This window comes from Perca fluviatilis, chromosome 18 (assembly GCF_010015445.1).
Source record: "Perca fluviatilis chromosome 18, GENO_Pfluv_1.0, whole genome shotgun sequence".
Lineage (NCBI taxonomy): Eukaryota > Metazoa > Chordata > Actinopteri > Perciformes > Percidae > Perca > Perca fluviatilis.
This window is the reverse complement of record NC_053129.1, coordinates 16339424-16400960: the sequence shown is the minus strand read 5'-3', so window position 1 is coordinate 16400960 and position 61537 is coordinate 16339424. Positions and strand designations below refer to the sequence as shown.

Genomic DNA, 61537 nt, shown 5'->3' with positions numbered 1-61537 from the left:
TAATGCTGCACAGTGTTGGTTCAAGAGCAGTTATGTTATCCATCATTACCAGGATATCCTGTGTGCAGCACACACACTGATTCTGTAGCATTAGGGATCACTTTCCATGCTCTGTGTCTCGCCTCATAAGATTGCATCAACAACCCCTGGCTTCCCTGACACCTCATGCTCTGTGGAAGGTGAGGAAACCCACTCAGCTTCACACGTACACACACGAAGAACAAAGTTTCAATTATACGTGCATACATATCGCAAATACACATTTTCTGTACAAAAAAAAGCACATGCCACACATTCATATATACACACACACACACACACACACACACACACACAGTCTTCTGTCAGAGGTGGCCAAAGTGTGAAATGTAATGTAAAGGCTGGGTGGGTGTACAGAAGTTCCTTGGCCCCGTGATGCCTCAGCCCTGTCACCCTACCTCTCGGTGCTATGTGGCACCTCAGACAGAAATAGCAAGCGTGACGTGTGTTTTGGTGCCAGAAATCTTACCCTGCTGTCTTTGGGGGTATAAATAAAGAGTGGGAGGAGGACGTTGGTTCCTCTCTCTATTTCTTTCATCTTACCCATCACTATTTCTGCCTCCCAATGAAACAAACATGTAATGTCAAATGAATGTCGACAAATTGGGGAGTTAGTGTGCCGTCCTCTAATCACCTCTATCCATTAGTGAATTTGCTAATAATGATTTTTTAGCATTTTTTGTCCTACCCTCACTGGTTTTAAAGGTGCCATGACATGGTGCTCTTTGGATGCTTTTATATAGACCTTAGTGGTCCCCTAATACTGTATCTGAAGTCTCTTTCCCTGAAATTCAGCCTTGGTGCAGAATTACAGCCACTAGAGCCAGTCCCACAGTGAGCTTTCCTTAGGATGCGCCATTTCTGTGTCTGTAGCTATTGAAGGAGGAGAGAGGGGGCAAGGTGGAGGGTGGGGGTGTGGCCTTGACCAACTGCCACTTTGCTCGTTTGAAAGCCATGATGTCTCTTTCTCATGGGTGGGCCAAATTCTCTGGGTGGGCAAAGCAGAGAAAGGGGAGGTAACCTCGCTACTTATGACCTCATAAGGAGCAAGATTCCAGATCAGCCCATCTGAGCTTTCATTTTCTCAAAGGCAGAGCAGGATACTCAGGGCTCGGTTTACACCTATCGCCATTTCTAGCCACTGGGGGACCATAGGCAGGCTGGGGGAACTCATATTAATGTTAAAAAACCTCATAAAGTGAAATTTTCATGCCATGGGACCTTTAAGCTTCTTTTTCTCTTCCCTCCCTTCTCACCTCTTCCTGCCTCTACTCTGTGTGTGTGTGTGTGTGTGTGTGTGTGTGTGTGTGTGTGTGTGTGTGTGTGTGTGTGTGTGTGTGTGTGTGTGTGTGTGTGTGTGTGTGTGTGTGTGTAAACGAGAGCCTCTCTCACAGGTTGGCACCTACTTGGGCTGCATGAGGTTATTTTAACAAGGCGCCCTGTTGGCCATCACTCCTATGTGCTCATCAGGCCCCCTGCTAACTCTTGGCAAGCTGCTGCCTACATGATCTAACTGCTCAACAAGAGCACCAAATGTTTTCTCTTCCTGTTACTTCACCCTCTACTCGCTTTTTCCCTCTTCCCTGACTGAGGATACTCCTTGCAGACAGGATGGCAGAGCTTGGCACAGCATGTCCTCCAGTGAAAAGGCTATTCATGAGAGCAAGAGACAGACAGATGACAGCAGGAGAAAGAAAGAACACAAGAGCAGACAGCTGAAGTGTAGCCATGGCTCCCCTGACGTCACCAGACCATGTTATCACACCCAGACCAATGCCGGAGGAGGCAACACCCATCAAAAAATAGTTCTGCATCACAGCACGGAAGATTTCTCTCCACTAAGTTACACAACTCTTATTGTATACTTTTGTAATCCTGCACAAACATTCATTAAAAAATGTACCGTACCACCATCTGTAAACAGTGCTGTAGAGCCTTATTTATGGCATCTGAGTACCAGCTGCATCTGTTCTCATGGCTTTGATCATGGTAAACTTTTGAATGAGGTGTGTGTGTGTGTGTGTGTGTGTGTGTGTGTGTGTGTGTGTGTGTGTGTGTGTGTGTGTGTGTGTGTGTGTGTGTGTGTTTTAGGGTATCAAATCAACTACTGAATTAGCTAAGACAACTGTTGACACGATAACATTATCTTATTTTGATATTTGTCATATTCGAGAAAATGACCTTTTGTTTTGTCATACAAATCTCATCAACAAATCTCATGAAAACACACCCGGTTGTTTTCCCGAGATAAGAAGAAAAATTAACCCATTACCACAAGAACACAACCTTGTAATTCAGAGATATTGAGATAATTTACTTATTAATTAACTTAAACCCACGATAACATCTCTGGGCTTCCGTACATTTTATTTTAATTAAAATAAAATGTATCTTAACTTTTGATATAACATCACAAAGGCCTTCAGGTAATTACTGTGATGAAATGACATTGAAAGGGAATAATATTTTTTTTTTATGTGCCCTTGTTTTTTTAACCCTGGCCATTCAAAGTTCACTGACAGAGACAGGCTGTCTACACTAGTTGCTAGGCAAACGTCAAAGTCTCTATTCATCTGGACAAGCTCAATATATCTGCCAAACACGCGTGATTATGAGCTTTACATGTGTCTGAATAAGCCCCTGGTGGCTGACATAATGTCTTCTTGGTTGTCTTAGGCATGTGTGAATCTCGCGCTCCTTCCTGCCTCCTCTCACCCACATCCACCTGTCCCCTGTTCTGTGCCCTCTGCCCCCCCACCCACCCCCTCCCCCCCAGTGCTGCATCTCTGTCCTGACAAGCCTCTCATTCATTGGAGCTGGGCTCGGGGTTCTACACTGCAATCCTCAGCATGTGTCAGTTGCTACTGCAACGGGCTCAAAATAGATTGTTAACTGCCACTTGTATGCGTGTGTCGCACAAAAATGTGGACAGAAGACTGACAGGACCACCCTGTTCCAGAGGTTAAACATAAAGAGGACGGGACAACCTGCAACTGAGCTGTTTTACAGCTGTTTCACAGGGTCCTCCGAACATTCTCTTTGCATTATACAGAACGTTTTCTCTAGTAAAACCTTAACAGTCCGGAGACGTTTGCATGTCTCGAACACCATGCAAGTTAGAGTACTTTTAAGTTCTACAGTGTTTGCATTTTTCTTGTACTTTAAAAGGATGTTCCCTCATTGGCATCCACCTGCGCCGGATATGTGAGCGCATGGTTTCGTAAAGAAACTGGGTGGACGGACACCTGTTTTGCAGCCACGTCATGATCTTTTGGTGTTCTTCCACAGGCTTAGGACACAACTTTCATGCAGACCTGACATCAAATAACAATTTAGTGTGCCTCAGACACAAGGAGCGCCCTCTTTTTGTATATCAAAGATATACGATATTAAATTAGATCAATGAGAGTTAGTCTTCTGTCAAACTCACATGGATGCAATAGTTGTTGAGCCTATTCCTCTTGAACACCTAGATACGATAGAGGTGGAACATGGATTTCTGAGATCGTGTTCCTCTACTGGGAGTGTTGACGGCTTAAATTATTAATTTAGGGGTCTACCCTGTTAGACCATAGGTGTACTTTAAATCCCACCACTCTACGCTTCCATTTTTCACCCACTTTATCTACACAGTACAAAACATCCTGTCAGTTGGACTGTAGCTCGAGTCACAGCCCTGCTCGCTCCATCTTCGTCCACATGTCCGAACTGTCAGTGTGTTTGCGTCCGTCCATTGAAACGGACATCTCAAATGCCAGATGATGAGTGTAGCAGTACAAGAGGAGTGACCATCAAGGACAGTCGGGAGGACCCTAAAGGGCTTCTTGAGAATTTCAGACCTCTCCATTAAAATAGAATGGAGCCCAAATATCTCCTCTTTGAAAGACAACCCGTGAGGCTCGCCTTTCAAAACAAGTGCTCTCGTGGGATTAGCTGGTGTTGCCCGGCAGAGGTGACTATAGTGGTCTATTTATCGAGTGACCAATTTCAATTTGGTTTCATTGGAGCAGTCAGCTGGCTTGCCGTCTGGCCTGTGGCCCACGCAAACATGTTCACCATGCACGCACGCGCACACGCACACGCGCACGCACACACACACACACACACACACGCACACACACACACACACACACACGAATTAAGTGGGGGGTGGCAGTAGCTCAGTCCGTAGGGAGTTGGATTGGTAGCTGGAGAGATGCCAGTTCACCTCCTGGGCACTGCCAGGTGCTCTTGAGCAAGGCACCGTACCCCCCCCCCCAACCACTCAGGGCACTGGTTCAGCACTGGCAGCCCACTCACTCTGACATCTCTCTGAGCATGTGTGTGTGTATTTCAGGCCTGTGTATAGTGATTTCAAAAACAGAGTGTAAATTGTAATTAATCAATATCAAATCAAATCAATAAACAGTATTAAAAAAAAAAAGTGCAATGAACAACAAGACTAAAGGTCTACATCCATGTACTGTACTAACTACGGTTATCAGCATGCTAACGTCAGCATCCATGCTAGCAGCTCTGTGAGGCTGTACTAACTACTGTTATCAGCATGCTAACCATGTGACAAGCGGAGCCCCCCCCTCCCCCGAAACCAAAGTTGAGGTAACTCTCGAGATAGAGCCTTACTTTCTTTTTTGATACAAAGGAGTTATCAGCACTTTTACATTTCTCCACCATGTTTCATTCATAAAATAGTGATGCCACCACGGCACTTAAAAACAAGGATGATAGCAGCTACCAGCTGATCTGATGACAGCAAGGGTCACAGGAGGTTTGGCCTACTAAGTAGCCTGCCTACAATTTTAAGCGAGAACAAAAATATATAGTTTTTATACAGACTTTTGTATACATTATATATTCTAGTGTATTATCATAATTTTTGCAAATTTTTTTTTTTTTTTTTTACCTCAACCTTAAACCAGATAAAGACTTGCGCACCCCCTGTGATCTTTCCCCCTTTGTGATCGATAGGGAAAGAGACACAGACACTCATCCTGTATGTTGTGCTCTTTCATTGGCTGGATGAAATTGAAGCAGACCAGATACAAAAAAAAATACAAGACAAAAGGTTAATTGAAGCTGGAGTCAGTGGGTTGCTTTCACTAAGGAAACAACAGACATATGTTTCTTGAGTGATTTTTTTCCCCTGCAGGCCGGGCTGACAGGCTGACATGAGACCGTAATGGAGAAGGTGCAACTGTCAAATCTTTCCCCGCTAATATGTAGAAACTCCAACGGAGCATAGTGTAGCATATCTTTGTGTGAGTGGTTGACACATGCTCTGAAATATTAAGTGGTAATGTATCCCACTAAGGGCCTTTGTTATTTTTACTGTGGGGATTCAAGGTGACAATGAGCATGCTAATTACCCCGATAAGCCCACTTATCATTAAAGCAGTCCATTACGCATCTACACTCAGTTGCAGCGCAGCCTTTGACTTATAAAATCTGGAGCTGCGATATTGAGATAGGGTACATAATGTCGTTTGTCTACAATAGAGGGAGAAAGTGTTGGAGGCATATGTACTTGACTACTCTGACTGAAAGGGAAAATGAGACCACAGGGGCCTCGAAAACAAAATAACTCAAACTCACTTTGTTGTTACTTTTTTTCACTTTCTATAGATTTACCATTCACTTGCTGTTATATTTATGCTCTTTTGAAGTCATAGTTTGACATTTTGGTAAATAGGTTTGTTTAGTTTCTTCTCTTTTTAGAAGATAGATTTTTGCTAATCATGAAGCTAGAGCCAGCAGCCGATTAGCTTAGCGTAGCATAAAGACTTAATGTCTACGGGGCACCTCAACATTTTAATGTCTTGTAGTCTTCTCGTCATGCCGTTTCCAGGCAACTAACAGAGACTCCAGGAAGTCACTGTGCCCCACCAAGACATAGTTGCAGCATGTGACTCCCTGTAAATTCACAACTTGTTTTTACACTAAAAGACAGATTAAACAAATGAGATATAAAGTGTTTGATACGAAAAATGTAGAGGTGCTCGTACGCAGATTGTTTTTAAAACTGTGGGCACAGACAGGCTAACCTTTCCTCCTGCTTTTGGTCTTTATACTAAACTAAGCTAATTAAGTATACAGCATGAAGGTGCCATTAAAAAGTCTGACATTAGTAGGCCTTATTTTATACAGAGATTCCTGCAGAACATGTTTGTCTACACATAACATCTTACTTTAAACTGCTAGCTCAGCGTATGTAATAAAGTGTCCAATAAAGTGTACTCCTCCTTTTCCATCTTTATATCTCACCTGTCACAGTCTTCTTTAGATAGCAGAAACCATAGAATACAAACCAAAATTGGACTCTGCAGTCATATGGCAATGTATTTAGAAATAGAAAATAGCCATAATATACATTTTATGATTCAAGAAGTCATCATAGTAATGACGTGACGCGTCGCTGTTATAAATGGTTCAGTAGCACCCGGCTTAACGAGGCGTGTCACTTGATAGGCTCTAATGGTGTTAGGTCGATGATGGTTACAGTAGTGAGGTCATTCCTGGCTCCTGCAGGAGTGAGATACCCTGTCTGTGAATCTCAGCATTATGTATTATGTATGTAATACAGCATACTGTATTTATTGTTTATTTAATGTTCAATATGTCTGTTTATATATGCACCAACCACCGAGGCAAATTCCTTGCAAGTACTTACTTGGCAATAAACCTGATTCTGATGCTTAGAAATACTGATGACAGGATGTACGTAAATAATAAAAAAATACGCAAAGTTCTAACTGTTATTCTGACACAGATACCGAATATGTTACACTAGAGAGAACGGATATCAATAAGCATGCGCATTTTCTTCATAAAAATACACAATAAACAAACATTTAACGCACATGGCTAGTCTACCTTGTTCAACAAAAACAAGGTCATAAATAACCCATGCAACAACAATGCTCTTCCGCGGGCCTCGGGGTGGCGAAAGACGTTGGTATGACGGGACTATTTGTGGAGGGATTGAAGACAGCAACAGTGTATTTTCTGTAGTGTGAAGAGGGAGGCTAGAAAAGGTATTTGACCAGGATATGATAGCACATATAGGGAGTTAAAGGGCAACCATGTGTCTGAAAACATATAGCAGTGTTGTCTCCTGTCTGCCCGCCTGTGTGTCTGTATGTTTGGCTATGTCTGGCCCTATCATATAGAGCAGTCACTGATCTCTTATCACGCATGCTAAGAGACACGCACTCAGTTACGGTCTTCTTTTAACTCAGACGCAATGTAATTGTCCTTGACAGATGCTGCTCTATACATGTTCAATCTAAATACAGTCTGTTTCCATGATAAATAAATCTGTCAGTGTCTCATAGCATCCCAGCTAATGTTATGCCCTACATAATATAGGACATATTCTTAATGTACCTAGATACAGTAAAGAATGCAGAGTCCTATATTGTAAAAATATATCATATCGTCATGTATGTTTTAAATGACAACCACATGTAGCGTGGATGTGTGATGGACTGCTTCTATGATAAGTGGGGCAAAGCAATTTCATTATCATCTTATCAGCACTGGCACCTTGAATCGCCATAGTAAACAAAACAAAGGATCTTCAGTCAGAGACATCACTCACCACCAAATAGTTCAGAGCATTTTTCAACCAGCTACACGTGCTCCATTGGAGTTTCTATATATTAGGGGGGAAATATGTAACAGTTGCATCATCTCCATCCTGTCTCTTTGACCATTGAATACAAGTGTATAGTGTGTATGCATTGCGTAGAGTGAAATATTTCTACTATTGAGTGTGTAGGTGTAGTGTGTAGCTTTATAGCCACAGTAGCAGTGTGGTTCAATGGATGGCAAAGTCTGAAGTTCTCTAATGGTGCAGATGTTCTCTAATGATGTAGCAGATGTTCCCAAAGCAGGATTACTAGTTACTGTATGGGTTAAATGTAGGTTGCCTGGTCTAATATTAAACATCTAATATTAAGTTGCCATGTAGGCTAGTGTGCAAATTTAACTCCTAAATCAACATTGGGCATATTTCCTCTTTTTGGACCAGTCCCATTAACTTATTATTTTGGAGGATGTGAATCTATAGTTTTCAAATTATATATATATATATATATATATATATATATATATATATATATATATATATATATATATATATATATATATATATATATATATATATATATATATATATATATACACACACACACACATACACACACACATACACACACTTAACATTAAACTAACATTGAATGTCTGATTTCTCAAGCCCCAAGTCCTGCCATGAGGACAAGACATTAATTTAAATATATAGCAATGACCTTTGTGATGTTTATGGAGGGGGACTTTAAAGACTGCAGATGTAAATGATGTCCAAAAGTATCCAAAAGCAGAAACACGCCTTTTGCCAGTCAACCTTTCACCATCCGTATCATTAAAGTTACTCAGTTATATAGAAACTCGAAAAAGGCACTGGCTCATTAAGCAGTTTTTCTAATTCAAGTCACAGTCTGCACACACTGAGCCTGTTTTTTTTCACTTGGCAAATGCTGCAGCTCAGCTGCATTGGTGGCAAGGGTCTTGTTTTTTGGCAAAGTCTTATCTTCCCACAAACCTGAAACAAACACGTGCATTCAGAAGCCCATACTTTAGTCAGCAGAATCAGCACCAGTAACTGTGTAACAAATTATCCTGGTCCCACAGCCCCTATTGACAGTAGTATAAGACCAAAATCACAAGGATATAAAAAAATAACCACGGCTTTATGCAGGAAGAGGATTAAGGAAAACATGTCATTGCTCTCATTGGCAGGTTTTTAACCACCCAGCCTGTTTGGAGCCTGTGAAAGGCTCTCAAAACAATCGGTGGGTAAAGAGAAATTTGTGCAACAGCTCCATCATGTGGACTCTTAAAGCACACTGCACGTAGACTCAAACAGGAGGCAGGACACACATTGCAAACAGGCCTAGGGATCAGTGCCACTTTTGTTTCCAGTCTATCCCATATTTCTGTAATGTATTCCACTATTTATAACAAAGATAAATCATCCAACGTATGATTTTAAATTGTAGATATTTAATAACTTGACAAACCACAGGTGCAACATCACACAGACAGAAGTTTGTTTTAGGTAAATCAGATGGTAAGACACTAACAGTGAAAAGTTGATAGTAATAGCAGCTGAGGCAAAATGGGGAAAAAAACAGTGTGAGGACAGATCGAGATGGTCCAAGTATGTGTCAGTGCTCTTATAGTAGCCCTATCAAGAGTACTAGGACAATAAATAGAAAACCAAATGTGTCTCTCTACATATATAGCCAAAACTTTCCAGTGGTTCTGCCAGTAGCTTTTCAGCACCCAACACTCACAACACAAACACACACCATTATTAAAACAAGACTTTCACGCAATAGAGGGAATACAGTCTCTCCTCCCCTCGTACGCTTACAAATATGCACACACAAACACCAGTTGCACACACAAACACCAGTTAAAATATTATTAATTAGACTAGATCATGGTGAAAACTTCTTAACTTTAAACAACCTAATCAGCAAGGTAGGAACAGGTGAGCAGTTTGAACCCTCTGTAACTGGTACATAAGCTGCTACATTTAAGCTTGATTTTTACAATGTCATTCTAAAAGAGAGGAGAAAAAAAAAAAAAAAATAAAAAACTATCAGTCACGTTTACCATGAGCTCAAAAGATTAAAGCACAGAGAGGGTGTAGTTTAAATTCAAAACAGGCTGTATTGCCATGTCACAAACTGATTTAAAGGCAGTGACAGATGTGAGTTTTTGTACATTGACTAAGATGTTGCCATAGTTCGTCACCCTTTTTTTGGCCTGACAAGACTGTTAAGCTTCACTACATAACCTGTGGCTTAGAGTGATGCATAACTACTATTGTATACCAGTCCTTCCAGAAAAATGCTGAGTTTTTTTGTGATTGTTGCGGGCAAAAATCCTTGATTATGCGGCACGTTTTCTTAAAAAATGCGATGGAATATGCGGGATATTTATGCAATTTTATGCAATGAAATTGCGGGAACTTGTAAAAATTGCGGTTTGATGAAAAAGAGAAGAAAAAAGTGATTCCCCAACACCCTTCATAACGTTCCCATGGCAACAGGGGAAAAGGGATGGCTGCTCTTGTGTGAAGTAAGCGCAACATTTTTCAACTTTCTGCTAAGATATGTGACTTTTTGCAACGAAAATGTGGGGATTATGAAATTATGCAAGCCCCGCATATTTTGCGCGGAAATCTGCAATTTATGCGGCGAAAGTGCGGCGTATTTGAAAAAATGCGGCCCCCGCATAAATATGCAGACTGGCTGATTATGCATTGAATTATGCGATCGCATAATCGCGTTTTTTCTGGAGGGACTGGTATACAGTATATTGCTTTTGGAGTCTTCAACAAAAGGCTTTAATTTATGTGTTGAGGTCCCTTGAAATGGCTTTAACGTTGTAACTGGGGTTGTAGAGGGTCGGTAAATGTCCAGGTCTTTTTCCAAGGGAAGTTAAGCTTGGGAATATATTGAATACAAAATCCATACATTTTAAAAATGAACTTATTTTTGGGGGAAATGCACAAAAAAAAGCAATAGTAAGTTTTTTAGCAAGTTTTGATTGAAAGTATGCCCATTTCATGAAATTGCACCATGTACAGATCATTTTATTTGCCAGCATCCCATTAAATAAGAATTCGGTGAAACCCTCTGCATGCACAGGGCATTCTGCCATCACACGTGCAGCCCACACTACTGCACTGTCTGAGCATGTAGTCACATGCTTTCATGTAAGCTTTAAATTATATTACTAGAGTTAATTCCCATGTCAAGTTTTCAACTTCAATATTCCCAGAATTTTGCATCTGTAGTTGTAAGTGTTTCAGCATTTCTGCATGAAAAACAATATTGGGTGGAGGACATTAAAGATGTACATGAGTTCATCCCATGTGTCAAGTTATTATAGGTTTACAGTGGAGAGAGCTGTCGATGGTGTTTTTTTTGCAAACTAACATCCAACTACATAGCTGTGAGCCATGTTATTGCAGCTACTGCTAGTTACCCATATAGACCTGCAGGTTTTGAACAAACGGTTTCTGGATCCCACACAAAACTAAGATTACATTCCATTGCATGAGATCTTCGAAAAAAAAATAATACATTTTGTTATAAAAATAAATCGTTGATGGGGCAATCACCCAGTGATACAAATAACAAATGTATTTTTCATTTCATGGGACCTTTAAAGATGCATAATGGTTTTCAAACTTTTTTGCAGACCTGATACAAGTTCAAGCACTGTCATCTGTAGAACAGATCTCACTGTCCCGTAGCAGTCACACTTCTGTCACAGTGCACTGACCATCTGGACTACGTGAGCGGAGACTGAGTGCAGAGCTGGAGGGCCCGCCCCTTGGAGGCATCCTAGCCGGCTGGCTCTCTCTTAGCCTATGTCTTCTCTGTGGCATCGATTCTGCTCTCCCTCTCTCGCACTGCCTTTCCTCCTCACTCTCACTGCTGCCAGATGCATACTCATACGTCTGTATCTCGTCTTCTCCTTCCACCTCTTCACCCTCTGGCTGGCTGATTAAGAGCTGGGAGAAAGACTCCTCCACGCTTAAGGGGGAGGGAGGGCGGGGGATTGTAAGATGGCGTCCCAGGAGTGTTGGAGGTCTAACAGGGGGAAGAGATGCCATTATCCCAAAGAATGAAGACTGTGATTGGCCATCAGTGTCTGATCCATCAGCTGAGCTGACACGTTCGGTTGCAGCTGGGGTGACAACTGGTACAGTAGGAATGGTGGCAGGTTCAGGGTCTATCCTCAGTCCTGCGACACCCTTCTTGGGGATATCTACAATGTCCCGCTTTATCTTGCGTCTTCGGCCATGCTCATTGCGGCGATATTGCACCATGTTCTCCATGTCGGCCACATAAAGAAACCCTGCAATCAGCATCTCTGTGCTCTTCCTGCCCTTGGCGAAAGCCTCCTCCAGCTCACGGCTGGTCCTTTCATCATACTGCCACCAGCCGTTGCGCCCCTCATAGTACCATGCATAATCTCCACGGGAACCGCCACGGGTCCCTCCACTCTGGCTCACCCCTGCAGCTGCTGCTTTCAGTTCTTCAGGCAAGAGAAGAACCGGACGCTCCAGGAAGTCCTCTGGGACTTCTTGTCGGCAGAGAGCACAGCGCTTGCTCTGCCAGGAGGCACCTTTCACACACAGGAAACAGAAGACGTGGAAGCATGGGAGTCGTACAGGGTGGACGCAGCTCTGCAGGCAGATGGCACACTCAGGGGTGGTGGTGGCGGTGGTGGGATTGAAAGGATCTGTAGCACAAGTATCTCCTATTTCCTCTATCAGCTTGGAGGGAGCCAGGGCATTCACTGAACAGTCCACTTCTCCACAGCCTGCCATACTACAAAGAGAAACACAGCACTATCACAACAGATCTTGTCTGGCACACTGTCTGGCATTATATTACATAACTGTACTTAAATATAATTTAAACAGGCATGCAATTTGGTGCGGTTCCCACTTGACATGCTGTTGGTTTTGGAAACGCCCTCATACAAACAAAGCACAAAGTTATGATTTCTTCAAATATACATCATAGGCAGGCATCCCAAAATTTCATTACGAGTTATATCGAATTTCTCGTTTCTGCTGTCTAACGGTGCAACTAACTTAACGTTGCTGCTAAGATGTGTACAGTCTATGGTGTTAACGTTAGCCATCACGCTAAGTTGTTAGTTCATTACATTAAAACAGGGTTTATTCACAGCGGTGACGTTTAATGTGCAAGTAACGCTATAACTACAATACTGTAGTTAAGGTCAAGCTAACGTTTACCTAGCTAGCTAACGTTAACTTGACAGCTGCTATAGCATAACGTTGTGTAGTTAGCATGTTAGCGGTCAGCTTCCCCGGCTACCGGTATTTAACTTCTCTGTTGGTTAATACACTCACCTGAAGACGGGGATACCGTAGAAGCGACCTCAGCAGAAGCGCAGATGGAGAAACATATAAAGCTGCATTTATTTTTGGATATAAAGTTAAGTAGGTCAACAAGTAATGACTGTGTTATTGTTCGGCCAAGCCCATCTGACTTCAGTGCTCCTGGCTGGATCGGCCTAACATCCGTCTGGACATGTTCAGCAGATCTAACGTTAGTACAGCTGCGCACAGTACGTAACCATAGACAGTATATAACGTAACGTGCGTACGGGTCTACGCATTTATGACGATATAAACATCATAGATGAGCAGACGGAGAAAAAAAAGAAAGAAGTAAGTTTCACTCATTTAGAAAAAGGACAGCGTTTTTGAGTGAAGCAGATCTTCCTTACAAGTCAAATGTTTTGCTTTAGTATTTATCTCACACTGTATAAAAGTCTATGGTTAATATCAATTATATTTATTTTATTTATTTATTTATTTATTTATTTATTTATTTATTTATTTATTTATTTATATTTATATATATATATATATATATATATATATATATATATATATATATCATTGTCATGCTTGTATCGCTAGTTTTCGTAATTTTAAATATCCATACAAAATATTAATAACAATCGTAATGCATGATTGTTTATTTGTTTTATTTTTACATACGTATATATTTATAAATTTTTTAAGCTTATGTTCAGGGGTATAGGCCTAAAGGTCTGTTATACAGGGAGGTTTTGACTTTATTGCAGAATAATAAAAATGTCTGGTGTCATTTCTTTACTACATACTTTGCCTTCTGATGCTTATTGGTGTATGGTAATAGTAGGAAAAGCACAGTTGTTACCAATAACATTAACAATGGCTCTGTTATGTTCTATTATATATATTTAAGTGTCCCAGATAAGCCATGACAGTTTGACAGTGAGCCAGCATGCACAATACCAGGACCGTGAAACCAAAGCAGCTAAATGGAAAACAGCCATCATTACGTGTCCTCAAAAAGACACTAATCACAGTTGAGTTAGGCAATCACCAAGTCATTTTTAGCATGTTTTACCACAAGTGGCATCAATCTAGCATAGGGCTGCTATTCATATGAAATGCCTCCGATTCAGCTAAAGTCCAGATAAACCCAAGCGATGCAGAAAAGGTGTTGAATTTATAGGTACACAAGAATTTTATAAAAGATCATAATATCCATCAACCCCTTATTTATTTATTTTTTTCTGTTGGATTGCATAAAAACAGATGAATACATCTTAACAATTTACAATAGTTTTCAATTTACAATAGTTTAACCAGCAAATGTAAAAAGGTGCAAGTTGAATATCTCTGCAATATCAACAAATATTCAAATCTAATGGGCTCTCTTTTTAACTTATTACAACCTACTTGGACTCTTTGGTCTCATTTTGATGACACACTTCCTGATTTCTGACACATGCGGGCAGGGGTCACCGTCGTCACTTGGAGACCGCAGAAGTTGTCTGTTACGTGTCTCCTGTCCCATCATGCTCCTTTTCCGAACACATGGACCCCAACCTGTCCATTCCCCAACCTCACAGTGCACTACGAGGAGACGGGTTGCAAGAGATGAAAACGTAAGACAGTGCATTTGACATCTTATCTATGAGGAAACCGTTGGTGAACGTGAATTTCTCTCACCTTTGGGGATGCATTGCATAAGCCGCACATCAGGCTTAAATCCCATCGGGCAGGTGAGATGGCACTGACCGTGGAGAAAGTACAGGTCTGCTCTACACCTCACACACATGTTCCTCCTCACACACACCTCACAGCCTGGAGAACACACTGAGACAGAGGGCCACAAATATAAGTCCCTGACATTAAGGAACTCATTTCATGCACTAAAACACACGCATGCTGTACACAGCCTTCAGTAACATGCTGGACAGTGCCTCACCTGTGCATTCTCGCAGTACTGTGTTTTCCGTCAGCCCATATGGACAGCTGTTTGCACATTTGCCCTGGAACAGGAAGTGACCCGGGTGACAATGTGTGCAGAAATTTTCACTAAAACAGGAAGCGCAGTCCACCTTGCACCCTGCAGGCCAATGGACATTAACTTAGCCACACTGTGGTACCTCTTATTCTCGCAACATGGACTTTAATCAGTTTGCAGTGTACACAGTGGGCATTTCATGCCAACATCATTCTGTCACTCACATGTGCCTAATGGTACTTACTGGTGCAGGTGCTGATGTGTGGAGAGCGCCTGCCATAGTGACCCCGGGGACAGGAGGACAGACAGGCGCCCCTCTGCCGCATCCCATCCAGCTCCAAGTGGAAGAAAAGGCGAGGGAAACAGGAGAGACAGCCATTCAGAGCAGAGCATGTCGCACAACCTGCTGGACAGAGTCTGCTAACAGAGGAGCTACCTGTGGATGAAGGGATACGAGATGTGTGTGTGTAGGGGAAGCCCAATTGTGTTCCACTACAAAAACGTGAAGTGAGTTTTACATTCTGTCTGTGCTTGTGCAAATGAAATAGAATAAAATACAAAGTACTCTCTGCTCCATTTACAGTTTGAGACTTTACAGGCAACTTGGTTTTATTAGAGCAGGACCAATACACTGAGCCAAGCTTTTAAATTCATAGTGTGCAAGTGGGTTAAACCAATGGAAATCTATGACCACATTGTTCCCTGAAAGCACACACGTATTGTCTCCATATGTAGTGTCTGTCTACGGTTTACTATCTCCCACTGGAAAAAGATAAGGAAGATTTCACAGGAGCCATGTCTAGCAACAGTAAGAGAGGTGGGGATGACAAGTTATGCATGAGTACTTACGTCTTGTGTTCTCTAGGCCTTTTGTAAGATTCATGAAGTGCAGAATCCAAATTAACAATGGTATCCACATTGTCCTTCACCTTCAGTACGGCATCAATCCAGTCAGCGAGGACGCCTTGCATCACATCCAAAATCCCATGATGTACATTTAAAAAAATAAATATAAAAAGAAATCCGATAAAATTCATTCAAATGGACCAACGTAGAGACTCCAGTCTGGGTGAGAGAGCGGTCGAGCGCAGAGTTCGGCTTAATGTTTTCATGAAGAAAAATCTCATGTGCATTCCATGAAATCACTCAAGCCGGCTGAATGCCATGAAGAATGCAAACAGAAGAGTAACCATCATAGAATAGTCGCAACCCAGATTTAAGTTTGGGTAAGCTGCTGTGGGCTTGTCTCTGCTGTTTCCCCCACACTCCCAATCTCCTCTCCCATGTTACCAGTCCTTCACGACCCTCCTACTGAGCCATTATCACATCAAACGGTGTAATAATAACTTATTAAGTTATTGGGGAACTTCATCCTCATCGGTTTACTCAAAATTTAAACAATTCTTTCTTTTTAAGTCCCCTTCCACCGAAAAATGTGTTCTGCCTATTGTGACTTCTCTCTGATTTTTGACCTTCACTTTGCTGAGTTTGACACCAAAATGCTGTTTTCAGATTCAGCTGCAGAAGGAGGAAAGTTTATCTGTGCTCACTTTAAATCGAAGTATAAGACGTGTATGTACAAGCACCACTTTGTGACATCACAACTGGATGCCAACGGTGATCCAATAAGAAGCAACTTACACAAGTGTGATGTAGAAACTTGTTGAGTTCACATACCGATAATTGACTTTTTAAAGAAGTAGTTGTGTCTAGTAGATAATTTTTTTTAGAACAAACTATTTTTTTTATTGAGGAAGAAAAAGTAGAGATTTTTAAGCATTTTTAACAATGTAAATGATTGTTCTCATAAAGAAGTCCATTGACATTTCGACCAATAAACCATTTGACAGATATCATTATTTGAGCCGATTGATACGATTTTTATCAAATGACTTTTCAGTGCCATACACAATGTACCAAAGCATTACTGCTTTTGATCTTGCACCAGGGTGGAGCTTGTTTAGAGGAGAGTGTAACACAACACGTACACAAACCGCTCTTATACTCTCATCTTTAAATTATACACTATCTGCTCAGCTGAATAGCACTTAAGGGGAGTCTGTGACCATGACAACAAAATATCTCCTCTTTTGGTTCCATTTAAAACAAAGCACGGATATGTTTTTTAAGTATGTCATCACAAGATCAACTCCAGCTTTTCAAAGTCATATTTATGGAATAGACAAAAGAAGAAAAATAAAGCATCCACTGCAGAAAAGCTGCGGTTGCCATATGCCCACGCTTTTTAGATGTAGTTCCCCGATTGGGCACTTCATGTTCTCCATGAAGGCTGGATTCTGGGAATGAAAACCACAGATACAGAGTATTGGCTACCTTCCAATGAGAAATAAAAACTAGAGAGCTGGAGGTGTCAGAGAGGATCTGCGATTCCCACAAAAACGCTGGAAGGCGATAAAAGCTGTAAACTCCAGAGGATTTGTTATTTGGCGTCCCAGTGTGTATTATCGCCTTTTTTGGGAACTCTGTGGTTCTCAAAACAGATTTGAAGTCTCCAGTTTTCCCCTTCCTGGAATTGGTTCCCCTCTGCAATTTGTGATTCTTTGCTTCATCACACAATCCTTTCAGAGCCTGTCAAATCTTATAGAATCAAAATTTGGATATGTTGCAAAATAGTTTTGTCATATTGTTGTTAGACTAAAATAATTGTATGCCAAGTCGGGGCAAAGACAAACAGAAATAGTGACACACTTGAAACCATGTGCTCCTTATTAAGAAAGGAACAGCAAGTTATCATAATAACATCTGGGCCAAAATGGACTGCCGTGCTTTCTTGGGCTTGTCTGGAAAAATGTCAAAAGAGAAATCAGCAGGAGCTCTGCAGTGGGGATTTACACTGCAGATGATTTATCTGAGAGCACCGGAGCTAAAGGTTACACATAGCCAGACGGAGGAGCTGGACAGTTCTACGCTGGCTGGCTTAAATTGTCAACAGGTGCTTAAACACAAAGAAACAGGCGAACAGGCGAGGCCCGACTACTTCTTTATTTTGATAGAGGAAAGAAAAGTGTTTCTCAAATCACTCAAGGACAAGAGCAAACCTAGGGAGGACGGTATAATAACACCTCAGAGGATCCTCTGCATGTGCAGCCAGCTGCTACAGAGAAATATCATCCATCAATGTGCATGCAGTACAAAATGTATGCAAACGTTAGAGGTCTCTGTCATGAGAATATAAGAATCAAGAAGAGAACAGCAGGCCAGGTGCCAGGGGTTTAAAGGTCGGAAGGGTGGGGCTCCACAAACGCAGTAACACCTCCACAAACTGACTGGGAACATAAACATGACAAGGCTACGCTCACGGGGGTGCGCGATCAGATTCTTAAAGAAAATAACTGTTGGAGGCAAAGGAATGTCTCAACTGCCAAGCAGAAAGAGGGGTGGGTGAAGAAAATGATAAAGATGGAGGACAGCAAGCAAAGGAGCGAAAGAGCCAGGTGAATAATAATAGTGACAAATTTACACAAATGCATGCACTACCTTGCATTTGTGTATTAAAAATCCCTTGATCTACCGTTTTTATACTGGCCAAGACACTAAAAGAAGATAAATCTTGAACTAAGACTGGTGCTTAAACAGTCCACTGTACTACAAACCAAAAACAGCTTTTAGGTGACCACCTGCAATCAAGGCTCTGCTTGAGCAGAAAATGCACATAGTTCTATAGTTTTCAATAAAAATCTAACAGATACCGTACAATCTTATAACTTTGACCTGTGAGGGACCCTGCAGTGATAAGGTATGAGCAGGATAGCATCTCAGCACGCAGATAATCTATGTAGCGTGAAGAAGTGAGGAATTTGGGAGGAGGCTGAGCCCCACGCTCAGTGAAGAAGCTGTGAAGCATGCAGCTTGAAACACTGACCATGACGGACGATATGAGAGCGAGACGGGGCCAAAGTGTCTGGAAGTACTAACGTACTCTGAGCTGTCCACAAGTTTGAGATCAAAGCTTAATACACTATGCTATTGCTTGGACATTATGCTTTTATTGTATGATTTAAACACGTTCTACTGTGATGATTAACCTAAAGGCCGCAGCAGTCATGATATGAATAATGTGAGCAAGCTGTTGTGTTTAGCATTGTACGTTTTGGGACTAAAAGGTCGACAATATGAGTCATTACAAGATTCACAAGACTTTAATAAAAAAAAGACATAAAACCGTTATGACAGGAAAACAGATACACAAGGGATAGAATAAAAAACTCAAAAAGGAAGTTTTGGAAGAAAACAAATTCTATATATTAAAAAAATAATAATGTTGCTACTGTCATTCATGATAATGTTAAAAAAAAATGACGATGTTGCACTTCGCTGTCTTCACCCCCTTGATTTTTTCAGCATTTTCTATAAAGAAAGAAAGAAAAAAAAAAACTCTGTAAGTCTATCTCCTCTTCAAAATGGAGACATCAAATAGTGTTCAAGAAATAAAATCTGTATTAGAAAAAAGCACTACTACATCTCATCAATATCAACACCAATTCTAGATATTATATAAATACAATAAAAAAAAAAATGCATGTTTCAGTCCTCTAGTGTTTGGTTAAATTGTATTACATTCAAACCCAACTCAAATGCACTCAACATAAAATTATTTTGTTTTGAAATAGAAATGGGTGACATGAGAACGTTTTATTTGAGATCCTGATTATGTTGTGCACCTCTACAAGACATAGGGCTGGGTATCATTTAAAAAATGATGATACCAGTACCCTTAAAGTGATACTGATACCAATAGAGTACTACATTTGAAATGACCCTTCAGCATTTTATGCATTTTTTTTTAACCAGGCGCCACTGCTGCAGTAGGGGGACAATCACATATCGCATTAAATTGAAGAATGCGTGTGATGATTGGCTGCGAGCAAAACAATACAAATAGCCATTCTTTTGCAGGCATCGTTTGACTGGAGAAGTTTCAATACTACTAGGTACTGGGTTATTTCGGTGGATGCTTTAAAAAGGTATCCAATACCGATACCCAGTCCTAACCAGACAACATGCTGTTTATTGATTCAACTGACTCCAGCACCTTATATGTGTTTTTAGCAGTTTTACAGGCTTATTGGGTTAACCTTTCTGGTGCACCTACCTCTAAACAAACATCTATTCAGACTCAGAGCAGGTCTAAGAAAGCTGCCAATTTCTGCAGCCTTTAATAGAGATTTTGATGGTTTGTATCTACATTTACCTAAAAAGGATATTGGAAACAAAGGATCTTTGATAATCTAAAACTAATTAAAGAATATCTAAGAACATCTCTGACTGAAAGGTGATTGATAAACCTACGAAGTTGATTTCATTTTTTCACTCAATTGTTATTTTACACAAACACACACACAGTGGAGGGATGTTAGAGGCGTCATGAGCAGTTAACAGTTCTGTGCCTTACTCAAGGGCCCAGGAGGTGAACTGGCATCTCTCCAGCTACCAGTTCACACACTCTACGCTAAAGCCGCCCCAAAACTAAACTCAACTAAACTAAAAACACTAGACTTCATTTGTAAAAGAAAAATAGTATGTGGGCTGCTACTGGTGCCTATTTATAGTCATTAAGATGTGGGCCATTTCCAGAAAATTAGACATTTCTTCATTGTCTTTTATGTAGACCATGACAATAAAAATACTGATTCAAGATCCCACCTTTGTATATTGGTTCGATTTCACATTACAAACCGGGCCATCAGAAAATCTTGTGCACTGAAACCAACTATAAAATACGCTTCCACAGTTTTACATCAACAAGACATCTTTGTCTCATGCACCTTTCATTATTATTTGACATTTTATAAACCAAACAATCAGGTTAATCGATCGATATAAATTGTTGCAGCTCTAACCAGAGTTTATTCAAACCTGCAATAGACATAGCCTAAATAAGGTGCATTTTGCTGTCTTTTTAAAAAAAAAAAAATTGTAATTTACGTTTATGCGTGGCCATTTGAGACAATAGAACAGTTTAGTGTTGAATTGCATCTGAGAGAACTGTTAATACAAGTAAGACACATGTAACTTAGCACAATCCCTTTGAACTAACCTTGGAGACTGCTCTGAGATGTTGAGCTCGGATCGTTGCAGATTTCTCTTCAAAAGCTTTAGCCTTCGCCTCCTCAGCCAGGCTGCTTAAAAACACCAGCGTTAGGAGTTCGATCTGAGGAAATGGTAAGCAATTAGCTCTTTTATTTATATAATCAGCTCATATGTCAGTTATGCTAGTTAGCGTTAGCCAAAAACAAAGCGAAAAGTCAGAACATTAGGAACGTTAGCTCGTCACTTCAGGACTAAATATACAATTAATATCTAACGTTACTTACCATTGCCTCTGACGTCGGCCTCACATTTATGTTACTCTTTGTTTTCGTTTTAATTATATATTTCAGTTTGGTCGCCTTCTTCAACATTTTGGCAAATGTTCACTGAAAAGCTCAACTTCACGCCGACAAAAAGTTTGTTTACGTCTTCCAATCTCCCGCTTCTCATTCTTCCGGTAAAATTTCTTCTTCGTGCCATTTTCATCGTCGATTTATTTATTTTTTTGCCGTTACTGCCATCTAGCTACAGTTTCTAAGTAACACATTTAAAATTTCGTGTTCAGTGCATCGAGGTTCAAAGCAAGGACAATGATTTTCTCGATTTGATGCAAACATTAAAACGCTGGAAATAAAAAAGCACTAACCAGGCAGAGGTTTAAGTACTGTACAGTCTACCATAGACATAATATAGATCTATATTATGTCTATGCAGTCTACTCTACGGTAATGTCTTTTCACTTCGGCTCGCTGTGTTGTTTATGCTTCCATCTAGCGGCTGCGTTGGGCAACTACCTCAGCAAAACACCGTCTTTCTGCATCCGGGTCAGTGGACAGTAATGGCGGCCACCATTGAGACAGCAGTCGGCATGAGCAATATGCTGCAATTCATGAAACTTATCGGACAGCTCAAAGTAAGACTTCTCCTCAAACTACGGCTGTTTTTTCTGCTGATTTGGTCCCAGGCCAAAAAAATAAAAAAAACACATTATCTGAAGTGTATTAAGGCTCAATCTGTAGCTGGTGCTGCTGGTGTTGATACAGTGAGGCATTGCTTTTCACACACACACACACACACACACACACACACACACACACACACACACACACACACACACACACACACACACACACACACACACACACACACACACCCCAACACCAACAACACCAACAACAACCATCTTATTAGCGAGAACAAGAAAGAAAAAAACAGCACCTTGTTATTGCAGCGTCAAAACAGGTGAAAACTGACTGCTGTAACTTAAAGGAGTAAGATTAGGAATACCTATGGAATACAAATATTCTTATTTGTGTCCTTATATGGTCAAAGAAATTAAATCATTGTCAGTGGTTTCACACATGGTAACAAATTGCATGTTTATCTGACCAACAGTGCAGAACCTAAAGAAATTCAGTTTACTGTCATAAAAGACTAAGGAAACAAGGAAATATTCACTTCCCCAAAGCTACAACCAGTGGATGTTTGGTTAAAAATGTATTTCATTATAAAACGTGCAGTCAAACTAAAAATGTCAATAATTTTTGTGCAGTGAAGTTCAGTATCTGCAAACACAAACTGTCTCACTAAGCTGGTGAAAAAAGTCACGAGGCATATATTTGAGGTTTTTCGTCTCCCTCTTCTGTGCCACTGATTTCATTGTGCCTTGTGGTTGGGGTTACCTGCAGAGGGTCCCACGGACGGGCTGGGTGTACAGGAACGTGAAGAAACCAGAGAGTGTATCAGACCACATGTACCGCATGGCCATGATGTCTCTGACCATCACAGACCCCACAGTGGACAAGGACAGGTACCTCACTCACACAGCTTGCACCCACACCTGGAAGAAACTTTCCGAGATTAAAAAGAGAAATATCTACTGACGCACAGCAACTTATCCGCTGTTCTTTTAATTTCAGCCTTCTCCCAAACTAATGTATATTAGTATATATTTAATGGCATTCAAAAAGCATACATATTCATCACATTTTCATGCTGCTTATGCAGCATAGTCCAAATATTTTGTTGCAATATTTTGTTTGAATTTACCTGATGAAGATCTGAGACCGAAACGTTGTATTTTTCTAACTAAATTATTGCTTGCGTATATGGTCAGTGTGTGGGACTTTCTCTAAGCTTTTGATCTGCTACTTTTGATCTTATCCTACGCACCTGCCCGACAAAAGAGGTGTGCAAAAAAGCTTTCCTACGTTGCAAAATGGTTAACAAAGTACTGAAATGCTAATTTTAACACACTCCTACATTGTTTTGTCTTTAGATGTATAAAGCTGGCTCTGGTTCACGACATGGCAGAGTGCATTGTGGGAGATATCGCTCCATCAGACAACATCAGTAAAGCAGAGAAACACAGACGAGAAGAGGCAAGTGACCAGTTACATCTAAACACAATATACTCTGTTTTCTCTAAGTAAATGATGGTGGTTTATACAATATACTGTAATATATAAATATAAACAATTTCTCCTCATCGCCACTCTCTCAGGAGGCGATGAAGCATCTATCAGCTCTACTGCCGGAGGGACTCAAAAAGGAGATTTATGGACTCTGGGAGGTATGCCTCTGGTGTGTTTGTAGCTTATGAATAGGATTGGGCACCGAGAACAGATTCCTATTTGGAATCGTTTGGAGGATTTGTTTTCAAATCTGATCATGGCTTCCAAATTTAACACGCGTAAGTTTTGGTTTCCGTAGCTGCCAGGCACTGTTGAGTTGCAGCCTTGGAGCACAGTAAGCGGCGCTCTAGTGTGGCTTTATTTTACGTTGAAAAAGCCCTGTAAAACTGCAAACCACCATTGAATCAAAATTCAACTGTCCTCTTATTTGGCAAATAAGCACGTGACCCGTTTCAACTCCACCCCTCAAAGAATCGAAATCAAGAATCGAAATCAAGAATCGATAAGAACCAGAATCGAAATAGAAGAATTGGAATCAGAATTGTTAAAACCCAAACGATGCCCAACACTTCTTATGAATGATACTTGAATGTATCTAATAGCAGGCTGTCATGTCCCTTGTAATAATATGTATAATACCAGAATGTCTTTGTGGAAACACATTTGTTTTATCTGCAGGAATATGAAACCCAGAGCAGCCCGGAGGCCAGGTTGGTGAAAGAGTTTGACCTCCTGGAGATGATCCTGCAGGCTCATGAGTATGAGGAGCTAGAGGGAACACCGGGAAGACTGCAGGAGTTCTTTGACTCCACCAACGGTACGTCTTCTTCTTCATTTCATATCTGTTTCTCTCTTCTTCACTAGAACTCATCATTTAAGTTGCTCACATTGCGGCACGGGGCTTCTTTTCTTTTCTTTGTTATTTATTCAATGTATACATGTGCAACTAAGCAGTTTTCTTATTGTTCTATATTTGAATCAGTTGTTTGATTTATAAAACAGTCAATAATCCATAGTGGTGGTTCGCATTCAAAACAAAAAGCCCTTTGACCATAGATTACTGTTTGCAAACAATGTGGTTTGATTGAATGGTTTTCATGTTGACGTGTTGTGCAGAGCTCTTATAAATTGTATGTTTGTCAACTTAAAAAAACCCACCTGAACTAATGAAAAATGTATGTTTAACTCATTTTGAAGTAAATTTCCTTTACTTGCATTGTTTCTCATCTCTCAGGTCGTTTCCACCACCCAGACGTGCTCCAGCTGCTCAGCTCTCTAAATGAAGAGAGAGGCTGTAAATTGACTAAAACGGATGAAACAAAAAATTCAGGCAACTCGCAGACGACTGGCGAGTCACCTTCCCAGCCATGTAAGACATGACTGTAACACACACACGCCTCCTTAGTGGAGGGACTCTAACACAATATGTTTGTTGGATGATGCACAAATTCAATACAGGAAAACAACCCAGTGGAAAACCATCTTCTGCATCTCCCCTCATTTCTGAGCCATTTGCTGCAGTACAACTGTGAACGATGGCACATGGATATCTTCTATGTGCATGCAGCGGTTTTGGCCCATTAAAGGAGAATCCATACTGTCCTGGAAAGTACAGTACCACTATCTATAATAAATACATTCTGACAACTACTTATGCAAATACTGCCAGATAATGTCAAAATAAAATAAAAAATCCTCATATTTTTTTTAAAAAAAAAAAAAAAAAAAAAAAAAAAAAAAAAAAAAAAAAAAAATATATTTTTTATATATCTTAAAAAGTATTAAACCCTATATAAATTCCCAGATCATGTTACATTATCACATTAGTTGCAAATGTGACCTCTCTTATGGTTAGTTACTTTATAAACTGTCTATTTGAACTGCTAATGTAGAGAGAAATCATTAAACTAGGCCCACATTGTATTTCCTTTACCAGGCTTTATTGTATGTTTTCAGTCTATTGACAAATACATTTGATTACATTTTGACATGTCAAAAATAAAAAAATAAAAAAAAAAATAATATAAAAAAAAAAAAAAAATATATATATATATATATATATATATATATATATATATATATATATAAAATAAAATAGCGGCAGATATTACATAATAGGGTTATGTGTGTAACAATGGTGCTTAACCATCAGCAAAAAAGTGTTAATGCATTTTCTGATGCAGTCTAACTATACAGCACACAGAATACGTTAGTAACAACAGCATACGCAGGCAGTCAGTGTTGCTGATGGATGAGAAAACAGTGGTCAGATGTGGATGTTATTTGAGTCAGTATGTTGCATAGAACTTCAGTTGCACAGGTTCAGTCACAGTTCAGTGTTTATTGTAAAAATGTTGTCACCTCACATCAGCCATAAAAACAGCTCTTTGTAATGGTGTGTAATGTATGAATACAGATGAATATGTTAAACAGTTATTTTATTTGAATGTCACAGCTTGGGGGTTATGTTTTAGAGTTTTAGTAGAAACCTTTGTTAAAGTCTTAACTGCTGAGTTCAGTTTGATTTCAACCCAACACATTGTAAAAATCTAAAAACATGTACTGTAATTAATTTTCCAATGACATAACATGCATGACCTCAGTTACTTGGTAAAAGATCAGACCTGACAACATTTTCTTGCTATGCAAGATCATTCAGTACTTGAATGTTGACATGAATTTTATTAAAATACATTTCATGGACAGACTGCGTAACACATGAAATGATCTGGGGCGTCTTCTCAAACCACAGCAAAGAAAAGAAAATCTTAAAAACACATGAAAGACAATATGAGAAACACAAAACACATCATATATTGAAAACAGAACGTCACTTTGATGGCAAAGTTATGCGGTGGCCATAGAGGCCGTACTAGAAAAGATTAAAAGAAATAAAGGGATTTTACACAAAAATTAAATGAGATTTTTTTTAATGTTTTGTGGCACCAACCTTTTCATAACATCAGCAGTAAAAAAAGTGTTGTGTCTTTCAGCATTAAACAGGTTAGTTCTGCACCATGAGAGTTAAAAAAAGAAAGAAATCACATCCCCGTTTGTGAAGCCAAAGCAAGCAGCAGTATGATGTTGTATTAATGTTATACTGTGCGTCAGTTACATAGGCCTCAGAAAAAAGTTCAGCTTTTACACTATCTTGACCATTTTAGTGTAAAATGTCATGCTTTAAACCTGTGCGGATCCAGCACTTATCTGAGGTACAGCAGTTCACACAATGTTAAAAACATTGAAACTTTCAAAAATAAATAACCCCAGTTTAAACCGCTGGAGTGAAGATGTTTGCAGACAACAGTGCACACAATTGTTTTTGTCATTTCCAGCAAGTGATTTATCAGATTTTGCGCACGTGGCAAATAGTGTTTCATTTCTTCTTATAGACTAGTTAGTCCTATAGTGTGACTGCACAGACTAAATATTCGTGCCATAAATCTAATCCAGCATTCAAATAAGGCCCAACCCAAACTGTCAGCACCACAAAATGTGTACAACAGTCAGCTGTGGATTTCAAAAAGTATCATGAGTGGCTGCATCTTAAGATCTTCTGTCTTGGTGTAAAACCATTTATACTAAGTCTACAAATAATCTTTTCCCCCAGGACATCTGGGTTAATCACATCAACATGGGTTCTATGTACATTTTCTTTACGTGTTTTAGTAAAATGTAACTATGTGTATTTTTATACCAAACACCTATTTCTAATAATAACCTAAAAATGTAGTTTTTGGTATGAAAGTTCTAGTAATGTAGAGTTGTGATAATGTACCAACATGGCTGTTTCCACTTATGTCGAATTTACACAACAAAAGAAGGCATCAATAACCTCTTATTTTGTGTCTGAGGAATTCCAGCTGTGATTCGGTTTTTCCACTCGTGTTGAGAGGGTGACTACGTGAGCCAAACCACGAGGCGCTCAACTTAAGTGACAGCAGAAATACAGGGTTTTTGCTTTTGTCTGGAATCTGTGCATTCTCATTTTTTAACTAAGGCTTAGCTGTGTCTCCGCTTCAACCCCCATGTGATCGACCACTGTGGTTTAACATGGTGTGGAGGTCACCAGAGGCAGGTGACATTTGTTGTCTCATTGGTTAAATCCACGACACTGAAAAAAAAAGTCCAACAAAAAGACCAACATGCTCTGATCTCTTGGTAACATTCATAAAATAATCTAGGTTGTCGACAGATTCTTCCTTTAAACCCAGTTTAATAATAAAATAATAACAACAACAACAACAACAATCTGAGTGGCTCACTGGGTTTATCAGCCCTCTACCAGGTAGGTGTGCTTTTGACGTCAGCTGTCTTGAGCTTTCAAAATAAAAAAGGTAGACAACTGCTGCTTTAGAATATTTTGAGTAAATTTGGGCCAAACAAGAAATTGCGTAACTTTTTGATTAAGTCTAGGCATTTAGGGTTTGCAGGAAATTCCATGCAAGTGTTAAGAGATTTAATCACAAACATGGTTTACAAAAGCATCTTAACACGTTCGATCAAATGAAGGTATTCTGTAAAATTTCAGTCAGAGCATTGAGAAGTTATGTGACAAAAGTGCTGCAACACAGCAGTTCCTGGTTTAAGTCCCGCCTCACCGTGTGGACGCAGCTCTAACACGGCCTCTCAGAGCTGTCCGTCAAGTTGATAGTGGGCGTGTCTTGAGAGCTGGCATTTGCTGCGGAGGAGAGGACTTCCTCAAAGCTGCCTGCGGTCCCTGTACCCCCAACCTTTGTCTATGGAAAATGCAGAGAAATTGTATCAACATAAAATGTGCTGTCATCACTGAATAGTTCCTTTCTCCCTCTTCACATAGCCACAGCACTGCTGTTGTGCTGCAGAATAGGCTCAGGGTGTCAGACTTTTACAAAGACTTCCACTAGGAGTACATAAGAGGATGAAGAGTGAGGTTTCATTTTAAGCTCAAATGTAAACTTTTCAGGAAAGATATTTAAACAGCTTTTGTTGAAACGTTGTCCTCTAAAGTCCTCTATCTTTGAGCTTAGCCAGTGTTTTTGAGAGTTTTTTTTATATGAACTTGTGTTTGGTTTTCTATAGAGGACCATGTTATCCTTGAAATGGCATTAAAACTTAAAAGTCGCCAAACAGGAGAGAAGTCTGCAGCAATTTAAATAACTCCGATGGTGGTCTTTACAGTGGCTATTGCAAAGTACAGACAAAAGATGGAAGTCTGCCACTGCTAAGACAGGATCAGTGTGATTATAAATAACCAACTGCAAGAGTCAAGAGTGTCAACTGCCAATTACACCCAGATTATAGTGTTCAGTTGTCTCTGCTTCACTGACATTTTATAACATTCAGAGGTGGTTCTCTGTGTGGCTTTCACAGCGTACTACTTTAGATCATAAAGCATGGTTGACATGTTACTGATTAGTGTGACTCAACATTTCTGTCACCAGAGGCCTCATTTATAAACGTGGCGTATGCACAATACGCCGCCCTCTACACACAAATTGGGATTTATAAAAAACAAACTTGAAGGGAAAATGTGCAGTCCTCCACAGACACTCTGACCCAGGCGTACACACAGAAACTGGTGAAATGAGAAACGATGAGACACCGACGGCAGATGGATGAAACGTGAAACTGTGAATCTGAGACCATTGGGTAAAACAAATCAAAATATTCCCTTTGAGGATATGAAGAATTCACAAAGCCATTCTTACAATTAATGTCCTACACAAACACCTGTTTGATCCAAACTTAGTCAGAATGGGAACGAAAGGTGATCTAAGATCTAACTTTGAGCGTGGCTTGGTTGTTGGTGCCAGACGGGCTGCTTTGAGTATTTCACAATCTGCTCAGTTACTGGGATTTTCACCCACAACCATTTCTAGGGTTTACAAAGAATGGTCTGAAAAAGGAAAAACATCCCGTATGCGGCAGTCCTCTGGGCGAAAATGCCTTGTTGATGCTAGAGGTCAGAGGAGAATGGGCCGACTGATTCCAGCTGATAGAAGATCAACTTTGACTCAAATAACCACTCGTTACAACCGAGGTATGCAGCAAAGCATTTGTGAAGCCACAACATGCACTACCTTGAGGCGGATGGGCTACACCAGCACCGGGTACCACTCATCTCCACTAAAAATAGGAAAATGAGGCTACAATTTGTACAAGCTCACCAAAATTGGACAGGTGAAGATTGTAAAATGTTGCCTGGTCTGAAGAGTCTCAATTTCTGTTGAGACATTCAGATGGTAGAGTCAGAATTTGGCATAAACAGAATGAGAACATGGATCCATTATGCCTTGTTACCACTGTGCAGGCTGGTGGTGGTGGTGTAATGGTGTGGGGGATGTTTTCTTGGCAAACTTTAGGCCCCTTAGTACCAATTGGGCATTGTTTAAATGCCACAGCCTACCTGAGCATTGTTTCTGACCATGTCCATCCCTTTATGACCACCATGTACCCATCCTCTGATGGCTACTTCTAGCAAGATAATGCACCATGTCACAAGGCTCAAATCATTTCAAATTGGTTACTTGAACATGACAATGAGTTCACTGTACTAAAATGGCCCCCACAGTCACCAGATCTCAACCCAATAGAACATCTTTGGGATGTGGTGGAACGGGAGCTTCGTGCCCTGGATGTGCATCCCACAAATCTCCATCAACTGCAAGATGCTATCCTATCAATATGGGCCAACATTTCTAAAGAACGCTTCCAGCACCTTGTTGAATGAATGTGTATTAGTTAGTTAGTTAGTTAGTTAGTTAGTTAGTTAGTTAGTTAGTTAGTTAGTTACATACATACATACATACATACATACATACATACATAAATAATGATCGATACACGCTTCACGGAAAACTTCAGATTTCTCGACACACGCTCCGAAGCCTCGGCACAGAACCTAACATCACTACTTAATTCTGCCCACTATTTACCTTGATGGTGGACACTGTAGTCTCGACTTTCTCCTCAAAAGACTTGAAGCTGGGAGAGTTTCTGTAAAGAAAAGAAAGAGACATTCTACTTTTTTTACTGCACAAAACGAGTTGCTGAACTATTTTCCGAAACAATATTATGGGTAAATTAACCAATGTCCTTTCTGCTAAAAATTATGTATTACAATGATAGATTATCCATTTAATTTTTTTTTACTGTAATGGCATACACTTGCTTAGAGGTAGTAAAAGGCACTAAAAACAGCAGTATGGGGTGTAAGCAGGTGTAAATACCATGTACAAACATCTCTGGTATTCAACTTTTTTTCTTCAGGTTTCTTAGTATCACTATTTCTAAATAAATGTCAATGTAAGGGACAAGTTAAACAGTTTGCTTCTATAAAAAAAGACAGTGAATTAGCATTGTACCAGGTGTTTAAACAAGGCTATATAAGGAATACAAAGATTAGAAAAACAAACATAAATTGACTCTCCCTTACACACACAAAAGCAAGCACAGTTTGGTTATACCTCATGGTGGGCATGCTCATAGAGTGTCTGATAGAGTAGCTTTCCCAGAGAGCATGGTGAGAGAGGAGTTAATGATTAGCACAGGACACACACACACACACACACACACACACACACACACACACACACACACACACACACACACACACACACACACACACACACACACACACACACACACACACACACACACACACACACACACACACACACACACACACACACACACACACACCTAGAGTTAGCTATAGAAACCTGCTGCAACTCAATATTAATTTCAAATTGCTTAAAAAAAAAAATGAATGACTGCATGGTCTTACATCCGTCTCAGCCTGTATTGGTTTAAAGTTTTAGCACTTTCCTGCAACTGGGAAAGTTCATGACAACTTGTTCACATGATTCACCTACACAATTTGTTTTTGCTTATCAGAGACCAAAATCAATTAGATGCGATTCTAATCTGATCTGAGACAAGCAACGGACTGAGTATGTCCAGCATGACATGACAGCAGCATGTACTCAACCAGACTCAGCTGACTGTTTGTACTATCGGCTGACCTGACTGAGATCTATTGAGTTAAGGTTTCGGAGTGAGGAACAGCTAATGTGACATAATCAGCTGTGTAATTCTTACCCTATAGAGTTGGACCTTCGGAAGCGTGGAGGAAGATGGAAAACATTTTGAAGATACATTGACAGGCCTTGTATACTTCACAGTCACACTCTTTCACTTTAGAACATTTAGGTTATTAATACAAACAATGGCACTATAATAAATATATATAAAACGGTCATCTCTTATCGGTTAGGGGAAGTAACCTAACGTGGACACCTGGGGAACTAGATAGTTCTACATGATACTTTATCTCACTTGTACACAGATGTCCTAACAAAATAAAACATGTTCTACTAAAGCTAAACATCACAAAAACCCAAGGTTATCCACACTTGCACTTAAAAGAAACCTTAAATCGAGTCAATAATTAAACACACACACACACACACACACACACACACACACACACACACACACACACACACACACACACACACACACACACACACACACACACACACACACACACACACACACACACACACACACACACACACACACACACACACACACACACACACACACACACACACACACGTTGGAATACAGAAAGACTACAAATATTTGGATTGATATGCAGTATGTATGCAACTTTTGATATGCTGTATCCATTGAAAATTAGGCTTCACTTTGAAAATCAGTTTGAAGAAGGTTAAATATTTGATATGACAAGTGACAGGCAAGAACACACTTCAAAACACGTCCACAGCAAAAAATAAAATACAAACATGCTTACTGTGTATTGCACACAAACCAAAACCTATGCACACCATAAGCAAAAAAACCACAGGGACATACCTCCGAGGGAACAGTAACTCTAGACCAGCCAGGCTGGAATAACCAAAAGATAATGCATTGTTTCCTTTCTGCACTTCATATTCCAAATACATAATAAACTGCAGTGAAATTAACAATACCCAATTTGTCTTTACCGTAGAGCCGCTGTCAACAGTCTCCACAAGAAATATGTTTTAAAATTTTTTCCTGCTTTGTTATAAATGAACAGTAATGGTATCAAAGTTGCAAATGAAGCCGTCTCCAAGTGTTACTTAAATGTATGCACACAATGTTAGGTGTTTTTAATTCTACAGTCTTGATTTTTTTAAAGCTTTAAAATCCAAATTAGTTTTACTTATAGGTTTTACACAGTAACTGTCTTGACACTCTTTCTGCTTACATGAACCATCATATACTGTATGTTGACCTGTTTGTTCCCTGACAACTTTCCTTGCACATACATTTATTTACACAGGCCCACATTCTCTAGTCATCATACACACAAATGCTCTATTTATTTCACAAAGAGCAATGCAGGCTGACTCACACACTTGTGTTGTGTTGACTTTCAGTGTCTCAAACAGAGCAGCACAGAGTGACAGAAAGGAAAAGAGACAGAACAAGAACAGAAAGTGACTTCAAGGCGGACAGACTTCAGAGCCTCTGGCCCTTCAGCTCCAACAGAAAGCAGCTTAATGTGGGCTTACATAATCTGAATTTCGCCTGAGCTGGATAGAGCAAAGAGTCAAAATTCTGCTCCCTGAGAGATGGGGGAATGGATAGCACAGATAAAAATGTGTCTGTGAATTAGATGAAGATGTAACTGCATCGGTGGTAATGGGTAGGCTGGGGTTATGATATGTTTAGATATGCAAATGTGTTCATGATGGAGCTTTTTGACGGGCAAAAGACACATTTCCAACTGATGTTTGAAAGACACTGGGACTCGTGCCATGTGGACACATAGGACAATGTGTCCAGCTGGGTGCAATTGTCAACAGATCAACCAAATTCAGTGGGTGACTTATGTCCACACTATTGGCATCATTCTTTAACACAGAAAATTCTTCCTAAATAATGACGATATGGCATCATTATGTACCTCATGTCCCCGAACTTCCTGGTGATGGCGCTGCCCAGTGTGCTGAAGGCGGCTGAGGTTTTCTGTCCTGCTGTGGACAGCGTCTCGGATGTCTTCTTATAGCTTAGACATAAAGGGGGTCCATTCAAAATATGTCTCCTATACATACTGCACTGAATTCACACTCATGCTTAAACTAACAACATTGTTAAACACAGATGTATTCATATGCATATAAAGGTGACAAGCACAAACGCATAAACACACAGATACACAACAGCCTTTGAACCTTTTTTCCACTGTTTAGCAACACTTTTGTCTACATTTGCATTGTGGATTGCTCCCATCCACACATCCACACTCTTTTTTTTCTCTGGGATCTTACAATCCTTTGGCCACACTGGTTCATTATAGATGAGGACGGCAACTGTGTGTGTAAAGTGATCTTCAGGTTGAAGTGTAACTGGATAAGAAGGGAGGCCTCTGGAGACTATCCCCTTTATCTTTGCTGCCTCTTGGTGTCTGAGTAAAAGCTCATAGCGGATGGTCAAATTAGGAAATTGGTAATCTGCACATGAAAGCAAAAAAATAAATAAAAATCAACTCTTCTAACAAGTCCTATCCGGATTTGGAGGAACATTACAGATGTTTTTAGTTTTTTTTTTACTGCTGATAATACAGTAAAAATCATCTGGACATGTTCAGCTAATTGTGTCATGAGGTCAACGCTAGCCTTTAGCACTGTGTAGCCATTTGATGTGTTTTTAATCAGGTTTATGATGTCTGTTACAGTGAGCGCAACAAAGATAACAGACAGATATGCTGTGCAGCTAGGAGCAGAGGATTATGTCTTTTTAATTGGGTTTCTGATATCTGTGGTTTATAACAGACACTCCGTTTGGAGTATGGTTTTATTGACTGTTAAAAAAAAAACTACCTGCACTATGTGTGTGTGTACGTCTTGTTAAAAGGTCCCATGGCATGAAAATTTCATTTTAAGAGGTTTTTTAACATTAATATGTGTTCCCCCAGCCTGCCTATGGTCCCCCAGTGGCTAGAAATGGTGATAGGTGTAAACCGAGCCCTGGGTATCCTGCTCTGCCTTTGAGAAAATGAAAGCTCAGATGGGCCGATCTGGAATCTTGCTCCTTATGAGGTCATAAGTAGCTGTAATTCTGCACCAAGGCTGAATTTCGGGAAAGAGACTTCAGATACAGTATTAGGGGACCACTAAGGTCTATATAAAAGCATCCAAAGAGCACCATGTCATGGGACCTTTAAAAGGCATCTATTATGAGAGCAAATAGAAAAGCCATTCTGTCGAGTGTTGTGGACACTAACACACACTTTCTCCCCTTCACTCTAACACTTCAACCTGCAAACTCTTTCAGCTGTCTCACACACTCACATACACACATTAACTTACGCCGTGGAGGTCTGCATGTCGTGCCAGCCTCTACTGAGGTTGTTCCTGAGCTCGTACAGAGAAGTCGCGCCCAGCTTCTGTTTGAGCTCTGCGTGCTGCTTCTCTTTGGACGACAAAACCTGCTTCAACGTACTGATCTCCTCCTCCAGCTGGACATACACAAAAAGACAAAGCGCTACTTAACTGTCATACTATCTTATGACTATCAACAATATCACCACTTTCAACAATTCTTGTTGTTTCTGAGTATGCGCATGAGAATGTGCATATGTAAACATACTTTAGCTAACTCTTGCTGAATCTCCTCTCTCTCCTCCTCCGTCATGATGGAGTTGTTTAGGTTGACTTCTGAGGCCATATCTTCATCAGCCTCTCTCAATGGCTCAGAGTCCAGGAAACCTGAAAGAAAGACACACACACACACACACACACACACACACACACACACACACACACACACACACACACACACACACACACACACACACACACACACACACACACACACACACACACACACACACACACACACACACACACACACACACACACACACACACACACACACACACACACACAATGTAGAATAGGCACAGCAAAAAAATAAAAATAAAAAATGAATCTTCTCAAGTACTACATTCATTGATGTGTTGTTGTTTTGAAATATTCTGGATCCCATCAGTTATAGCAAAAATCTGCATCTGCTCCTGGAATCAAACGCATCACTTTGTTATGAGTTTTGACATGTTCTTGTCCCTATGGCCAGAGTTGGGCGATGTTATTTCAGGGTATATTTGCGATAATGATATTCTTGATGATATGACAAAATACTGAACAATATTTTGTTAATAATTTCAAGAACATACAAAGTGTTATAGTTTTATATGTCAACATAAACGTTTAGTTTGCCTTCAAATATATTAAGTAAAAACTAAAAGAAAATGATCACTCAGTTGTAACAGTTATTCAAAGTGGGATTCACATTCTGTATAAAAATATTAATAGTAAAACAAAGTGCACATCTAAACAGATGCCAAATTAACAGGCAATTACGTCCACAAGTCGGAATATTGCTAAAGTCACAATACTAATTTTTTCACATCATGATAATACAACGATATGAAATGGCACACCTCTAGTATGGACTTTTTGTAAATTGCCTTGAACAAAGGTGTATGAATTGAATGTAATGCAGTTCTTATTGGTTTCAATGAAGAGTTAAACTGTCTTGTACTTTAAATGCAACGTCAAAGACGGGAGGAAATGGTTCTGACCTTTTTCTGTTTTGTTTCTCTTGTTTACGATCGATTTAAGATATTTCTAAAATGTTTCTGCCCTTTTGCCCGTTTTGATTGTGTGCTGCAAACTGTCTAACAGCCTCTATAAAGTCTGAGTCAACATGTCTGTCTGCATCTCTGACTGTGTCTCTGTCTGACAGTTATGTAATCCGTGGCGGCAGGCTGTAAAACTCTAATCTGGATTAACTCCTGGATTATTTTGCTGACGGACACTACAGACTGCTACACACAAACAAATAAGATGCTGTTTCTTTGAACTTGAACGTTGCAATATTGGATTTTAGTGAAACCAAAATTAAACAAATTATGTTTTGCCTTGGCAGCTGTTCCCAATAAAATGAATAAAAAAAAAAAAAAAATAATAAATATATAGCTACTCAAACATTATTATACTCAAACATCTTTACACAGATTTAGAAAACAGTCTTTAGAAGATATTCTCTCTTTCTGCCACTCACAAAAACACCTTATTATACTAATTGCACACTGTACTTACTTCTGGAAACCACACTCAAACACACAATTACCCACACACTCTTTAGATGCTGATACTAAACCAAACCACCTTATGCACATCCAAGATATAGAAAATTCAAATATCTCTATGAATTAATATTTGCTTTCATGCAGAGCAAGGAAGCGGATTCATACGGTCAGCTGACTGGCATCAGGATAAATGATGCAGCAGAAATATATTGAGTTTCAGAAGGGTGATTTCTTTCTCTATACCTTGCAATAGTCAAGAGCGAGAGATTTTCACATTATAACTGCTCCATCTGGTTAGCCTTGTATTGTTGCAGGAGATTTGTGGAAGGCAAATCAGGACAGACCGGTACCACGCAGCAACAGGCAACAGCAGGACGACCGTGTCCACACAACACCATAAATGCAAATACATGTATGTAATTATGTCACTATGTTTGTAGTGGACCTGTGAATGTTTTGCAAAAAACTGTATCTAAAACCCACAGTTTGGACAGAATGTAAAAGGATAACTGTACCTGCTGTGAGGTGTCCTCTCTCTTGATGTGGCAGCATTATAAGACAGGTGAGGACAGCGTAAGGTTAGTGAAGACTGATAAAAACTAGCGATGCTGTCCACTGACTAAAGTACTTACTATTGTATAAGTAAACTGCTAACAATGACTTTATTATTTATATATATTTAGAAATCTAAAGGGGTCAGCACCACATGCAGCAAACACATGCACATTTCACACAAGTGTAGCAGAACTACACACTAATACAAGGTCTTTCTATAGTAGGGAGCTATTCTGCAAACACCAAACAGCAGCAGGACAATCAGATTTTTTAAACCCCCTGTGGCTAAGATGGAAGCTGTTATAGTGCATGGATAACTCTGATCTTAAGAGTCTATTTTCATGTTCATGCAGCCATGAGAAGCCCTTAAAAATGCTAGTAAGATTCAATCAGAATTAATTGTAGGAATGAAATTACAATGAAAACATGAATTGTTTCATTAATTCAATTGAACATAAAACACAACATGCTAAGAACTAAAAACTCACATCCACAATAACCATCTCTACTTAAATTTGTTTTTTCTAAAGTAACGTTCACACATTATTAGGGTTTTTCCAAACTGCTAGTGATTTTATGAACAAATTGGTGCTAAATTTAGTATACTGGTATTAAAGTAGCATGTTGCAAATGTATTGTTTTTTTTTTGTTGTTTTTTTTTTACATGAGGCAGGTTTCCTTTTAGCTAACACGGTTTTATTTTTAGCTAACAGGTTTCTGTGGCTAACACTGGTTTATTTTTAGGTAATGCAGATTTGTTTTAGTAAACACTGGTTTGTTTTTAGCTAATTCTCGTTTATTTTTTAGCTAAAGCTGGTTCATTTTTTTAGTTAACACTGGTTTCTTTAGCTAAGGCTGGTTTATTTTAAGCTAACACAGGTTTCTGTGGCTAACACTGGTTCATTTTTAGGTAATGCAGATTTGTTTTAGTAAACACTGGTTTGTTTTTAGCTAATACTCATTTATTTTTAGCTAAAGCTGGTTGATTTTTTTAGTTAACGCTGGTTGATTTTCTTTTGTTAACGCTGGTTTCTTTAGCTAAGGCTGGTTTATTTTAAGCTAACACAGGTTTCTTCTCAGCTAACGCCATGGGTGTTGCGTGAACGGCTACAGACCACAGCTGGACCTTATTGTTATTTTTAGCTAACGCAGGTTCATTTTTAGCTAATGTAGCATTTAATAAAGTTAAAAGGAAAATTTAAAACTGTAGATAAGTGCACTTGACCCAAAGGCATTTTTGCCATTACAATTTAGAACAGGCTGTGTCTGTGTGTTTCCATCAATTTTCTGAAAGATATAACATAATATAAGAATTGTTTGTGAGAGTCACGTGTATCACAGTTTGTCACTATGGAAACAAAAGGCACAGTGTCTAAGCTGCTTCTTATATTATCAACACCAATGAATGGTGCAGTGCTATTTTCTATCAAACATGTAACTTACTTAGTATAAACACAATTCAAAGATCTACGGTGAAATTTAAAATAACAGAAAGATTAGCTGTTGGTTTTGAAAGATTGTCCCATTTATACTATGCCGTAGCATTACCAATTGTCAGGAATGTGAAGAATGCTGAAACAAGTTCATGATCCCAGTCACGGATCACTGCATAAAATTGGTTAGATACAAAGTAAGGTCAGATCCTAAGCTCTCTACTAAACTGAGGGGTGGATACATTTTCAGGCCATGTTACAGGCAACACTGCCAGACGCTGCTAAATGATTATCTTGTGCTTTCGTTCATTTTACATTTAACAAGTATATTTATTATTCTTCACTGAATTTGCCATCTAACTTCAAAACATGCTCATGTCACCTGTGTACACTTTCTGTAGTAGCTAATCATGTTCTAGGACAGGGATATGCCAGAATTACCTACCACACCTTTTTAACCAGACGCCAAAAATAAAGTCTCTTGCTTTAAATTATTTGAGTTTGTGAATTTTTATTTTTTTAAGTTGACTGTATGTGTTGTGTATTTGTATTTTTATTTTTATTTAGACCCAACATGTTGTGTAAGTTTAAACACACTGCTATGAATACAATTCTGGAGGGGAAATACTAAAGCTTTTTATTGGTTAACTTAAAAGTAGTGAAAATTAAAAATATTGAATCTAACACTACCTGAATCTGTGTATAATATCACCATATGTACAAACGCATTTCATTTCTCTAGGCTGCTAAAAATTACTAGATAAAACTCAAAGGACTTGGCCTCAGTGTCAGCTATAGCCCTTGTGTGGCTACAGGTTCCTACAGAGGTCATGTTATGTTGACAAGTAAATGTTTAACCAAAATGAAGGGTCGGTCTATTCTACAGGCTCTAGTCTACATCCCTCTTCACCTGTGCTGTCCAGTTGCATATCCCAAGTGGTGGACATGGCCCAGTTGTCAGAGTGCGACACTGATGCCCGACACCACTGATCGTCCCCTGATGGTGAAGTTTTACCCCATTCTTCCAGGTTTTCCCCATTTTGGGCCTCTGGAGCCAAGTCGTCACCATGTGAGCTCCTTTTAACCGATTCCTCGCCAGAAGGGTAAAACATATCCTGATTCAAACCTGAGCAAAGTTACAGTTGAATACACTTTCAGTATCTTAGGCAAAACAGGAAGTGCTTGATTCATCTTATTTCGCAAGTGATGAGTCCTCTTTTAATGATGTTTTAGCTTAACTGACAAAAAAATCCAGGAAGTTTCATTTTTTTTAAAGAGAAGTACCTACACATTGCATAGAGGATGTCAGTAGGGCCTTACAGCACATTTTTGCACAATGGAAGACTGGCCACATTTATATCTGTTATTCATCTGATAATGTAAGCAAACTGATTTTTGCATGTTCAGACACCTACTGCATCGTACATGTAAATTATTATTTAAAATCCCTCAACAGTTAAAGGATGTGCCATTAAAGGGGTATCAAATACCAATCCGTTTAGATTGACTGTATTTTGGTCAAGGCCAACCCTGAACATTTTTCAGAGTAAAGCTGAAGGCATCGCAATCTATTTTGATAATCGATGAGTCAAGCTAAAATCTTTTCCCTTAGGTTTTGAATATTTCTCCTGGGCTTCGGGAAATTGTGATGAACATTTTCTTTAATTTTCTGTATTTTTGTAGACAAAATTATTAATAGAGAAAATGGGCAGATTAAACAATAATACAATTATACTTGCTGCAGCCCTGCTTCCGAGTAAGTCCAACTTAGACCCTGCGTTAAGTCACTCCTGAAGGGTCAGTTATTCTTATTTTAATCATCCTCGTGTTAGTGACTCAAATTTAAAATATTTATTTGTAATATTTTAATAACACACTCACCCACTCACCTGACTTCTAGCAGTTAAATCAACACCGAATCACATAAGGAAGAAAACTGCTGCTGCACTGACCTGAATGTAAAAAACTAAACACTTGTTCCAAAACCCCCAGTCAGTGATGTCACTTTCTGTTTAACAGCTGATGTCACAGACAAAACAAACATGCTTAGACATCACTTCCTGTGACGTGATCTGTGTGCAGCAGCATATTAACACCCTGTGTTTCAGTGTTTTTTTTGGGGGTGGGGGGGTTGAGTTTTTACCCTGCTCTCCCTTGTGTGTGGCTGAATTAACACATTCCTCTCCAGGACCCATGCTGCCCCAGTCCACCACTGCTTCACTCAGAACACTAGAGTACAACTCTGCGGCAGAGCAAGGCAGCAGGGTGAGAGGAAACAGAAAATAAAAGACTGCACACACACACACACACACACACACACACACACACACACACACACACACACACACACACACACACACACACACACACACACACACACACACACACACACACACACACACACACACACACACACACACACACACACACACACACACACACTTTGGGGTTTCCCCAATGTCCATCCTGGCCCTGTCAGTAACTTGATAACACGGAGGTCTGTTTTGGTATATGCACGTTATCTGAGTCTGCATTTGTACAGGTCTGAATTTTGACGCTTTGTGGCACAGATCACAACTACTTGGAGTTGTTAAAACAGGATATATCTGATTCTTGCTATTCAAAAAGTATTCAGTGGAGCAAATCTGTGCCACACAGATAACAAGATTGTTTGTAATAATTATGCAAGAAGTTCCAAGGTTATTGAGCGATCCAAGTTCTCTGGTTGCTTATGAAATCTCATTACGAGCGACTTTGAGTCCTTGAAAAGCGCTACACAAATTCTATTATTATTATTATTATTATTATTATACCATACTCCAGCACTGCAGGTGGAAGAAGACCAACAAGGACAGTGTTGTTTCACCAACAATGACTTCCTTCTGGTTTAACTACTGCATTGAGGCTGATAAACCACTCTTTCAAAAAAGTAGAAGAGGTCACAGATTTCAGTGTAAAACATAAACATGAAGTGGCATACATATCATTCAGTTTACACTGCTTTGTTTCCAAAGAACTGTCCTTCCCTAAGTTAATGAAGGCTTATTTCAACAGGCCACAGTTAGTGAAACTCTTCTGATCATAAAGCATCATTTTAGCAGATCAAAGAAGGTGATCACTTTGATAGCACTCATTAGGCCAGACTGAGCCATTTCATCAAGTTAATGATAAATATCTGAAACTTTTCAACACACCCATTCTTTACCCTTTTTTTTTTTCTCGGTTTCTCTCCCCCCTTGTCCAGGGTGGAATACCTTTAGTCACAAGACTCCCGTTTGGTCCGATGGTCATGTGGCTATGCTAAATCAGAGGGCTAGGGAAAGTCATATGGCTGCTAAATCAATTGAAGCTAAGTTGCCCGCAGTATGGCCAAACAGCAACAACACTGTACTACTGTATATCATTTCAGTCCATTTTTTTTATACCATAACATTTAAAAAACACTTAATATGTGGATTATAAACATTTGGGATGTTTTAGGAGGCGATATTTCAATTGCAAAACCTTCATGTTAATCAAGTTTCATTGACAATTTAAAGCCATTTGCACTGCTCCAGCCTCTAACTCTGAACACAAAGCTCTGCTGACTTCCAGTTAGTCATAGGTAGGCTACACATATAAACCTGCAAAAGGTATGCAGTTAACCACCTGCATAAACAAACAGTACCTTTTCTACCTTCACGGATGTGGGAGTCATTGACTGACTTGATTAGTTCACGTCTCATTTTTCACATTAAAAATTCCCATTCCTCAGTTAAACTTTGGCTGAATCAAACAGCAATATGCATAAACCAAACAATCTTACATTACAACCTGTACCAAACGATTACATGTGCGAATGACTCTGAACGTAAATTATTTAAGTGCACACTTTAGAATCAATGTGTATCACTGTCAGCAGCAACACAGCACCAATAGTAGGCCTATACTATCAATGCCACAAATGGTAGAACAACATCCAGCAACATGAAAGGGTTCCTTAAAGCCAGAAGAGACAAAAGGACATACATATTTGGCACTCCTATTACTGTAAACACCTCCCACATACAGTAGCTTAGTGTTTGCATGGTTTAAAGCAAGTGATGATACAGGTGTGGATAACAGGACAATTAAATTGATTTCAGTGATCAATAGAAAATTTACATAACTGCTGATGAAAACCGGTGCATTAGACCACCGGATAGCCTCTGAGACAGGAAACAGTATCCAGCCACAAGACTTAAATGTGATCTGGAGTGTCCATGATGTCTTGAATAAACAGTGACACAAACGTACAGCACACTGACCAACTGTGTAGCTGTGGTTGCCTGAAGCTTCATTTCTGGATATTTGCTTCCTGAACCAGCTCTTATGGCCTCAGAAATGTCTTCAGAAAGCGCTGGCCAAGAAAGCTAATTTATGAATGGCCCATAGAAATATTGTAGGCTACTGAAAAAGAAAATGATACATGCCAGTTTAAGCAGTCGGCTATAATTTGAGCACATCCAGAGTCGGGCTATAAATTATCGCTCCAAAATTGTCGCTGTACAATTTTGACTTTCTCCGTATTTTTGGATTTATAGGCTACTTTGCTTTCCACTGCTTCATCGTCAAAACAGTGACGTGTGCAGTCAGTGCAGCCTCATTACCAGATCAACAGCAGCTGTTTTTAAGTTCTGTCTGAAAAAAATAAAAATATAAAGAGTTGTCTTCAACATGCAGCGACACCGACTCACCTTGTTGTCTAGTCTCCATCAGCGACAGCCAGGTGAACTTCCCAAATAATCTCCTGAAACAAGACAAGACACGGCAGCACGCGTAGCACCGGGGCCGTTAGGTCAGTGTGCTTTTACTCGGGTTTCCTTGGCTGTCACGCGCTGGGCCAGCTCTTTCAGGCGGAGCTTGGAGCGCGAGCCAATGGGCTCGCGCTTTTGTAATTTGCTTAATTCAATTTACCGGACATATTGGACACAACAACATACTGTATATAAATGAAGACATTAAGGAAGTATTCAGATCCTAAGTAAAAGTAGCAGTACGCTACCTCAGTGTATAAAAACCCCATTACAAGCAAATGTCCTGAATTTAAACTAAACTTACTACAATAAAAATACAAATTATTATCGCCAAAAGTAAACGTAAGTTCTAAATGCAGCAGAGTTCCCTCTTAAGTATAAAGTAGCACGAAATCCAAATACTCAAGTAAAGTATCTTATAATAGTACTCAAGCACAGTACTTGGGTGAATGTACTTTCCACAGTCTGTTTCCACCACTGGTGTTTTTGTAAAAGGTTTCCTTTTTAACCTATTACACAATGTCTTTATTTGTATTGTTGTGTGCAGCTCTTAACAAAAACAATATCAACTACTACGACTAATAATAACAATAATTATAGAGGGATTCACTAATAAAGGATGCTAAAGGAATTCAATTTGTATTATAATTTCTATTATTTATTTACAAAATTTCATATTAGTAATCATCCAAGTAATCTTAATACTGTAATATTCTTTGTTACTCTGACTATGCATGTAATTTTGCATTTGCATTGCTCCTACAAAAATTAAAATCAAGGTTCTAGGGATTTTCCTCCTGCAGTGCACTTCTGACCCCTGCTGACATAAAACTGTAGTCACAACGGTGGTTGTAAACAAAAAGAGGTTGACGTAACAGACTGCTCCACAGACCAACAGACAGACATTCATACGGTTTCTAAAGTAGGCTGTCGGTGACTCAAAAACATTAAATAATTTAGAGTAAAAAAAACAAACCTGTCAAAAGAAAGTATAATACGTCAATATCAAATGAAAGAGTCAAACCAGAACATTTTGGCATTTGACCCAGGTTGGTTTATTCTTCATCAGATCCTCAGATGAAAAACAATGTGCCTGGCTAAGTGAGCAATAATATCAGCAGACATTTTTAACGATGGCAGCAGGTGGAAGAATTTTAGTGCAAACAAGGAACACAGTAATCAAGTTTAAGACATTTCTTTGAAAAGAAATACCCTTGAAAACCAAGTGGTGTATAGACATAAAATGTGGCCGTTTTCCAACAAGTTTGCATGTCTAGATAGGGGAAAACCCATCCTGATGTTACTGACGATACACCATTTACAGCAAAACCAATATTCACAGGCCTCCTGAGTTGAAATGAACCTATGATATATTGTCCCTAAATTGCACATCTTTTTAATATAATCACTTCCTTCACTGAGCATTTTTGTCCATACCAGCCTTGTGACGCTCATCCAATGTTGGAAACAATGCTCACTCTGCTACTGCTGAGTTCAAAGTGTGAGGTTTGTATGAGCCAAAATAAAGTGACAGTTTAACTTGTGCAAAACTATAGTATTTGGGATGTAGCTGAAACCATATATTGTGGTTACCTGTATTATTTTTGAGGTTTGGTTAAATCTTTAGCTATTTAAAACACACATTCTTAATCGAGGGGCTGATTGCACTGCACATTGCCCGGTGTGTTGGGGTAACAGATCCATAGATATATTTAACAGTGGTTCCATACATTAGGAGCCCCATATTAGTATATGTTATGCTTTGCTTTAGCTGTTCTAACACACATAACTTGGTGAGGCTTTGATATATTTTTACACCCATTTGTAATGTTTGGAGTCATGCAGGGGCCCTGAACCACAAGTTGGCAAACCCTGATCTATAATGGCTGTGAAGGCACTATTGCATATTTATGCCAATATCGCTGGGATTGTAACAAACAAAAAGGCCAGGGGTATCAGCCAGCCAATACAAACCCAGCAAAGGAAATCTCATTGGCCAAATTAACGTTCACATCACTTGATATAGAGCAACTTTTTTTTTTTTTTTGCATGTTAACTTTAACCTAAACATCAGTTATATGTAAGAATACAACAACAAAACAAAGCAATGATGGCATTTCCACATGGCCTCTTAACATGAGAAGAATTAACACACTTGTACATGTATAAAAGTGAAAGAAATCATATATGAGCAGCTAATCAGGACAAATATTATCATGTTATTATTCATTTACATTTGTCATGCAGCTGACCAGGTCAAACAAATTCATATTTGCAATTACTGTCTCACAGCAAAACTGCCAAATAAATTTGACTGTAAAACTCATGCTCCTAGGAAGTTACTTACTTTGTTTGGCCAAATGTTTTGTATTGTTACTTGATAAATTATGTTAATCATTAATCAATTATTAAAGATCCTATTTGTTAATTTTAAGGCAATGAGCTAATCAAATCAGTTCAGCATTGATACAGTGTAAACTGCTGGGCAACGTTTTTGGTAAAATGCCATGGAAATAATAAAATATTTACGTATGTGTCCACAGTACATTAAAACAATTTCTGTGCTGAAGACAGTACAAATGCCCATCACACACTGACAGTCATATTTCATTCAAACAAACAAAAAAATGCAGCAATAGAACATGTCAGTGTAGCACTAGCTGAGCAGTTAGATAAAACATGAATGCATATGATGCAAGTGAACAATTGTTAAGTAGATAGTTTCAATGTTTTTGTTTGGCGCAAACATTACAAATTTAGTTTCCCAGTGCTGTATTACGAATACATTTTCTTATACCACTTTTCCGTCCCCTGACCCCCAAGCAGCGTTTGCAAAACTGCTGAGTCATGCTGGGAAACACACATGGTATTTGCATCACTGAGATATTTGGATCTCTTTTGACACTACAGTGTTTTTACTTCCTTGAAATTAAATATGGTTGCTAAGCAGCTCTGGGGAAACGCACCAGGAAACATTTTGACTCTGCGGTGCTGCTCAGCCATTTCGGTGTCACAGCTCATGTGGATGGAGGGCCCTGGGTACAGTGAACAGAAAACAAACTCCCTGAGAGTGGATTCAAACCCAGAGTCAGGACCTACCGAAAGCAGTGTGTAACAATAAATTACTGGTGTCCTTTAGGAACCTTTTATGTACAGTTAAACTGTACTTGACAGTTGGTATTTATTTACTCCCAGATGTAGAAAAGGTGCCAGATCCCTGGGATAAAAGAGAAGCTAATGATGTCCAACATGCAGGAACATCAACCCTGCTTTTCATACCTTAAATCCTGGTTTCAGTGAAGATTCAGTGATGAAATGTGTTGACACACTCAGGATTTACTCCACTGGTAACCACAACAGATTTGAAGATGCATTGATCTTCACTCAAATCACTTTACATATTTTTCTTGCCGTAGCATCTTTTATGTGCAGATATATTGTGCTTCTCCTCATCTTTTTGTACTTTCTTTAAAACATACTCATAAATGTCTCATGATGGAGCAAAAAAGAAAAGAAAAGATTGCTCCATGAAGTGATGGGATAAAAAATACATACAAAATAAATATCTGCGAGTGATGTGGAAACCACTTGCATGTACTTGACCGCAGCGTGCATCGCAGTTAGCCCTGTGTAATTCTCACGTATCAGAGGCTCAAAAGCATCCAGTTTTGGATGATTTTCTTTTTTTTTGTGGCTGAAGAGCAGCCACAGCTCCAGTGGATGTGCACCCGTGTTGGAAACTAAGGACTGACAGCAGGGAGGGGAGGATTGAGGGATAAGTGAAGGACAGCAAGATGACTGCTGCCAGGTGACGACCTTTAAAGCTCTTGAAAATCTCCTGTTTCCTGGCAGCACTCGGCGTGTCTGCTTTCTTGCAACATGTGCCAGTGTGAATGAGTTAAGTATGTGTGCGTTGAAAGCCACTATGTCACTATCCAAAGTCTCGAGCAGACAGACGTCCTCTTATCACTGCACAAATCCAAACTGCATCAATTCTTAAACACCTTGAAAACCTGATCACCTAATAATTAACATCCAAATGTAATCTACCACATTCAGTGCACAGCAGCCTGACGATAACTTCTGAACTAATTTTCTTTAAAAAAAAGCAAACGCAACTTATGCAAACCGCCACCCAGTTGCAATAATAAGTTCAGTCATTTTTAATTCTAAGCAGCTTTCAACTATCTAATGCATATTCCTATAATCCTACAGAGCCTCTAAATCTATTTCTTTATGCAGACTCCACTACACACTGGCAGCATCACCTCCCAACATTGCTGCAACAAGCAACCCCAAAAATCTCTAACAAAGGAGGACGGGGTCAACTGTCTGTCCTGCCACATTCAGCGTTTTGTTTTGGCACAATTGCCACAGCAGCAGCAATTTTTTTTTTTTTGATGATGCAGATACTGGCGTACAGTATTGGACAAGGCAGAGACGAGGGTATGTGAGCCACCGTCCAGCCAGGGCAGAGACCCAAGGAAAGTGCGAGAGAAAGGAAAAGATGGGAGGAGGAGTTGATGGAGAACCACAACAGAAAACAATGGTGGCTTGCTAAAATTCCGCTTTCAAATATTTCTTTAAAGGTCCCATGGCATGAAAATTTCCCTTTATGAGGTTTTGTAACATTAATATGAGTTCCCCCAGCCTGCCTATGGTCCCCCAGTGGCTAGATATGGTGATAGGTGTAAACCGAGCCCTGGGTATCTTGCCTCCTGTTCCCTTTGAGAAAATGAAAGTTCAAAGAGCTTTTTCCTTGGAATAGGTCAGCTTTGTGGAAAGAAAAAGGTTACCTCCTTTCTTTTACCACAGAATTTGGTTTGGCGGCCAAGACATCATGGCTTTCAAACGAGCAACGTGGCAGTTGATCAAGGCAACACCCCCACCCTCCACCTTGCCCCCCCCCTCTCCTCCTCAATAGCTACATACACAGAAATCACACCTACTAAGGAAAGCTCATTGTGGGACTGGCTCTAGTGGCTGTAATTCTGCACCAAGGCTGAATTTTGGGAAAGAGACTTCAGATACAGTATTAGGGGACCACTAAGGTCTATATAAAAGCATCCAAAGAGCACCATGTCATGGGACCTTTAAGGGGTCAGTGGGCTTAATATTTGTTGCAAACAGGACACCTTTTTTTAAAGCTAAGGTTGGTGTGGCCTTTGAAACTAGGTGTCACTCTTAGGGTGGGGACACAGGACCCAACTTTCACTCTGTCTAGCAAAAGCTTGAGGCAGAGTCGAGGTTATCCAGGAAAGCCAAGAATAGTAACGTGTCATCCTTCCATCCGTCCAAATTAAGTCCTTTCATATTATTTTGAATACTGTGTGCTTACTCCAAATGTCCAAATTTTCGATGAAGATTGCACAAATTCAATGTCAGCTTTGTTGCATCTGTGAGAACTCATTTTTTTCCATCATGGCTTGGTCCTGAATTCAGTTTCCAGCTTGCACTTTTGACAAATGACTGAAGAAGCGTTTGCAAAAGTTCAACAAGAAGATTAGATTTCCTCACATTTCTCTATTATTCGTCTGTGAGGTCCTCCTCCCATTTTCCAGCAGTCTGTGTTTATCAAGTCAAATTGTATCCACCACTGTCAAACCTTTAAAAAAAAAACTTTCATCCACAATATTCAACAGTATGTCATCATATCAGGCTAACTGACGGGCTCCAAGCTAACGTTTGTCAAATGTACACTGCTGAAACTTCCTGTATTGTGCCCGGGACAAAAGGTGGCCAGCAAGAAAGTTCAATGCTGTTAAATTTAGTGGAGATTTAAGGGGATTGCAACACATGTCAACCATCATCTGAAGAAAAAATTTGTTAGTTTAAATTAGCATTTTCTTTTCCTTTTCTTCTTGAATATCCAGCATTTCTTTTGCAGCAGCGGTCTACTGAAATACAAATATTCTGCGTGATGAAGTATGATTATCCAGGCCGTCCTTCATATGTTTATATACTTCCTTCCATCTTAAAAACTCCATTCACCATTGTTAATTGCGTGATGTTCCTCTCAGACTTTTGCGATGACTCAGGCAGGCGTGTTCATCCCTGAGGAGATGCGGGCTTCGTCTTTTAAGCTGTCTGTGTGTGTGTGTGTGTGTGTGTGTGTGTGTGTGTGTGTGTGTGTGTGTGTGTGTGTGTGTGTGTGTGTGTGTGTGGGGTGTGTGTGTGGGGGTGTGTGTGTGTGTGTGTTCTAGATGCAGTGCAGGTTGCAGTCAGATCCACCGTCCGGAGCCCTGTGTGCGCTGCTTCTTCCTCCTCTTACACACATAGTAGACCGGGAAAACTACCAAACCTGCAGACAGGGAAGGTGGTTGTAAAGATGAAGCGGAAGTGAGGAGAAAGATGGATTTAAACCTTGTTTCAATTGATACTAATTTGAATTACCAATTAATTAATGTACAATGTAAATCTTTGAATTATCTGTCAATGTCAAGCTCTGATGAGTTTTCTATATGGATTTGATTATTCTATCTTATAGCAAACTGCCTACATATTTGGCATACTGGATGTGTATGTTAATTAGGCTGAAAAAGACAGCAGCAGCAGCACAGCACTGATTCTAATAACGATGACAATAAATGTGATTCTTCCATTACGGCATGTTAGCCCGCAGCGGATCATCTGTCAGACGCACAGACATGGGAAAGAGATTAACACTAATTACAGTTCAGCCAAGGCATCAATAGTTCACATCCCTGTCTGACGGAGTGCTCACAGAGTGCAGCTGGATGATTTTACTAGTAAATGTAGTTTCAGGAAATAAAAGCCAGTCACCCAGAGAGTGATAATTTGGATCTAAAGCTTTGGCAGTTTACTTCTCTTTATATAACTGAGAATGACTGACATGCATGCCAATATAAAGTTTGTGGCATGATTATGTTTGTTATTTTTGCATAGAGAGTGGACCTGCTTTGCTGTGTGGAAGAAAATATCTGTAATATAGTCAAACCATTTAGCTGATTTTGGGTTGCCACTCTCGCTGGAGCTTCACCCTGATTTTTTTGTGCATGTGTGTGTTCACGTGTATAATTGTGTTACCTATCACCAGTGCGAAAGCTCCGAGCACCATGACCAACAAAATGACCACTGGAGCTATCAGCACCTTAGTGGCTGCAGAGAAAAACAGAGAAACAAAAAGGGAAAGACAGAGAGAGAGAGAGAGAGAGCGAGAGAGAGAGAGAGAGCAGAATAATAATCATTCATAATGAATAAATGTTGCTTTTAGATGGAATAGAAAATGCATGATTCAAAATGAACGTGTTGTTTTGTTTAAATTTTAATGAATCGCTGCAAGAAAATTGTAGATGTTTGGCCACAAGTGCAACAATCTAGCTGTGGAGGATGCTGAATGCTGAGCAGGTTTTAGGGAAAATTCTCCCATCCACATTAAGGCACCGCTTATTACGTGCAAAATCTGTGAATCCATGGCATGAAGAGCGGCGAGAGCTGTAATGGCTAAGTGGTTCTTGTTAAGAAACAAATTAGCTCTCAGTTCAACAGGCACCCTGCTGATGTAAACTAGCTGTCATGGAGAGCAGAGTCAAACAAATCTATCAGAGTTCAGCTTCCTGGAGGCTTGCTGCTGGTGCATACATTTGATAACTGGGAATGGAGAATTACAACTATCATACTCTGATATTTGATGCTTTCACACTTCATTATAAAGCGTTCCTCACTGGTCTCTCGCAAATACAGAGTTAAATATGGAAGTGTTCATTGCTGTTGTCACAAGGGTGAAATTATTGTGTGTCACAGAGAAGTTGGGCCTGCCGGCAATCATGCAAGGCAGCAACAATGCATTTTGACTTAAGGTTTTTATCCATTGGATGACAAGAAAAAACTATTCCACTGCTATTTCCATTACTTTCTCTAATCTACGATGATAATCCACAGCGGAGTGCAACATGGTAGCTCTGATGTATTTTGGGTCAGGAATTCACTTACCAAAGTAGAATTACAGAAAAAAAAGCAGGGTGGGGGAATGTGGGTACAGCAGAAAGTTTAACAGTTTATTGCCAAATAACTCATAGAATCCCAAATACCAAATTTGGCATTGGCAAATCAGTGCCTAATAACAGAAGACACAGTAGCTGTCAAACTAGGTAGTTTCAAAGTGTGAATATGACATGTCATTTAGCTAATATGCAGCTGTATTAATGTAAAACCCAATATTCCTGACTGTATGCTTGGAAAAACAAGTGTACGGCCATGCTAGCATCTCTTTGAGAGGCTGTACTTAGGCATAGCGGTTCTTTAAGCTAAATGCTAACGTCAGCATGCTACCATGCTCACAGTGACAATGCTAACACGCTGATGTTAACAGGTATAATGTTTACAATTTTGGTTCACCAGCTTAGTTTAGCGTGTTCACATACTAACATTTACAAAATAGCAATAAACAGAGTACAGCTGAGGCTCATGGGAATATCATTAGTTTTGCAGGCATTTGGTCATAAAGCAAAGTATTGTACCAATTAGAAATTTGACCCGATAGTGGACTGGCACTAGAGTAAAAGTCAGAGGATCATCAAAGATGGCAAAGGATTCATCGTCTCGGCACCATCAATATGAGAAATTTAAGTTTGGACCGAAATGGTGAACCAACTGAGCATAATTGCCACACACACACATAATTGCCACACACACACACACACACACACAGAAATACACAAACTTACCACAGACAGACCCTCTAATTAGCCGTCTCAGATGAGGTTTATCAGGTAGATAGCGAAACTTGCATCCAAACACACTGAGGTTGGATGTATGGTCCCCGAAAAACCTGAAAACAGGAAGTTTAAGATTAAATCAGATAATAACATTAGAAAAGGTGGAAAAGGCAGATAAAAAAAAATATTCCAACCTTAGGTGTCGGTAGCGCTCTCCACAGCGGTAACAGAAGTTAGTGTTACACTGCGTACATGTCATATGGTCACATCCCTCTGTACGCTGAATATGGATCTACAGAAATAGATGAGGCAAGAGCAAGATGGGAGGGGGGAAAAGGGATAGCTTTAGAGTATGTGTTGTGGCAAAAATATGATAAATCTGGTTTTTAATTGAATTATGGGGACAAATACAACGTGTATTAATGTGATATAGATAGGAGATGTCGATGTGTCTGCCTGGTGGGAGTCACAGACTTTCTCTGTCTTACTGCTTCCAGCGGCTGCCTTCCTCAGTGCTACACAAAGACTCTCCCCCCCTCATGTAGTCTTCAGTGCTGTGTAGCTGCTGACAATCCACAGATGGTCTGCCACTATACAGTCGCTAATAGCCATGATGATATACCACTGAAGCAGTCGCGCTAGTTGCGGATAGTCCATCCGGTGAAAAGTTCATACCAAAAACGCCTTAAGCGTAAACATTCAAAATGCAAGATCAGCAAAATGACTTCATACAGTGGAAAATCCCCAGAAGAGGTGGTCTTAGGCCTAAAAAGTAGCCAATTGAAGCTTTACACGCATGTTCTAAGAGTGATCATTGGAGCATTTGTCAGGGGGAGGATCTCTCTTTTTGGTCGATATAAAGTAAAGTTAGACAAGGGAATCTTTAGCAAGCTTACCGGTACTTGCTCGGGCTTTCTTGTGTGTTGATTTTCTTTCGTGCACATTAAAGCTCTTTTTCTAATCTGATTCCCTTGACTGCTGCGTAACTCTTTTATAACTCTTAAAACTTGCACCTAAAGCGAGTAACGAGGGCCATAGAGCGGTCGCAGCAAGCGGTGGAGTCCGCGCGGCTTATCTGGCCTTGAGCTGCGGACGCTTCAAATTTATTTCCTCATATGCTACATGCATTATCAGAAGTTTCACTCTTTCTGCTTGGGGCCCAATTTGAATACATCATTACGTTCTCCTTTCAGACTCAAGATCAGCTCCGTTTATTGTAAAAAAGGGTACAATTTCACAGTCTTAGCAGCACTAAAATGCAACACTCTCAATTTAAAATGGAAACTAGAAGCATCTGGTTCAGCATCTATTGAACTGCACTGTAGAAATGAGAAACTATTGAAATGCATGCAGCGGTAAACTTAATGGATCTTTGCTATTTGGCTGCTGTAGCAGTAAGCAGTCTTACTATAAACTGAGCATTAAGTTCAGCTGCTCTCAGCCTCTTTTCCAGCGAAACACAGCATGACACCAATTTGTTGGCGTCACAGTCAAACACGGTCCTCTTTCCCTGCTTCCAGAGCAAAAATTCAGAGGCATCAGTGCGATGAAAACAGATGGAAAGTGTTTGCTGCTGCGAACAAACAGTTCCCACAAACCGGTAATTAGCTTAATCTATGTCTTGCTATAGTCATCTTCTGACAGTCAAATTAGATATTGTGTAGACTAACTTGCTCGTAATGAGACCGGGCTTGTTTTATGAGAGATGCCAGTGAGTCTACCATATTTGGTTTTGTGCAGCAGAAAGACATTACTTTTTTAATATGTTCACTGTTTATGCATCTCTGTCCTGCTGTTCCACATGCACTTTAAATTGGAGCGCCCGTCTACTTCTCTACAGCTTCTCTTAGCCTTCATTGATTTATTCATCTACCTTGATTCCACCCTCCATCAGTCAACCCTCTTTCCATTAACCCACACCCAACAGCAGTCCTCTGGCCGTGTTGTTCTACAGCAAAAAAAAAATAAAAAAACAGTATCATACTAACTTGTATCCTTACCTTACACTGTGGACATTTCTGGGCGTTTCTTTGCCCGTGCTCTATGACACTAGCCCAGCTTCGAAGCAGCTTGTCTCCTTTCCTGTATTCGCGACATCTGACCCCATTGTGCCATGGTGCGTGGCATTTAAAGCACCACACAAACTGGCAATTGCTACACTGGATCTACAGTAGGGACAGAAGACATTCTTACGTTACTTTTAAACTTATATATATCAGCTGTATGTGGAATTTAATTTTCTCTAAATTTCCTTATGTTTTGTAAGTGTTATACAGTATGCAGTTGGAGGTGTGTATTGGAACGGTCATCTTACCTTGTACTTGTGCTCGGAGTGGTTGGAGTTGTTCCCCTTCAGAGAGCTGAACTGACTGCACTGGGGGCATGGTTTGGTGCTCGAGTCTAGCTGACTCAGCTCCAAAAAGTAACGGTATTTTGCTACGTCTTCATTGGCTAAATGGGAAATTACCACTCCCTCCTCCAGGAAGCCACTGCACTCTGGGATTGGACAGCTGATGTAAGATTTGGCTACTCGCACCTGGGAAACATCACAGAAATCTGATTGCAAATGGATTCAAGCACATTGAAGACAAAGAATATATGTTCAAGTATGTGAACGTAACACTAAGATGTTAATACTGAACATATCTTGTAACATCACCTGCTCCACAATGTGGATCTGTCTATGATGGGTTTCTCTGTTATTGTGCTTGACTATCAGTACCAAATCTACATGTGGATGTATTCACACCACTGATGGGAAATGGTTAATAATTTACCCAGGGATAGAGGGACTAAAAGATATATGAATGGAAGGCTGAAGGAGGCTGTGGAGAGAATGGAGGTTATCGAAGGACACACAGACACACATTAGTTAGTCCACACACCAACCCGACGGCCGACCGTTGGCAGAAAAGGCGGACCGAGTTGGTCAAAAAAGTGCCTCAGAACACACTGAAGCGACGCCGACTTGAGCGTACGTTCTGCGCTTGCGCAAGACGTAATACGTCTCCATAACAGCAGGCGTCGCTAATCTGTATTGCCCTCCAAAAAATGAAAAACGGCACGTGGGTCTGGCTTCTCCCGAATTTCAAAGCCAGACTATAATGGCGGCTCGTTCGGAATACAATCACGTATTTTACGAAAATAGTTCACCGAAACATGTTTCTGAAAACATTTTAAGCGAGAAATAGGCCATGCAGTTGCTGAACCTGTCTTCATTTCAGATCGACAAAGGTCAGTTTAAAAGATTTTCGTCAGATTTTGAGAGGCGTTAGTCACGCTCACGCTGGCCGATTCAAGTCAAGTCAAATCGGCCCAAATGAAGGTCGACGGCTCTTCCGACTGACGACGGCACGGAACACACCGAACAGACTCGAGTCACTGACCTCGCCAGACTGTCCGACGGACGAGTATTGGTTGGTGTGTCAACGCCTTTATACTGAGTGGACCTTTTCCATACGAGTTAGTCTATACAGTCTGGCCACTGAGTCAAACACTAATTAACCTAAACATCACAGACATTTACAGAGCCACAGGGGAAAAGACACTTTAAAAAATATATATTTATTATATATATTAAATGTAAACCTACTCAGCCAAAAAAATTTCAAAGAAGTCAAAATAACATAACATTTTAAAGCCTGACACAATAATTCACCCCCCTCAGGATTTTTTTTTTTATCTGCACACAGGATTGAAGTGATGCTCTTACTTTAGGGTGCACTATTTCATAATTTTACTACTCGGTTACAAAAGAACACACATTTTCCGTCATTAAGCTTACACCTGGGTTCATACAAACCAAAGCAATACAAGTGTGTATGTTTAGATCTCATCTAATCTGACCTTGGATACGGTAAGTATCATAGTTTATTTTTCACTATCTAGCTCTCTTTTTTGTCTTTTTCATCACAGGGCTTCTCTTCTTCTCTAGTTCCTTCTCTCTCTGTTCCTCATTTCATATTCAAGTTCTGTCTGTTTCTCCCCACATGCCAGTGAGACCAGTTGTACTGACACCCGATACAGCATTTTGTGAGAGAGAGTGTGTGTGAAAAGACAGAAAGCAAAGAAAAGATAGTGTTGCACCCAACATCCCCTACACCACGAAAACACACACACACACACACACACACACACGATCATAAATATGTATTTCTGAAGGGCATGAGAGCTGATGTGTGTGTGTAGTATTGTTGCCACAACGCTAACACTGTGGTGACCACTTCCAGACAGGATGTACAGGTTAAGACTGTTGCCACTCTATCAGTCTCTCAGATACATGTGTCACCGTGTGTGGTGTTTTGAAATGTGGGGGAGAAACATAAACCAAAATAAAGCATGCATGATCAAGTAAGCTTACAATGGGTATATGGGCGTCCCAGGACAGTGGTGACTGTAAGCTCAGTCAAAGCTAAAATTAGTACTATGTAGTGGCAGTATGCAGTGACAATATAGTTAGCCCTGTGTAAGGTTTGTGCACAATGTGGTGTTCTCTTCAGCAGTGACTCCTAACTAGGAGTATGTGTGCCCTGAGGTGGCCATCCGCTAAACTCAGCTAAAAATAGAAACAATGACTTGATTTAAAATATATCATCATATTTATGATAAGGACAAAAAAGCAACAGAAAAATAGGATGATAAATCAATACGATGCAGGCTTTTACTACATAACCAGTAAGCTGCTCATCAACCCGAGTCCGTTGTAACACCTAAACACCACACAACACCAACACAATTGAGAGTGTTTTAAAAACAGTTAGCAAGTGAGCAGAGTTGAAATAATTAGCTAAAAGTAATAGACAAACAGCCCATTTCACTCCAAATGCAAACCCATAAAATAAATAGTGTTAAATAACATCCAGTTTATAATGCATGCATAAAACCATATTTGGAACATGAAGGGTGGTGCCAGTGAAGGGGTACTTGAGCTCATCTGATAGGCCTATGATGTAGAGAAGCTCATTTTCCCAGTGAATCTAAACACATGATGTGTTAAGGCACAACAAATTCTAGATTGTCAGCTATATATTCCTATTTATAACTTTTTTAAATAAGCCCAACACTATTGCCTTAATTTGAGGAGGCAAGTTCATAAATTACTGGTTAAATCCCTGGCACAACAACATGGTTAGTAGGGCTGGGACACAATGCTTTTGTCCCTATTTGATTCTTTCACGTTACATAGGTACCAATTTGATTTGTATTGCGATTTTCATTTATTGCGATTCTAGAAGTATTGCGATTCTATAGTATTGCGATTTTCTTTTCCTTTTAACAAAAACAAAAGTGGAACACTACACTTCTAGAGACAATATATCATGAGACATTTATTTCCTTTGTAAAGAAGTACATAACATGTATTTTCTGCTTTCGGTCGGTTTTGCTGAAAATTGATAAGATGTAGGACTTCGCCATCGGCTGTACCCTTTAAACAGAAAATATTTAGCCATATTGATTCTAGGGAAAAGAAATCTATTTTAAAAATTGCCACACAAAAAAAACATCACAATACATACGATTTTCGATTTTTTCCCCCCAGCCCAGATGCCTGCAATTCCTAACCAAGTGCCCAGGGGCAAGGTACCGACCCCTTATCTTTGACCACACACTCAGATATCTCTGACATAATGCTTACTGTACCTACTGATAACAAATAACAGTAGGCATTGTTTGTTAAAAAAGGTTTGCAGTACATTGACAGAAAAAAATTCCACCTACACAGGATAGTTTACATGACCCTTATCTCATTCTCAGTGTGCTTATCAGAGAGTCTGCTTGACTCTGTGTTTGTGTGATTACTCATGTCTTGTTATCAAAGCAAGATAATTGCAGATAAAAAGTAGTCTAGATGACTGATAAAAACTGTTTTACCTAAACAGATTAAAGCAGATTGTAGTAACAGTAGCAAAAATCTGAGATTGTAACTTCTTCCCAACTCATAAAATTAGTAACAGGGACAACATATGTGAATATTAAAAACTGGGATATGATCAGAGCAGGGTACAAGTTAATGAACAAGGCACTTAAAGACAAATCCATTCCTGAAACACTTGAGCTCTGTTAGGGAGCAGCGATTGGCAATGTGCCTTTCATTGCTAAGTCCTTATTTCCATGGCAGCTACACTGAATTAAAGGAAGTAAATCTTGTATCCATCTAATATTCAGTTCTTTGATTTATAAATGTAAATTGTCATAAGATAATGTTGTGCCCCTATTGTGACCTATTTTGGCTGAGTTAAAGAATGACTTTATTATGATGCTGCTCCTCTGTGTATACTAAAACACACTGCCGGGATGCTCAACATATTTTCTGGCATCAACAAAAGGCATTTGGGAAGTGAAGGAAACAATGTAGAAGAAAGATGAGATAAGTTGAAGGACACACGTGTGCTTTGTTCGAGTGTAACTAAACTAATAATGCGCAACATAATATAAGTAGTTTATCTGATGGCGAAATCCTCCTTCAATAGGCGAGTATGAAAGAAGGGAATTCTGCAGAATAAGCCCAACAGCGCACAATGTAAGATTTTGTGTGCAAAATGTGTCAGTGACCCAGATTCACAAAACACAGAGACAGGCAGATGTTGGCCTGTGACCTTTTAGTAACAATTCCATGAAATGTTCTTAATTTACAACAGAGAGCCCATTTAGGCCCTTAATCAAAACATGTGGGGACATATTGTTCAATGCCAGCTCCAGATATTTTCTTGGAGTAAATAAGTAAACATAAGAATTAAAAAGTGTGACAGAAAGGAGTGATCGTGTGTGTGTGTGTGTGTGTGTGTGTGTGTGTGTGTGTGTGTGTGTTGACTGGCCCAGCAATGCCTGGTTCTGGGACAGGCTCTGTGACACCCTGCTGCACTAAACCATTTTTTCTTTTGCTCACCCTCCCTCCTACTAACCTGAGAGCTGACGTAGAGTTTCAGACACTCATCGCACACGGCCTTCCTGCAGCAGGGCAGGGGTGCGATGGTTTTCTCTTCCAGGCACACCCGGCAACTCTGCATCGTAGTCCCCGCACCGGCCTGTTCCATGGACAACGGGTGGGTCATGTCCCAGAAAGGATCCACCAGGTCGTCCAATGTGTACAGAGCCGGTTCGGGACTCGAGCCTGCTTCCTGTTCTGTCTCCAAGTCCATTTTTGATGCGTCAGATGTGACCGTTTCATCGTCTGTGATTACAACGTCTTTTCTGTCGTTAGCGATGCAGTACACAGTGCAGTAGACGTGTTCTTTAGTGTTCAAAGAATCATCTAAAGCTACTGTGTTGCTGTCACTGTCACGTTTACGATGGCGCTGACCAGCAACGTTAACGGTTACAAATTCAACTCTTTGTACAACCGAAGTCAAGTCGTTCAAAGTTGGCTCGTTTTTAGTACCCGCTTCGCCCGTTTCACGCTCCGACTTTTTACATTCGCCACGTTCGGTTCCATAACCGTTATAAACGTGGTTATTAACATTTCCTTCGCGATGTTGTTCGTGCTCCGCGCCGCGCTGCATCCGGCTGTTTGTATTTAGACACAGAGAGGGAGATTTTGAAACCCCGAAATTCCTCCTCAAAATCTCGACAGCGCTCGCCCTCCTCCTCCTCTCTCCTCCTCCGCCGTTGCAGTTGTTGTTGTTGTTGCCCTTCGCATCCCTCTCCTCCTCGCTGCTCCTGTCCTCCGAGTCCCGCTCACCTCCGTCCAGGGATAACCGCGAGTTTGATCTGGTGACACGACGGCTCAAATCCCTGACCGAGTGCTCAACTTTGCTGTCCGTGAAGGAAGTTTCTTCCGGCAGGTTACGGGACAATTTCACCCTCTCCTCCTCGAAACCGCTGATAAAACTCGGCATTTTACAGGCGTCGGCTATCGGTCTGTCATCTTCCATCCCCGATATGGCTCTCCCCATTTAGTGAGCGGTTCTCTCCCGGACGGACCTCGGCCTCTCTACCTCTTCTCCAACTCCACTACCAAAACAAAACAAAGCAGGCAGGCAGCTCGGTGCTTCCGGGGTCTCGTCGTCAGCATGTAGGAGAGCAGCGATAGGCCGATGGGAAGCCTAGTGGTGAAGAGCAGCCCTGGCAGATGGGCAGATTGGCGCAAGCAAATATCAGAGCAAATAAGGCTGGCCAAAGCGGACAATTACACCGGGCCACCAGAACTCCAGGCCCCCCAGATCTTCCAGCTTCACTGTGAAGAGTTTTATTAAAAATATTTTTGGCAATATCGACTGAAAATGTAAAATGGATCATGCGTAATCACCTAATCTTGAAGTCCTCGTGTTGAGAAGATCCCCTGTGTCTAAAACATCTACTTTTAAGACCTGAATTGTTTTAGTTTTGTTTAAATATGTTGCATATCCCTACGTTAATGTGTTAATCATATTATCACAACCTGGGGAAGTATAACAGCATAGAAAACTGTGCATCCTGCCCTGAGAGTATTTAAAGAACAGGGATTGATAGGGGCCCAGCACCTAATTTTTGCCCATGTATAATAGCCTGGTCATGTTGGTAGCAAAATGGATGCAGTGGAGCCAACTGTCTCATGTGAAACAAAGAATATGTGTTATTGATACTTCATATTATCTGTTATCATGGGTGAGATATGTGTCCAAGGCTGTACAGTACTAGTCTACTGTCTGCTGTTTGGAGCTCACTAGTCGTTTTACCACTTACCTTAAGAGCAGCTTTATAAATTATTTCAATTACAGGTCCAGGTGTACTCAAATATTCAGAAGCAAGGACACGACTGAATCAAAATACAATCCAACTTTGGTTTAATTACCTTTTATCTCTTTGGACAAACTAGTGCAGTGCCTGTTCAAAACACTTGGCCTCCAGTATTGCTGCTTGTAGCTTTCTCCAGAACTACTGCACTCCTAAATAACTGACAGAAGGCCACCAATGCAACTCTACCACTGACTTACTGTGTACTTCTACTTCATAAAAAACATTGTACTACTACGTTTACCTAACAATGAAATTCCATTGGTTACATCTGAAATTCAAATTTTACTCACAAAATATCACAAATAAAATATGATACATTATTATTCATTAAACTATCTAGAATTATAATAAGAGTTAAAAGCTCCACCTTGAACAGACATTAAGTCAATTTAAATATATTGTGCTGATATAATGCCTCCATTAAGATTACACTAGCTTAAATAAACTTTTACATTTTATTTTGCAGGTTAAAAGTGTACAAATTTGTCAAAACACTAAGCCAAAGTCCACTCACTAACAGTTATCATCAAGATGACTCAGCTGTCATCACGTGACCTAACATGAATTGAGCCATGACATCTCTATGACAACTGAACAAACTTTATCTCCTGACGAAGACCGTGAGGATGTGGTTGAAAGCTGCAGAGAAAGCTAGTAAGTGGATTTTGATTAGGATTGTTTTGTCAAACTACTATTTCCGAGGTCAAGAGTGAACCTCCATGCTCAAGTAGAACATTACACACACACACACACACCTAACTTTAAAACAAAAAACAAGTCGCAATTATAACACTCATCATCAAGTGTAGATTGTGCACATCTCA

The 61537-nt window shown here is 40.0% G+C and overlaps 6 protein-coding genes across 19 annotated transcripts; 1 reads left to right on the top strand and 5 right to left on the bottom strand.

The window, feature by feature from the left end:
* Positions 1–10330: 10330 nt before the first annotated feature.
* On the bottom strand, positions 10331–13203 carry LOC120547268 (E3 ubiquitin-protein ligase rnf146-like). Its single transcript, XM_039782795.1, has 2 exons — positions 13004–13203; positions 10331–12452 (listed from the first exon to the last, which is right to left on the bottom strand). Exon 2 carries the CDS (start codon positions 12449–12451, stop codon positions 11372–11374), a length of 1080 nt encoding a protein of 359 aa, XP_039638729.1. The 5' UTR covers position 12452; positions 13004–13203; the 3' UTR covers positions 10331–11371.
* A 979-nt stretch (positions 13204–14182) lies between these two features.
* Positions 14183–16690, bottom strand: LOC120547267 (R-spondin-3-like). Its single transcript, XM_039782793.1, has 5 exons — positions 15810–16690; positions 15205–15396; positions 14922–15062; positions 14663–14809; positions 14183–14566 (listed from the first exon to the last, which is right to left on the bottom strand). The coding sequence occupies exons 1-5, from the start codon at positions 15877–15879 to the stop codon at positions 14379–14381; spliced, it is 738 nt and encodes a 245-aa protein (XP_039638727.1). The 5' UTR covers positions 15880–16690; the 3' UTR covers positions 14183–14378.
* Positions 16691–19104: 2414 nt separating this feature from the next.
* Positions 19105–21482, bottom strand: cenpw (centromere protein W). Its single transcript, XM_039782792.1, has 3 exons — positions 21296–21482; positions 21019–21132; positions 19105–19328 (listed from the first exon to the last, which is right to left on the bottom strand). Exons 1-3 carry the CDS (start codon positions 21380–21382, stop codon positions 19302–19304), a joined length of 228 nt encoding a protein of 75 aa, XP_039638726.1. The 5' UTR covers positions 21383–21482; the 3' UTR covers positions 19105–19301.
* Positions 21483–21791: 309 nt separating this feature from the next.
* hddc2 (HD domain containing 2) lies at positions 21792–25075 on the top strand. The gene is made up of 6 exons (XM_039782791.1): positions 21792–21924; positions 22700–22821; positions 23290–23392; positions 23515–23583; positions 24104–24242; positions 24660–25075. The coding sequence occupies exons 1-6, from the start codon at positions 21850–21852 to the stop codon at positions 24803–24805; spliced, it is 654 nt and encodes a 217-aa protein (XP_039638725.1). The 5' UTR covers positions 21792–21849; the 3' UTR covers positions 24806–25075.
* Positions 25076–25746: 671 nt separating this feature from the next.
* tpd52l1 (tpd52 like 1) lies at positions 25747–43402 on the bottom strand. Of its 13 annotated transcripts, none has more exons than XM_039781839.1 (12): positions 43261–43389; positions 40689–40787; positions 39456–39671; positions 37073–37093; positions 35054–35172; positions 34774–34922; positions 33369–33470; positions 32814–32831; positions 31508–31522; positions 30874–30912; positions 30343–30403; positions 25747–28164 (listed from the first exon to the last, which is right to left on the bottom strand). In XM_039781839.1, exons 1-12 carry the CDS (start codon positions 43277–43279, stop codon positions 28042–28044), a joined length of 981 nt encoding a protein of 326 aa, XP_039637773.1. In that variant the 5' UTR covers positions 43280–43389; the 3' UTR covers positions 25747–28041. The 13 variants fall into 13 exon arrangements, with proteins under 13 accessions (XP_039637773.1, XP_039637774.1, XP_039637776.1 ...); XM_039781840.1 differs by having other exon boundaries at positions 30874–30900; XM_039781842.1 differs by lacking the exon at positions 32814–32831.
* A 4903-nt stretch (positions 43403–48305) lies between these two features.
* On the bottom strand, positions 48306–60023 carry rnf217 (ring finger protein 217). 2 transcript variants are annotated; one of them, XM_039782561.1, is made up of 7 exons: positions 58901–60022; positions 54313–54534; positions 53999–54163; positions 52193–52290; positions 52008–52111; positions 50368–50439; positions 48309–49621 (listed from the first exon to the last, which is right to left on the bottom strand). In XM_039782561.1, the coding sequence occupies exons 1-7, from the start codon at positions 59888–59890 to the stop codon at positions 49542–49544; spliced, it is 1731 nt and encodes a 576-aa protein (XP_039638495.1). In that variant the 5' UTR covers positions 59891–60022; the 3' UTR covers positions 48309–49541. The 2 variants fall into 2 exon arrangements, with proteins under 2 accessions (XP_039638494.1, XP_039638495.1); XM_039782560.1 differs by having other exon boundaries at positions 48306–50439; positions 58901–60023.
* Between the last annotated feature and the right edge of the window lie 1514 nt (positions 60024–61537).

Coding starts and splice junctions, on each gene's coding strand:
- hddc2 (XM_039782791.1), top strand. CDS start 21,850: ATGGCGGCCACCATTGAGACAGCAGTCGGCATGAGCAATATGCTGCAA. Junction 22,822..23,289: donor CCCACAGTGGACAAGGACAG/GTACCTCACTCA, acceptor TTTTGTCTTTAG/ATGTATAAAGCTGGCTCTGG. Junction 24,243..24,659: donor GTTCTTTGACTCCACCAACG/GTACGTCTTCTT, acceptor CTCATCTCTCAG/GTCGTTTCCACCACCCAGAC.
- tpd52l1 (XM_039781839.1), bottom strand. Junction 39,672..40,688: donor CACACACAAGGGAGAGCAGG/GTAAAAACTCAA, acceptor AACTTTGCTCAG/GTTTGAATCAGGATATGTTT. Junction 33,471..34,773: donor GACATGCAGACCTCCACGGC/GTAAGTTAATGT, acceptor TTTATGTCTAAG/CTATAAGAAGACATCCGAGA.
- rnf217 (XM_039782560.1), bottom strand. CDS start 59,890: ATGGGGAGAGCCATATCGGGGATGGAAGATGACAGACCGATAGCCGAC. Junction 52,112..52,192: donor GAGCGCTACCGACACCTAAG/GTTGGAATATTT, acceptor TCCTGTTTTCAG/GTTTTTCGGGGACCATACAT. Junction 50,440..52,007: donor AATTAGAGGGTCTGTCTGTG/GTAAGTTTGTGT, acceptor TTTTCTCTGCAG/CCACTAAGGTGCTGATAGCT.
- LOC120547267 (XM_039782793.1), bottom strand. CDS start 15,879: ATGTGGATACCATTGTTAATTTGGATTCTGCACTTCATGAATCTTACA. Junction 15,397..15,809: donor AGGCCTAGAGAACACAAGAC/GTAAGTACTCAT, acceptor CTTCATCCACAG/GTAGCTCCTCTGTTAGCAGA. Junction 14,810..14,921: donor AGTACTGCGAGAATGCACAG/GTGAGGCACTGT, acceptor CCTCTGTCTCAG/TGTGTTCTCCAGGCTGTGAG.
- cenpw (XM_039782792.1), bottom strand. CDS start 21,382: ATGTTGAAGAAGGCGACCAAACTGAAATATATAATTAAAACGAAAACA. Junction 21,133..21,295: donor GGCCGACGTCAGAGGCAATG/GTAAGTAACGTT, acceptor CCATTTCCTCAG/ATCGAACTCCTAACGCTGGT. Junction 19,329..21,018: donor ATCTCAGAGCAGTCTCCAAG/GTTAGTTCAAAG, acceptor CTTTCTTTATAG/AAAATGCTGAAAAAATCAAG.
- LOC120547268 (XM_039782795.1), bottom strand. CDS start 12,451: ATGGCAGGCTGTGGAGAAGTGGACTGTTCAGTGAATGCCCTGGCTCCC.